At 41.2% G+C, this 69,394-nt stretch overlaps 6 protein-coding genes and 2 long non-coding RNA genes across 11 annotated transcripts; 5 read left to right on the top strand and 3 right to left on the bottom strand.

Moving 5' to 3' along the window:
- Nucleotides 1–3,628: 3,628 nt before the first annotated feature.
- Nucleotides 3,629–5,306, bottom strand: LOC124880504 (Fc receptor-like protein 5). Its single transcript, XM_047385652.1, has 7 exons — nucleotides 5,218–5,306; nucleotides 4,943–5,092; nucleotides 4,829–4,864; nucleotides 4,471–4,731; nucleotides 4,149–4,391; nucleotides 3,927–4,079; nucleotides 3,629–3,846 (listed from the first exon to the last, which is right to left on the bottom strand). Exons 2-7 carry the CDS (start codon nucleotides 4,971–4,973, stop codon nucleotides 3,746–3,748), a joined length of 825 nt encoding a protein of 274 aa, XP_047241608.1. The 5' UTR covers nucleotides 4,974–5,092; nucleotides 5,218–5,306; the 3' UTR covers nucleotides 3,629–3,745.
- An 8,261-nt stretch (nucleotides 5,307–13,567) lies between these two features.
- Nucleotides 13,568–15,600, top strand: LOC124880502 (Fc receptor-like protein 5). 2 transcript variants are annotated; one of them, XM_047385650.1, is made up of 6 exons: nucleotides 13,568–13,687; nucleotides 13,806–13,841; nucleotides 13,939–14,199; nucleotides 14,279–14,521; nucleotides 15,173–15,271; nucleotides 15,380–15,600. In XM_047385650.1, exons 1-6 carry the CDS (start codon nucleotides 13,657–13,659, stop codon nucleotides 15,478–15,480), a joined length of 771 nt encoding a protein of 256 aa, XP_047241606.1. In that variant the 5' UTR covers nucleotides 13,568–13,656; the 3' UTR covers nucleotides 15,481–15,600. The 2 variants fall into 2 exon arrangements, with proteins under 2 accessions (XP_047241606.1, XP_047241605.1); XM_047385649.1 differs by having other exon boundaries at nucleotides 15,098–15,271.
- A 5,635-nt stretch (nucleotides 15,601–21,235) lies between these two features.
- On the bottom strand, nucleotides 21,236–22,726 carry LOC124880503 (Fc receptor-like protein 5). The gene is made up of 6 exons (XM_047385651.1): nucleotides 22,553–22,726; nucleotides 22,439–22,474; nucleotides 22,078–22,341; nucleotides 21,756–21,998; nucleotides 21,534–21,686; nucleotides 21,236–21,453 (listed from the first exon to the last, which is right to left on the bottom strand). Exons 1-6 carry the CDS (start codon nucleotides 22,581–22,583, stop codon nucleotides 21,353–21,355), a joined length of 828 nt encoding a protein of 275 aa, XP_047241607.1. The 5' UTR covers nucleotides 22,584–22,726; the 3' UTR covers nucleotides 21,236–21,352.
- Nucleotides 22,727–24,944: 2,218 nt separating this feature from the next.
- On the top strand, nucleotides 24,945–40,359 carry LOC124880501 (low affinity immunoglobulin gamma Fc region receptor II-b-like). Of its 2 annotated transcripts, XM_047385648.1 has the most exons (7): nucleotides 24,945–25,739; nucleotides 25,847–25,884; nucleotides 26,003–26,038; nucleotides 36,652–36,921; nucleotides 37,001–37,243; nucleotides 39,039–39,197; nucleotides 39,429–40,359. In XM_047385648.1, the coding sequence occupies exons 1-7, from the start codon at nucleotides 25,570–25,572 to the stop codon at nucleotides 39,530–39,532; spliced, it is 1,020 nt and encodes a 339-aa protein (XP_047241604.1). In that variant the 5' UTR covers nucleotides 24,945–25,569; the 3' UTR covers nucleotides 39,533–40,359. The 2 variants fall into 2 exon arrangements, 1 of the variants encoding a protein (XP_047241604.1); XR_007041367.1 differs by lacking the exons at nucleotides 36,652–36,921; nucleotides 37,001–37,243; nucleotides 39,039–39,197; nucleotides 39,429–40,359 and adding an exon at nucleotides 26,238–26,829 and having other exon boundaries at nucleotides 25,608–26,038.
- On the bottom strand, nucleotides 33,780–36,537 carry LOC124880506. 2 transcript variants are annotated; one of them, XR_007041369.1, is made up of 4 exons: nucleotides 36,343–36,535; nucleotides 34,523–34,608; nucleotides 34,297–34,388; nucleotides 33,780–34,183 (listed from the first exon to the last, which is right to left on the bottom strand). It is a non-coding gene; the product is annotated as an uncharacterized LOC124880506 (long non-coding RNA). The 2 variants fall into 2 exon arrangements; XR_007041368.1 differs by having other exon boundaries at nucleotides 34,297–34,608; nucleotides 36,343–36,537.
- LOC124880507 lies at nucleotides 34,476–34,751 on the top strand. Its single transcript, XR_007041370.1, has 2 exons — nucleotides 34,476–34,616; nucleotides 34,693–34,751. It is a non-coding gene; the product is annotated as an uncharacterized LOC124880507 (long non-coding RNA).
- Nucleotides 40,360–42,934: 2,575 nt separating the features above from the next.
- LOC124880505 (Fc receptor-like protein 5) lies at nucleotides 42,935–45,096 on the top strand. The gene is made up of 6 exons (XM_047385653.1): nucleotides 42,935–43,130; nucleotides 43,249–43,284; nucleotides 43,382–43,645; nucleotides 43,725–43,967; nucleotides 44,744–44,878; nucleotides 44,974–45,096. Exons 1-6 carry the CDS (start codon nucleotides 43,100–43,102, stop codon nucleotides 45,081–45,083), a joined length of 819 nt encoding a protein of 272 aa, XP_047241609.1. The 5' UTR covers nucleotides 42,935–43,099; the 3' UTR covers nucleotides 45,084–45,096.
- A 143-nt stretch (nucleotides 45,097–45,239) lies between these two features.
- On the top strand, nucleotides 45,240–52,334 carry LOC124880500 (zinc finger protein 774-like). The gene is made up of 6 exons (XM_047385646.1): nucleotides 45,240–45,862; nucleotides 46,095–46,182; nucleotides 46,285–46,415; nucleotides 50,078–50,322; nucleotides 50,402–50,481; nucleotides 50,837–52,334. Exons 1-6 carry the CDS (start codon nucleotides 45,640–45,642, stop codon nucleotides 52,068–52,070), a joined length of 2,001 nt encoding a protein of 666 aa, XP_047241602.1. The 5' UTR covers nucleotides 45,240–45,639; the 3' UTR covers nucleotides 52,071–52,334.
- Nucleotides 52,335–69,394: the final 17,060 nt, after the last annotated feature.

Raw genomic sequence — 69,394 nt, 5'->3', positions numbered from 1 at the left:
AGAACATTATGTTTATCTTTAATCAGGCAATGATGGAGGGTGTCATCAAGTATGGGATGACAGCAGGGTTTGTCACTCTCCACACAGTCCAAATCTAAGTTGCAGCTCCTGGTATAGACTGCTATGAAGGTGATGGGGAGGGCCGAAAAGCTCTACCATCAGTCTATCTATAGGCAGTCTGTACTCAGGCAGGCGTGGAGGGTACCCGTTCCACACCCTTCAAAAGGAATACGAGCTGCTGCCTTCTGATAGAAGGTACAGAATCCCCAAAACCAAGCTGAACCATTTTAAATACTCTCTTGTTCCTTCCCATCAAAATTTTAAACAAATCTGTACGCCAAGACCAGGGAAGTGTGCAATAACTTAGTGTTCTGTTTGTTTTAATCTTCTATTAGATGTGTCATGAGAAGGACAAGGAACACAAACATCAACAAAGCACTTTAAACCTGTGGATACCCAAACTGGGCCTAAGGTAAGGCACCGCTCACAATCTAACAGATAGACACAACAATGGTGACACACCAGTCTACTGATAATCACTGAGGAAGGGCACATCCATTGCATTGGAGTACCAGATATAAAACTACATGTGACCTTCTATCGGGGCTCTTTCGTCATCCTTTCACAGTCGGCGATGGTCCGAGACGGGAGCCTCAGCGCTGATCTCTGTAATCATTCCTCTGCCTAATTTAGATTAAAAGAGCTAAAAGTTAGAAACTTTTTGAGAGTCGTTCATTTAAGAGTCAGAGTTAGATAGAGTGTGTGATCACTTCTTGGGACCAAGTACCGGAGGAACTCCAAGATGTCTGACCGCCAACAGGGTGTGGCAGCTCAGACAGTAGATAGGGCAAATAAATAAATATATATGGCCAATCAGTGTCACAGAATTTCATGGCTTTGGGGCACTGAAAATATCACCTTCCACTGAATTCAGTGAGATCCTTATTTATCTTCCTGTTCGCAAGGACAGTGGAGGAGAAAATCCAGATTAAAGAGCTGGAACCCAACAAGCTCGACATTATCATCAACCAGCAGACTAATAGGAAAAATAAAGTCTACAACTGGAGTTCTTGCAAGAGTTTGTTAGAGCACAAGTTGTGTCTGACCGGCCGTGGAATAGCCAATGCACTTTTCTGTTTTTCCTGCATTCTTTTTAAAAGTGCCAAATGTTCTATAACGTGGACACAGTCAGGACAAACTGACTTGAAGCATTTCTCCGAACTTTGAACTGGCATGGCGTGGGCATGATGAAAGGGATGTTGTTCAATTGCATTCTTTATCTCACTGTTGATTCCATTTCATATATTGGAGCAGGTAGAGGAATGTATTGTTGCATCAGCCCCATCATAAATATTTTTCACCAGCCATCACTGATAGGGAACATCTGTGGTGTGCAGATCACTCCTTGATGATTTGTCCAGAAATTACGCTACTTGAAAGACTCTTGGCCCCAGACCTACGCACAAAATCTGAATCCACTCCAGAGTTCTCCCCAAATCTTGTTAAAACACAGAACATTCATGACCATCACTCTATAAGAAAATGATTTTACAGGTATATCAATGGCATCAAATTCTTCATGGATTATACCTGTACTTAGTTTATATTGTAAACTCCCTGAGGTTTAGGGTGAAAATGTTTACATCTAGTTGAACTGAATGTTGTGTCTGAATACAGCAGGTTTATTGGTTGTAATGTACAGCAGTCAGTGGAAGGCTAGCCTGGTTTAAAAAACAGGGGCCATATTCACAAAGATCCTCAGAGTCCTCAGAGATCAAAATCTTAGCCCAAATATTCCTGGCAAGGTCTCCTAGTTTAAGAGAGATTCAGTTCTCTGCTGAGAGCGACTCTGAGCGAGGAGACGACAGAGATTCCTACTTTAGTGAGTGGTTGATCTCGTTGCTAGGTGGGGTTGACCCTGTTGCTAGGTGTGACGTTGTCTTCTAAGAGTTGCGATTGGTTGTTAAAAGAAACAAAGAAACGCTCATAGTCAATGGAGGGAAATTAACTGATGATAGAATTTAGACTGAATTCAGAAATGTTTAAATCATGATGATAAAACTTAGATTAAATTAACCGTCCCACAGCATCAACATGTTTGAATGAAGTTTATTCAGAACCATTTCCTCATTTTCTAAATAAAATCCTTAAGATGGTTGAAACTACATATTAATGAAGTTCTAGAAAGTTTTGCTTTCAAAGTTTTTACTTTAATTCATAATATCTGCAGTTACTAGGAAAGAATCAGTCTAAGGATGAATGCATTTCCTGCTTATTTAGGGAAAATTTTCAGAGTCTCCTAAAAAACTGAGAAATAAAACATAACAGGAATATTTGGCACAATGACACCAATTAAATTATTTAAATAAAACATTTCCATTTCCATTACTTACACCCCTTGTGGCAGACAGTAGTAGTACAGCAACAAATAATTTAGTTCAATTTATTCTAAGTCATTTTTACCGTATTTTGAACCTGAGACTTCAATTCCCAGAATCCAACTCGTTAACCGCCTACTTGACCTGTACAGGTGTCAGTGGTTTTATTTCAGTGCCTCTTGTGGCAGAAGGCAGTATTGCAGAAACAAACGTTTCTCTTTCCTTTTCAATACTTCTTCATATTCTGGTCTTTCTGTTTTCTATTGAAACTCATCTTGTTGTAATCTGTTTTTAAATCAGCTGTTTAAGCATGAATTAAACATTGTTTGCAGATATTGTTCATTATATCAGAAATGTTGCCTAAATCATCCTAAAGAAGGGAATTCTTGTCTCTGCTTTAACCCTTCGCTCTCTGACTCTCATTGTTTGAGCTGAGCTCCTCTGAAGCGGCAGCAATAAACTGGAGTCCGTCCTGGAGAACTCCACCTGCACTATAGTCTAGATTTCATACAGAGGTTCTCCATCAGGGACAAACTGAACGTTATTTTGTTTTGGGTTCAGACGGCTGAAAGTTTTACCTTGTTCTTTATGTTAATGAATGTGGTTACATTGCAGTGGGCTTTAGTGGCTCTCATTTCAGGTATTTCTGAACTTTTAAAGGGTTGTTCCTAAACTTTGTGAGTTTTTCCCTTCCTGGATTTATGAATTCGATCCTTAATTTGTTTGTGTCTTATTTATCTTGTTGGGTTTATAGTTAGGTTTTTTTCTTACTTGTTTTTATTGGTAAAAGCTTATTTACAGTTTTTTATGTGATCCTGTAAAAGACTTTCAAAATAAAAGCTTTTCTTGATTCCTTGATCCATCCTTGTTCAGTCGTGACCCTGATGTGTTTACTGTCAGCAGAAAGATGAACTAAAGGACATCTTTGTATATTTAATGGAACATAAGCAAATAAAACATATTGAGATGCCAATGTGTCAGCAGCCCCATACACAACAAACCATAATGTTCTGTTTATTGTTCTGACACATTTCTATCAGAACCAGCATCAACGTCTTCAGACATCTAACTTACAGAAGCTCGTCGGTCGAATCGGACCACATGGACCACTCCATGGACCACTGAAGACAGGACCAGCCCACGGCAGAACTGGAACATCTCACCAAGGAGATGTTCTGGTCCAGTCACATTTTGACGTTGATCCCTGACAACATTTACAGTGATTATAAGAGGAAAAATGCAACTTTGGAGGAATTTGAAACAAATCTTCGTTTTATTCTGGTTATGGTTACAGAACAGTTTTACAGCAGAGGTTTATCAATACTGTTAAGACATCAGGCAGAAAAGAGGAAAATAATCAGTTTACTTCAGAAGAGATGCTCTGTGGTGACATCATCGTAATCATCATCCAATCCATGAACAGCTAAAGTGGGTGAAGTCATCACCATAGAGACAGACAGGTCATTTCCTGCAGTCAGAGTGAGTTAGGAAAAATAAAACATGTTAAATGTATGAACACAGTCAGCTTAGGAAATGACTCAGTGTTACCTGTGGTTCTGTGTTTATGTAAGGACACCATGATGAGAGTGGAGATGCAGTACGGACAGAACACCACCAGGTGGCAGACCAGCCTGACCTGGAGGGAGGTAAAGGAAGGAGCCGGGGTCACAGAGGTGGGGGGAGCTGTGGTTGTAGGTTTTTCTATAGAGAAAATCTGATTAGTTCACTGTTGGAATAAAAAGATGTTGATCTCACAATGAAGCTGCTGACCTGAGACAGAGATCCAGCTGGATGGAGACTCTCCATGACCCCTGATGTTACACTTGTAGAGACCTTCATCAGAGCTGGTCACATGGTGGAGGGTCATGTGACCTGTAGGTTCAGTCCTGATGAGGGAGCCATCTTTAATGAAATCAGCTGGGAGGTTGGAGGAAGTCTTTGTTTGACAGCTCAGAGTGACGTCATCTCCCTCCATCACAGGGAGGACAGGACTCTGCAGGATCACTGATCCACCTCAACACAGAGACAAACTACAGCATTTCATCCATTTCCACACAGCTTCATCAACACTAACTCCACAGTCTGATCTTACCAGAGACAGTGAGCTGGATGCTGCTGCTGGCTGCTCCCTCTCTGGACTCACACCAGTACACTCCAGTATCATGTTTGTAGAGGCTGCTGATGGTACAGGAAGAACCAGCTGGTTCTCCCCACCCATCTTTACACTCAGACTGACGTTTGGTTGTATTTCTCCTCACAGTCCATCCAGCAGAGATGTTGTCCTCCTCACAGCTCAGAGACACAGAGTCTCCTTGAAAGAACTGAGATCTGCTGGGACTCACAGTCAGACCAGCTGGGAGGAAGAAACCAGGTTAAATAGTTTCTAATTCCTGCAGGACAGTCTCTGTGGAGTCAGTCAGACTGAAACAGTGACAGAAGAAGTTTCTAACCTTGGTTTGTTGAGCAGCTCAGCAGAGAGATCAGAGCTGCAGAGAAATGACTCTCAGGTCAGTTTGAAGTTTGTCCTTCATGAAGAGAGCAGAATAAATGAGTCGTGTACTTACAGATCAGCCACAGTAGAGATCTTTCCTCCATCCTGCTGCTTGGTGATCTGAGATCAGTTCAGCTCCTCCTCCTCAGTGTTCTGGTTTCCTCTCTGCTCTCAGGAAACCTTCTCTGTGAAACATCTCCTGCTTTCTGCTTCAACCACTGATCTGAGGTCAGAGAATAAATAAACTGTGTGGCTTCACACTGTCAGTCCTCTGAACTTTGGTTTCCTCTCAGATTTAGCAAAGCTATTCTGAAGTAAAAGATGAGAGAATAGAAACAAGAAACAGACATTTTACTGCATTGAAGTTGGTTCCTGTTCCAGCAGCTGCTGGGTTTCTTAGTTGGCTTCTGGCTGTAATTCAGATGAAGATGTTTCCTTCAACAGCAACAAACCCTGATGATGTTTAGTTTCCATGTGATGCTCAGTTTGCGGGTTTGTCACCTCTATTCTTGTATGTGAGTGTTTCCTGGTTTGTGCTGCAAGGGGAAACCAGCTGGTTCTACCTGTAACATCAGCAGCTTGTACCCATCAGACACTGGAGTGTACTGGTGTGAGTCCAGAGAGGGAGCAGCCAGCAGCAGCATCCAGCTCACTGTCTCTGGTAAGATCAGACTGTGGAGTTAGTGTTGATGAAGCTGTGTGGAAATGGATGAAATGCTGTAGTTTGTCTCTGTGTTGAGGTGGATCAGTGATCCTGCAGAGTCCTGTCCTCCCTGTGATGGAGGGAGATGACGTCACTCTGAGCTGTCAAACAAAGACTCCCTCCAACCTCCCAGCTGCTTTCATTAAAGATGGCTCCCTCATCAGGACTGAGCCTGCAGGTCACATGACCCTCCACCATGTGACCAGCTCTGATGAAGGCCTCTACAAGTGTAACATCAGTGGTGATGGAGAGTCTCCATCCAGCTGGATCTCTGTCTCAGGTCAGCAGCTTCACCTTAGTTGAATATATATAAGGACACGTGAGTCGCCCCACCTTTGCTATTTCTTCAGCTGGAAACCAAGACGTGGTTACCACGCAACAGAGGCGTATCATTCTGGAGAAAAAACCACATGTGGGTTTTCATTAGTTCTCCTCTCTGGCCAAACTCATGAGAAGCTCAACGAGCTAACGGCTTGCAGGGATAGGAAGACCAGCAACCTTTACTTTAGCAATCGAAGGCGTGGATTTAACACGCAACCCAAGAAAAACCCACGGAGACTTTCCAAGGAGACAACATTTTCCTCTTTGTTTTTGTTCCAGTTGACTGCTGAGGGTCCGTGTGTTTCACTGAGCTCCAACTTTGGGGGTTTTCTGACGGCAGCCTGGTGGAGGCCACTCCCAAAGCTTCCCCCAGTACCATATTTTCTCTTGTTTTTGCCATAACTGCTGGTTTGACTTTCATACACAATCAATGTTGTTTTATCTTGTTTGGTTAGTTATTTTACCCCTTTTGTATAGAATTTTTTGCATGCTTGATTAGGTGAAGATTATTGAATCAGAATAGCGACGTTTATCAGGGCTGTTGATTTAATAAATATTCATGTAGATAAAGAGAAGCATTTGTGTTCATTTTCAGCAAGAGTGATTTGTCTGTCAAAATAAGGTCAAAGTTCCCCCACCTTCGGTGAAGCGGTTGATTAAACACTGACATCTAGTAATAGTTATCAATTATTACTGAGAATTTAATAATTGTAATTATCAAGGGCCTTGAGCCATAATTACAACCATCTCTGATTTTGATTCGTAAGTAATGATTTTTGGTTAAGAAATACATTTTTCTTTCAAATTATGATTTAAAATTATAATTCTTGATAAATATTAATTAGTCAATAATCTTAATTCTTGCATATTTGGTATCTTGAAGACGGGTTTTAAAAGGGCAGACATCACTGTTGCACAGAGTGAACAATTGTGAGCATTATTGTGAGATTTTGAGTTTTGCAAGAGGTCTTGTTAGCCATAGGATATCTTGACAAGAATTTGCTCAATTCTACTGCAGAGGAGTAATAATAATCTTCTGCCTCTAGTGTCCGTTGGGTGTAACTACAGCTGTGACCAACTCTCAATCAGCGAGGGAGCAACACCTACATCTAGTGGCCATTAAGTAAAATTGCTGTTGCAACTGGATTTTCCCCATTGCAGACCTGCATTCGGTGCCATCTGGTGGTCACTAGTGAGAATTGCAGTTCCAACCAAGGACATTTCTTACTTTGATTTAATCATTTAGTTCATTAACACAGGGAGATAATTCCATCACTTATGATCAAAGGGCATAACGTGAGCTGAAATTTGAAGTTATTGATCATTCATTACCACTTCTGCTCTAAAATGTAAGCGTTTTTGGTGGGTTTTATCGTGTGAAGCATGTTTGGTCTGACTCATAAAACTAACTTAGTTGTCTAACTTTGTAGGCCCAGCTAGAAGGTAAGTAATCCATAGTGGGTACCACTAACATTCATTTGAAGCCAGAAATAGTGCTTGAATGTTTTTGTTGCTTATTCCATTCTTTTCTTTTGTTTGTTTGTGTGCTGCATTATTTCCATTAAAGCATAGGGTAAGCCACAGTTTGATTAGTCAAACCTGCGCTCCCATTTTAAGTACATCATTCATCACTGAACAGCTTAGTTTATTTGTGTTGCTGCTAATTGATTTAGTGGTCGTTTATAGCTGAACAGCTTTGTTTGTTGTTGTACATTTTGTCCAAGATGAAGAAAACATCCCAGGCTGCAGCTGGAGATGTGGGTCAGGAGGACTCCATAGGAAGGCAGGCACAAGAAGTGATTGGGTCATTGATCCTGTTATCCCTAGAGGAGCGCAAAGATCTCAATCATTATAGCATTGAGCAATGTGAAGCAAGGATTCAGGAGTTGCTCCAAATCATTAAAAACCCACTAAAAGACAGACAGGTCCCTGATGTGTTAGGACAGCTCACTCTTTTGTATCAGTGAAGATTAATGTTGGAAGTTGACCAGCGTGTTAAACTGCAGTTTGAGCTGAATAATACTTTGCAGATGGTGGATGTCCTTAAGGGTGAACTAACAGAAGATGAAAATAGTTTGGAGACAGCTGAATGTAGCCAAGCCACTCCCCCATCCTTGGAGGACGGGGGGGCCGAAAAGAAACCCACCTCATAGGTTAAAACCTTTGAAGGTGAGCTATACCTGTGATACCCTGAGAGAACCTGCAGGTTGGATCTGAAAGAAGGGGAAGGTGCTCTCCAGAGATTACCTTTCCAGGCTCACGGGGTTCCCCATACATCCACCCAGGCCAGAACAAGTGTGAATAGTCAGACTAGGTTCAGTGGTGTGGTGCCCCACCCCACTGTAGTAGGCAGCCATGAACAATACCTGGCTGCGGATCCATTAGAAGTAAATAGTTCAAGGTTTAGAGGCGAGCAGCCTTCACACTTGACTTGCTGTACCGTCCTCTACGATCCCTCACCTCTGCCAAGGTGACAGGAGAGCGGTCCCTGGGACTCAGGTGGTTCATACCGCCCTCAACCGCTGCCCAGGATCCGAGTCCAAGGAGCACAGGGCCCATTGTTGTACCCTGTGCAGCCTCCAGTGCCTCCTCCGAGGGTGAAGCGTGATACAGTGACACACCGTGGATAAAGCAGGGGTGAACTCTCAGATGATGGCTCAGATGGGCCAGCACCAACCCCTGAGAGTGGATCACGCACCCGCCAGCTAGAGTCTCTTGCCAAGGACAAAGTGCGTTTTGACACTAATAATGCAGAGTAAAACATTGATGATTATCTTAGGGAAGTTGAACGCTGCCTTTTATATTTGTACTGCCCATCAGCACGGGAAAAGTTGAAGCTCATCTGGAAGACAACATCCAGGAGCTTCAACTTTTCATGTAGAGCCTACCCTCTGGAGTCCAAGACGGTTATTCAACCCTCTTTGTCCTCTGCATTTAACCCATCCTTTATAGGGAGCAGTGGGCTGCCATTGTGCGGCGCCCGAGGAGCATTCTGGGGCTAAGGGTTTGTGGGATACAAACCTGGCCCCTTGTGTCCCCTCTGGAACACAAACCTCCTGTTCTAACCACTAGGCCACCACTCTGGTGCCTGATGTTATGATCATGAATCTGAGAATATTATTTAATATTTAATGTTAATGTTTTAATATTTTATCAAATAATATTTGGGTCTGTTAAGGGTTGTCCTGTGAATACCAGCCCAGTAAGGCGATGGTATTAGGACAAAATAGAAAGGTGTGAGACGAGCTCTGGCATTATTGAACAGCATAAACTCTGCACATATATGGAATAAATTCACACAATTTCTTAAAATACAAGAATTTATTAACAAAAATAAGTCAACTCAAAGTCAAACATATTTCAATCAACAAACTCTTTACTTTGCTAAAACAATCCAACTAAACTACCAAGCAGAATTAAAGAATAACAAAGACTAATAGACTATGTACAATATAAACAAGTTGATTAAAGATGATTGAGAATTATGACCAAAAGAGTGATGCAACATTACCATGCAATGTTTATGTTTGAGAACCAAGGATTATCTTGAAGAATCTGGAAATGAAGTTAAGTTAGTCTTGGAACTAACTTAGGAAATAATCAGCAACGTTTAGACAACCATTCACAATGTAAGATCAGATAAAATATTATTTTAATAAAATAATGTTTTAAATAATGATCTGCTGAATAAAACCAACCTTCTGGATGACTAATTCTCAACGGTGTTTAATTAGCTGCCTTTATTTATTGAAATAATATTTAAAGAAATATTATTAAGGGAGTATTTTGGAAAAGAGCCAAATCTTTCTGGAGAAATGGGGCTTAATGGTGTTTACTTAGTTATCAAATTTAGCAAATGATGTTCAGGGACTATTATTCACTAGCTTGAAAACTAACAACCTTTCTGTTAAATACTCTTTAGTAGCAGAATCAAACACACACCTTTAAAATACCTCGGTCAATAAAAGGGTTAAAATGCATAAGCGCGGACGGCGCGTTATGATCAATCTTCTGTTTAAAATCACCCTTCAAGTAAAGTTTGTCTTAACTTTAAAAACATACAAAGAACACAACCTGAGCAGATAGCCTGCTAGCACCAAGATAGATGAGTTCAACACAAACAAAAGCAAACTTCATAAAATGAAAAACATTTAGATCATTTCAATCTAAACCTTTCTATTATTGTTCTGCCCAAACACTTAACCTCATGAACTGTGGTGAGGAACGTTGTCCAAGGCGGAGAAGTTTGAAGAAGGTATCCACAGTGAACAATGGTTAGCTACAGTTAACCTCCTTAGCTGTGGGGGGGTTGAAGGCGCTCCGCGAACAAAGGCTAGCTTCCAGCTAACCTCCAGCTGTGGATGAAAAACGGCTCGTTGTGTCCGCCAACCACATTGCACGTTAACACGGCGATGGGGTCTCTGCTGTCTTCCTTCCAGACTGGGAGACAGCTCCGTTCGGCTTTGTAGAGACCGCTTCTCTGTAGGGAACTTCTCTGGGACAGCTTGCTTCTGCAGGCCTCAGCGAGAAAGTAAGCAATTCTTACACCTTAATTTCCCCGTTCATGAATGAAAATACCGGATAAACAGACAGTATTTCATTCGTACTTAACTTTGCATATGATCGATGATCGTATGACATCCTTGGATCCTGTTGAAGAGTTTATGTCTGTTTGCCAGCAAAGAAACATCAGCGCGCTTTGTTCCCCTCCTATCCCGATGAAAACCGGCATGGAAGAGGTCGGCTTGTTGGAGAGGGGGTGCTCTTATTCAGACAGAGGCATCATGGGAAGTCTGCTGCTACCCCCCTTTCCTCAGTTGCTGGAAGTCAGTTAAATGCAATTTATTTTGAAAGTTCCAGAAAAGTGTTCACCAGAGTTTTAATGTTGAAATCCATGGCTGGGTCCCAACACTGACAATCGACTACTGTTCACTGAACAAGCAGGTACCCCTCTCACTGGGTTCTGATCGAGCCCAGAGACCTCCCTGGGAAGAAGGGTTCAGCTAAAAGAAAGGATTGTTGTTAAACAATAATTGTTCTGTATGGATACGGATGCCTGCAGATGCAGAATTATAAGGGTGTGAAGCAGCTGTATGATCCATGGTGCAGCCATGATTCCAGCAGACACCTCTCTTGCTGACACAATCAAAGTAGATGTCAGGCGGGTTCTGAGAAGATTGTGGGTTGCACTATTTTCATGGGAGATAATCTCTTTATTTATAGGAGTTCTGATATTGGAACTCCTTCAAGTGGTTCCACCAGAGATGATCCCAAATTTAGATTCTGTATTTGTGTCTATGTTCAAGGCTCTTGAGGTTTGAAGAAGGACCCCGTTACAGAACCTTGAGGTGTGGGTTCTGATGTTTGGAGAGGACAAAGAGTCCATGAGTAGAGTCGCAATAGCTGAAGCTCTTGTACATAAAGAGGAGTTATTAGATGTATGAGTTCAGTTCAAGTTTCCGTACTGCCTCAGAGTCTTGATCTCCTCAGATGAACAATCTCTGAAATATATGATGCTCTTTGTCACAATAGTCTCCACATGAAGCCCTGCAGAAAGAGAGAGGACAGGTGTTAGAAGCATGTCTCTCTATATTCCTCGAAGGAAGTGAAGTTGATTTTGTGAACACAACAAAGAAAACTGAAATCCTACATCTTAAAATGTATTTTATTATCCTTTAAAAGCTGCTCATCTCATTTTCAATCAGAAACCAACAAAAACAACTTTAAATCTGCCAGGGGTATGAATAATTCTGGCCTTAGCTGTGAATTCCCCAAACGGAGTAAACAGCAGACCTTCCCTCACTGAATAGCTTGAAAACAAGAGTTATGCTTCTTTTTCTTCCTCTGCTCATGATCCAAATTTTATACTGTGAGTTTGGCGCCACCTTTAGAGGGGATTTGTACTGTCAACGCAGCCTGTGTGCAGCTTCACGTCCTCGTCCTCAGAGAGCCCCAGTGGACAATAGTGGACAGGTACAGAGGACGAAATTGATGTCACATGGGCTTCCCAGTCAGGTGGCCAGTAGAACAGACTGGGAGTTATGAGGTAAGCCTTAGTGAGATGACAGGACATAAAAAGACAACAGCTGTCTAACCTCAGAGGACCTGGGTGGATGCTCGGGTCTTATGACATGTCTCTCAAAGCCCTTCATCACAGTAGGAGTCAGGGCCACCAGATAACAGTCATTTAGACACTTTGCTGTGGACTCCTTTGGTACAAGGAGAACTGTTATCCTCTAGAGCACACGTGTCAAACACCAGTCCTCAAAGGTCGTGTCCTACAGGTTTTATCTGTGTCTCTCTTTCAACACAACCGAATTCAAATATTTAGACCACAGCAGGAGAACTTAAGTGCACAAGGAGGTAGTTTAACCATTTGATTGTTGGATTTGGGACACATCCACAAGTTGTAGGACACCATCTGCCGAGGACAAGGATCACAGCTTGGCTCAACCCGGCTGGCCCATGTCCTCATCATGATGATCAATACTGACAGGAGTCCTGAAATTTGTGCTTCAGATTTGCTTTTCAGTCAGAAGTTTCTCTCAGATATAACTGGTCTTGCTGCAGGTCCCACTGGTTTCCCTCCAGTTTCTGTTTAAACTATTTGATCACCAACCTGCAAGATTTGTCTGAGTAATGAGGGACTTTGGTCCAAACTTTGTGCTTTGGGTCCTTCTATGAATCTATTGAGCTGGTTTGAAAGTATAACCTGTTTATTTGACCATCAAACTCTGCACACACCTTCATTTAATCTTTACTTTCCTTTTTAACAGTTATCTGATTATATAAGGATGCTGTTATAAGCCATCCTCAGCAGAATTAATCCAAAACACTCAGAGCAATAAAATGCATTCCTTTCTCCTCTAGTTCCTGTTGACTACAGACTCAGTAACAATCTGCTAAAACTACAAATAAAACAGTTTGTACCTGACTAGGTGAGATTCTCTCTACAGAAAAACATCCAACCAGAAGACAGCTCACCACATCAGGCCCACCCACCTCTTTAGCCCCGCCCACTGCTTCAACCTCCCTCCAGATCAGACTGGTCTGCCACCTGGTGGTCTTCTGTCCGTACTTCATCTCCACTCTCCTCATAATATCTCTATATCGACACAAACCAACAGGTAGCACTCTGGTTCCTGTACTGTGATCATTCCTCCATCCATCCATCCATCCACAGATTAAAATGTCGTTTCTTTTCAACCTCTTCTGACTGCAGGAAGTGACCTGCCTGTCTCCTTGGCGATGACTCCACCCATCGACACTGATCAGATGATGATTAGATGATAATTACAAGGATGTCACCACAGAGCATCAGCTTTGAACTCAACAGATTACATCATCACTCTTTGGTTTTCCTGTCTTTATTGTTCAGCTTCTGAAACAAATAAACTGAGTTTATTCAGAGACACGTGGAGTTAAAGCTTCAGTTTGTTTTCTTTAAAATCTCAGAGTAAAAACTTCCAGGGTAAAAAAATCAAACTAAGTTAAATACATCTTCAATGCTGGAGCAGCAATCTACTCTGCAAAAAGCTGTTGGTTTAAATGAGGAAGCTGAAGGTTTCAGTCAGCAAATGCAAAGCAACACATTCAACACTGAAGACAAGCTGTTTTCACCTCTATTCTTGTATGTGAGTGTTTCCTGGTTTGTGCTACAGAGAAACACTCTCAGAGTTTCTGACGTAGTGGTTCACAAAGAGGAAGAGGAGCTTCTTACTGACTGTCAAACTGCTGTTGGTCTTCTTTCATCCAGCTGCAGAATGGAGGGAACATCTGTCCACAGGCTGCTGGGTGAGTCCCATCTGCTGAATGTGTGTTGGTGTGGAAATGTTGAGAGATGATCACTGCTGCTTCCCACAGCAGAGCACTCATTAAAGCTCCAACTAACCTGAGAGTCATTTCTCTGCAGCTCTGATCTCTCTGCTGAGCTGCTCAACAAACCAAGGTTAGAAACTACTTTTGTCACTGTTTCAGTCTGACTGACTCCACAGAGACTGTCCTGCAGGAATTAGAAACTATTTAACCTGGTTTCTTCCTCCCAGCTGGTCTGACTGTGAGTCCCAGCAGATCTCAGTTCTTTAAAGGAGACTCTGTGTCTCTGAGCTGTGAGGAGGACAACATCTCTGCTGGATGGACTGTGAGGAGAAACACAACCAAACGTCAGTCTGAGTGTAAAGATGGATGGGGAGAACCTGATGGTCTGACCTGTAAGATGACCTACATGGAAACAGATGATACTGGAGTGTACTGGTGTGAGTCCAGAGAGGGAGCAGCCAGCAGCAGCATCAACCTCACTGTCTCTGGTAAGATCAGACTGTGGAGTTAGTGTTGATGAAGCTGTGTGGAAATGGATGAAATGCTGTAGTTTGTCTCTGTATTGAGGTGGATCAGTGATCCTGCAGAGTCCTGTCCTCCCTGTGATGGAGGGAGATGACGTCACTCTGAGCTGTCAAACAAAGACTCCCTCCAACCTCCCAGCTGCTTTCATTAAAGATGGCTCCCTCATCAGGACTGAGCCTGCAGGTCACATGACCCTCCACCATGTGACCAGCTCTGATGAAGGCCTCTACAAGTGTAACATCAGTGGTGATGGAGAGTCTCCATCCAGCTGGATCTCTGTCTCAGGTCAGCAGCTTCATTGTGAATCAACATCTTTTTATTCCAACAGTGAACTAATCAGATTTTCTCTATAGAAAAACTGTCAGCAGCTTCACTTTAGTTTACTTATAAAACAGGGCAACACTGTTCCTGGATATGTTCTGTTCTTCATGTTGGTTAAAAATTCATGGAGGATTTTGTTTAATAAAATATCTTAGACTCTAATTTTTGTTCAAAAGCCGAATATTTTAATTTCAGTTAGAACCACAACTGCTCTCTCTGAATATCGTTATGCTACATTCAAAGATGTCAGAGTCTAAAGATGTGAAACATGTCAGTTTCCACAATTAACAGTAAAACAGAGACTAGTGAAACATGACTGACTGTACTGTTAAAGAGATGCAAAAGCAGTTGCTTTGCAAAACGATTTGTAGGTTTTCTCTTCTGTTTTGATCAAATTCTGTCAAAAATACTTGTTTCTCGTTCTGTTCATTATAGCGATGAATTTTGGTTATGAGTAAAGAACCAATCGTAGCTCAACAAAAAAATAAGCAAGTTAAGTTGGCTTCTAAATGTGGAATTAATCAGGATGTACTCTCTCAGCTGAAAAACTTACAGCCGTAACGCCTCCTACTAAAGAAACCACAGCCTCCTTTCTACCTCCATTCTCTCTGTCAGCCTCCCTTAAAGCCAGACTGGTCTTCCACCTGGTGGTGTTCACTCCATACTTCATCTCCACTCTCCTCATGGTGTCTTTATATCGACTCAGAGCAACAGGTAACACTCTGATTCATTCACTGATCAATCAATCAATCAACCAATGACCACCACTTCTGCATCATTGAATTTTTAATACATTTTCTTTCTAACCTTTTCCAAATTCAGGAAGTGACCTGTCTGTTTCCACGGTGATGACTCCACCCTCCCAGGCTGAGCCGACATTGGTTGATGATTATGATGATGTCACCACAGAGCATCATTTCTGAACTAAATACATTTTCTCATCTTGTTCAGCTCCTGCTGTTTTATTCCTCCTTTTTTACATGAAAATAATTATAATTTCTAAACCCTCATAACTAAATAGATAAATAAACGAGTTAAACTGATGTCGTTCTTGTAATTTAATTAAGTTCTGGAAAGGTTCCTAAATCTACTAAAGCTTCTCTGCTGTCCTCCAGTTGTACAGATTAGACCCTCCAACATAACACAGGCTGCCTTTCCTCTGATCCTTTTTATAGAAAGTACCGACATTTTCACCTAGTAAAGGGAGGGTGTATTAATGGTTGTCAGGTTTTCTAAGTTGACTAGAAGAAACTGCCTTGATTTAAGGCATTCAGAGGGTGACGGTGGCTGTGTTCTCATCTTGCAATCAGAAGGTTGTGGGTTTTAATCTAGCTTCCCATGTCACATGGTAATGTGCCCTTCGGCAAGGCACTTAATATCAAGTTGTCTACTGATCTTTGTATCAGTGTATAGATGTGTGTGTTTGAACTGAGTGTGATTGGGGGAATGTGGCTATACGGTAAAGCGTTCTGAGCGGTTGTATGACTGGAACAATGCTATATAAATTCAGTCCATCTACCATTTAACTACTAAGTCCTCTGGACACACGCCAAGAACACAACCTGGGATGTCAAGACACTCTAACTCCAAAAATTCTGGTCATAATTTGAGAAACTGGCTGCTGATGTTTCTGCACCCTGAGCCAGTCCCATACCCAGAGAAACAAGCAGCTTCCTCCTCCATTTATTGAGTACAAGAGTTTGAACATCAAAAAATCAAGAGGTCTGCAGTTACCAAATGCAGATGGATTACCGTAAATGTTCACTGGGGTAGATTGTCAGTCATCTAGGACATGCTAATCCTAAAGGCAGAAGTAGAAGGCAACTGAACTTCTTTTCTTGTTTCTTGAAAATGTTTCAACTCTCATCCAAAAGGCCTTTTCTATTCCAAACATGGTTGTATGTAACAGGCTTAGAAATTGTAATCAGAAAAATAACACTAATAAGGCCCCAACAAGGGAAAATTGACAGTTGTCCTCAACACATCCATATGTCAAAGTCACTGAATTGTCAGATGATACTTCTATCTATGAGGCATCGAAAAGGGAGCCAACAAGCACTAACGAGATGAAAGTCACAGACTGCTTGCAAAACTTTGAAAAAGACAAAGTGATGAAATGAGTTTTCTACAATTCCATACCTATACTGTCTTCCAAAGATACACAAAGCTGGAGCACCGCTGAGATCCATCATCAGCATCATCAACTCAGTTACCTACAGCACCGCTAAACACCTGGGTGCCGGTTGATCCTTCCTGGAGACAGAACTCTACAGATTATTCCAGCAAAGTCAGACAACTGAAACTGGATCCTGGAAAACTGGAAAAACTTGGAAAAACTTGCATACTTCTGTACAAAAATGGTGAGGAAACGTCTCAAGACAGGACCAACTTAACCCCAGATCAGATGTGCTCTCTCTAGGATCTCTGTCTCTCCACCACATACTTTGAATACTAAGACAACGTTGACAGACAGAAGCATGACTGTGCAAAGGGTTCCCCAGTTTCATCCGTTGTGGCCAATCTGTACACGTTGAAAGCAAACTATTGAACTCCTATTAAAGGAAAAACACCAAGCCACTGGTTTGGATATGTGGATGAAACCTGGGTCAAAATCCAAGCCAAAGAAATGGAAACTCTTACTGAACACATCAACTCAGTGGACAACATCAAGTTCAATAGGGAGGATGCCAAAGATAACAAGCTACCTTACTTGGACTGTTTGGTGCACATTTAGAAAACACTCACTTAAGCCCACTGAAGGAGAAAATAATAAAAGAAGAGCAATAACATTGTCATTCTGTATGTGGCTGGATGTCAAAGACAAGAGGCAGTTACTTGAAGTCAATGTGCACATTTTGGAAAGGGAAGATACATAGTTTGACATATTTCCCACCTACTGATATTCATTCACCAATGAATTCCCACAGACAGACTCATATGTTTCTGCCATATCTGTTCAGAGTGCCCCAGCGGTGCAGCTGAATAGCCAATAGTCTACAGTAGATAGGGCAAATGAATAAATATATATGGCCAATCTGCATTGCAGAATTTCATGGCTTTGGGGCACAGAATACATCGCCACTTGCAGTAAAAAAAAAACATTTGTGCGGTGCCGTCAATCAGGGGGTTGACTTAATGAGCGAGGTGCAGCAGAATTCGGTGAGATTCTTATTTATCTTCCCATTCGCAAAAAGGACAGTGGAGGAGAAAATCTGGGTTAAGGAGCTGGGACCCATCAAGCTCGATGTTATCATCAACCAGCAGACCAAGGAGAAAAATTAAGTCTACAACCGGAGTTCTTGCAAGAGTTGGTTAGAGTGCAAATTGTGTCTGACCGGCCATGGAATAGCCAATGCACTTTTCTGTTTTTCCTGCATTCTTTTTAAAAGTGCCAAATGTTCTATAACGTGGACACAGTCAGGACAAACTGACTTGAAGCATTTCCCCAAACTTTGAACTGGCGTGGGCATGATGAAAGGGATGTTGTTCAATTGCATTCTTCATCTCACTGTTGATTCCATTTCATATAATGGAGCAGGTAGAGAAATGTATTGTTGCATCAGCCCCATCATAAATATTTTTCACCAGCCATCACTGATAGGGAACATCTGTGGTGTGCAGATCACTCCTTGATGATTTGTCCAGAAATTACGCTACTTGAAAGACTCTTGGCCCCAGACCTACGCACAAAATCTGAATCCACTCCAGAGTTCTCCCCAAATATTGTTAAAACACAGAACATTCATGACCATCACTCTATAAGAAAATGATTTTACAGGTATATCAATGGCATCAAATTCTTCATGGATTATACCGGTACTTGGTTTATATTGTAAACTCCCTGAGGTTTAGGGGTGAAAATGTTTACATCTAGTTGAACTGAATGTTGTGTCTGAATACAGCAGGTTTATTGGTTGTAATGTACAGCAGTCAGTGGAAGGCTAGCCTGGTTTAAAAAACACGGGCCATATTCACAAAGATCCTCAGAGTCCTCAGAGATCAAAATCTTAGCCCAAAAATTCCTGGCAAGGTCTCCTAGTTTAAGAGAGATTCAGTTCTCTGCTGAGAGCGACTCTGAGCGAGGAGACGACAGAGATTCCTACTTTAGTGAGTGGTTGATCTCGTTGCTAGGTGGGGTTGACCCTGTTGCTAGGTGCGTTTGACCCTGTTGCTAGGTGTGACGTTGTCTTCTAAGAGTTGCGATTGGTTGTTAAAAGAAACAAAGAAACGCTCATAGTCAATGGAGGGAAATTAACTGATGATAGAATTTAGACTGAATTCAGAAATGTTTAAATCATGATGATAAAACTTAGATTAAATTAACCGTCCCACAGCATCAACATGTTTGAATGAAGTTTATTCAGAACCATTTTCATGATTTTCTAAATAAAATCCATTAGATGGTTGAAACTACAGGGGTTGGACAATGAAACTGAAACACCTGGTTTTAGACCACAATAATTTATTAGTATGGTGTAGGGCCTCCTTTTGCGGCCAATACAGCATCAATTCGTCTTGGGAATGACATATACAAGTCCTGCACAGTGGTCAGAGGGATTTTAAACCATTCTTCTTGCAGGATAGTGGCCAGGTCACTACGTGATACTGGTGGAGGAAAACGTTTCCTGACTCACTCCTCCAAAACACCCCAAAGTGGCTCAATAATATTTAGATCTGGTGACTGTGCAGGCCATGGGAGATGTTCAACTTCACTTTCATGTTCATCAAACCAATCTTTCACCAGTCTTGCTGTGTGTATTGGTGCATTGTCATCCTGATACACGGCACCACCTTCAGGATACAATGTTTGAACCATTGGATGCACATGGTCCTCAAGAATGGTTCGGTAGTCCTTGGCAGTGACGCACCCATCTAGCACAAGAATTGAGCCAAGGGAATGCCATGATATGGCAGCCCAAACCATCACTGATCCACCCCCATGCTTCACTCTGGGCATGCAACAGTCTGGGTGGTACGCTTCTTTGGGTCTTCTCCACACCGTAACTCTCCCGGATGTGGGGAAAACAGTAAAGGTGGACTCATCAGAGAACAATACATGTTTCACATTGTCCACAGCCCAAGATTTATGCTCCTTGCACCATTGAAACTAACGTTTGTCATTGGCATGAGTGACCAAAGGTTTGGCAATAGCAGCCCGGCCGTGTATATTGACCCTGTGGAGCTACCAACGGACAGTTCTGGTGGAAACAGGAGAGTTGAGGTGCACATTTAATTCTGCCGTGATTTGGGCAGCCGTGGTTTTATGTTTTTTGGATACAATCTGGGTTAGCACCCGAACATCCCTTTCAGACAGCTTCCTCTTGCGTCCACAGTTAATCCTGTTGGATGTGGTTCGTCCTTCTTGGTGGTATGCTGACATTACCCTGGATACCGTGGCTCTTGATACATCACAAAGACTTGCTGTCTTGGTCACAGATGCGCCAGCAGGACGTGCACCAACAATTTGTCCTCTTTTGAACTCTGGTATGTCACCCATAATGTTGTGTGCATTTCAATATTTTGAGCAAAACTGTGCTCTTACCCTGCAAATGGAACCTTCACACTCTGCTCTTACTGGTGCAATGTGCAATCAATGAAGACTGGCTACCAGGCTGGTCCAATTTAGCCATGAAACCTCCCACACTAAAATGACAGCTGTTTCAGTTTCATTATCCAACCCCTGTATATATAAATGAAGTTCTAGAAAGTTTTGCTGTTAAAGTTTATACTTTATTTCATAATATCTGCAAACATTGTTTGCTATATTGTTCATTATATCAGAAATGTTGCCTAAATCATCCTAAAGAAGGAAATTCTTGTCTCTGCTTTAACCCTTCGCTCTCTGACTCTCATTGTTTGAGCTGAGCTCCTCTGAGGCGGCAGCAATAAACTGGAGTCCGTCCTGGAGAACTCCACCTGCACTATAGTCTAGATTTCATACAGAGGTTCTCCATCAGGGACAAACTGAACGTTATTTTGTTTTGGGTTCAGACGGCTGAAAGTTTTACCTTGTTCTTTATGTTAATGAATGTGGTTACATTGCAGTGGGCTTTAGTGGCTCTCATTTCAGGTATTTCTGAACTTTTAAAGGGTTGTTCCTAAACTTTGTGAGTTTTTCCCTTCCTGGATTTATAAATCTGAGCCTTAATTTGTTTGTCTTATTTATCTTGTTGGGTTTATAGTTAGGTTTTTTTCTTACTTGTTTTTATTGGTAAACGTTTATTTAGAGTTTTTTGTGTGATCCTGTAAAAGACTTTCAAAATAAAAGCTTTTCTTGATTCCTTGATCCATCCTTGTTCAGTCGTGACCCTGATGTGTTTACTGTCAGCAGAAAGATGAACTAAAGGACATCTTTGTATATTTAATGGAACATAAGCAAATAAAACATATTGAGATGCCAATGTGTCAGCAGCCCCATACACAACAAACCATAATGTTCTGTTTATTGTTCTGACACATTTCTATCAGAACCAGCATCAACGTCTTCAGACATCTAACTTACAGAAGCTCGTCGGTCGAATCGGACCACATGGACCACTCCATGGACCACTGAAGACAGGACCAGCCCACGGCAGAACTGGAACATCTCACCAAGGAGATGTTCTGGTCCAGTCACATTTTGACATTGATCCCTGACAACATTTACAGTGATTATAAGAGGAAAAATGCAACTTTGGAGGAATTTGAAACAAATCTTCGTTTTATTCTGGTTATGGTTACAGAACAGTTTTACAGCAGAGGTTTATCAATACTGTTAAGACATCAGGCAGAAAAGAGGAAAATAATCAGTTTACTTCAGAAGAGATGCTCTGTGGTGACATCATCGTAATCATCATCCAATCCATGAACAGCTAAAGTGGGTGAAGTCATCACCATAGAGACAGACAGGTCATTTCCTGCAGTCAGAGTGAGTTAGGAAAAATAAAACATGTTAAATGTATGAACACAGTCAGCTTAGGAAATGACTCAGTGTTACCTGTGGTTCTGTGTTTATGTAAGGACACCATGATGAGAGTGGAGATGCAGTACGGACAGAACACCACCAGGTGGCAGACCAGCCTGACCTGGAGGGAGGTAAAGGAAGGAGCCGGGGTCACAGAGGTGGGGGGAGCTGTGGTTGTAGGTTTTTCTATAGAGAAAATCTGATTAGTTCACTGTTGGAATAAAAAGATGTTGATCTCACAATGAAGCTGCTGACCTGAGACAGAGATCCAGCTGGATGGAGACTCTCCATGACCCCTGATGTTACACTTGTAGAGGCCTTCATCAGAGCTGGTCACATGGTGGAGGGTCATGTGACCTGTAGGTTCAGTCCTGATGAGGGAGCCATCTTTAATGAAAGCAGCTGGGAGGTTGGAGGAAGTCTTTGTTTGACAGCTCAGAGTGACGTCATCTCCCTCCATCACAGGGAGGACAGGACTCTGCAGGATCACTGATCCACCTCAACACAGAGACAAACTACAGCATTTCATCCATTTCCACACAGCTTCATCAACACTAACTCCACAGTCTGATCTTACCAGAGACAGTGAGCTGGATGCTGCTGCTGGCTGCTCCCTCTCTGGACTCACACCAGTACACTCCAGTATCATGTTTGTAGAGGCTGCTGATGTTACAGGAAAAACCAGGTGGTTTCCCCCATCCATCTCCACACTGAGTCCTGGTTCCTCTGGTTGTATTTCTCCTCACAGTCCATCCAGCAGAGATGTTGTCCTCCTCACAGCTCAGAGACACAGAGTCTTCTTTAAAGAACTGAGATCTGCTGGGACTCACAGTCAGACCAGCTGGGAGGAAGAAACCAGGTTAAAGAGTTTCTAATTCCTGCAGGACAGTCTCTGTGGAGTCAGTCAGACTGAAACAGTGACAGAAGCAGTTTCTAACCTTGGTTTGTTGAGCAGCTCAGCAGAGAGATCAGAGCTGCAGAGAAATGACTCTCAGGTCAGTTTGAAGTTTGTCCTTCATGAAGAGAGCAGAATAAATGAGTTGTGTACTTACAGATCAGCCACAGTAGAGATGTTTCCTCCATCCTGCTGCTTGGTGATCTGAGATCAGTTCAGCTCCTCCTCCTCAGTGTTCTGGTTTCCTCTCTGCTCTCAGGAAACCTTCTCTGTGAAACATCTCCTGCTTTTTGCTTCAACCACTGATCTGAGGTCAGAGAATAAATAAACTGTGTGGCTTCACACTGCCAGTCCTCTCACCAATGATCTCTGCACTTTAGTTTCAGCTTCACAGCAGTCAGGTTTCTGCACAACAGAAAAGAAACCAAGAAACAAGATTCAAACACTGATACATAAACTTGATTAAAATAATTTTTGTTTCTGGTAGTTGGTGGAAGAGGCCTGATTGTTTCTGGTTATGATTCAGTAGAAGAAGTACTATATTAGCTCTAACCAGTATTGATACTATTGTGTCAATAAGGTTATAGTCTGAAGTGGTGCAGCGCTGCAGTGGGTAACCTCTATAGGACTTCTGGCATTTTGGTCACAAATATCTGGTCTAAAATTACAGCAAACTCCCCAGTATTATTTTATCATAAACTTATTTCTGTTTTCTTTCCGATTTCTGGCTTTAAATGTCCTAGTTTTAATTTCTTAGATTTATGCTGGTAATCAAGAAAAAAAAAATCATTTTCTTCATTGACATCAGAGAACATCTCAGTTTATTTGTTAATTTGTAAAATTAATCTTGAAATTTCTGAGTTTTTTTGTGTAGATTTACTCCTCCCACATTATTGTTTTCTTTAATCTACAATGGCCCTAATACTCCGTAGTATCAACTAGATTCATGTCAGATCAGAGTAAATTAATGAAAATGTTTAGGATAAAAAAAACAGGAACCATGAGTGGTGAGGTAATGTTTTCAGTTCAAAAGTTATGTTCTGTGATGACATCATCATAATCAATGTCCAATCCCTGATCATCCTGGACTGTTGGAGCCATCGCCATGGAAACAGGCAGTTCCCTTCCTGCGAGTGAAGGTAAGAAAAACGGAGCAAAATGTGTTGCACCTGAAGGGCATCAAAGGCCCCCTGCTGGACCCCCTGTACGTTGCCTACCAGGAAAACAGGTCAGCAGATGATGCAGTCAACTGTGTTACTACACTGCATCCTGCAACTCCTCGACCACCCAGGGATTTACCCCAGGATCCTGTTTGTGGACTTCAGCTCGGCCTTCAACACCATCAGCCCAGACATCCTCAAACAGAAGCTCATCCAGTTCAAAGTCCAGGCCTCCACCTGTCAGTGAATCACCAGCTTCCTGAAGGACCAGCAGAAGCAGGTGAGGCTGGGGAGCATCTTCTCCCAGGGGTGAGTTCTCTCCCCAATCCTCTTCTCTCTGTACACAAATGACTGCACCTCAGCGGACCAGTCTGTGAAACTCCTGAAGTTTGCAGATGACACCACTGTTATTGGACTGATCCAGGACAGTGATGGGTCTGCATACAGACAGGAGGTGGACCTGCTGGTACACTGGTGTGGTCAGAACCCACTGGAACTTAACCCACTCAAGACTGTGGAGACGATGGTGGACTTTCAGAGAACATCACCCCCATATACCCCGCTCACCCTCCTCAAAAGCACTGTATCTACTGTAGATCACTTCCGGTTCCTAGGAATCACCATTTCTCAAAAACTGAGATGGCGTTGAAGGCCTAAACCTTTTCAATGTTCGGAAGAAGGCCCAGCAGAGACTGAGGCAACTCAAGAAATACAACCTTCCACAGAAGCTGCTGGTCATCTTCTACACTGCCATAATTCAGTCTGTCCTGTCTTCATCCATGTCAGTGTGGTTTGGCTCAGCCACAAATCAGGACAGGTCCAGACTGCAACGAACAAGCAGGTCTGCAGAGAGTCCAACCTGATCAATTCAATGTTTAGAGGTGAAACGGGTCTAGGGTCTGAAGAAGGGCAGCTAAAATCTCTGCAGACCCCACACATCCTGCACACAAACTGTTTAGACTTTTAACTTCAGGTGGCGCTACAGAGCATGTTTGCTCAAACCAGCTGCCACAGAGATAGTTTCTTCCCCCAGGCTGTTAGGGCAGTTTCTCTGCAGCTCTGATCTCTCTGCTGAGCTGCTCAACAAACCAAGGTTAGAAACTGCTTCTGTCACTGTTTCAGTCTGACTGACTCCACAGAGACTGTCCTGCAGGACTTAGAAACTATTTAACCTGTTTTCTTCCTCCCAGTTGGTCTGACTGTGAGTCCCAGCAGATCTCAGTTCTTAGAAGAAGCCTCTGTGTCTCTGAGTTGCGAGGAGGACAACATCTCTGCTGGATGGACTGTAAGGAGAAACACAACCAGACGACTGTCTGAGTGTAAAGAGGGATGGGGAGAACCAGGTGGTTCTACCTGTAACATCAGTTATAATTAGTGTACTGGTGTGAGTCCAGAGAGGGAGCAGCCAGCAGCAGCATCCAGCTCACTGTCTCTGGTAAGATCAGACTGTGGAGTTAGTGTTGATGAAGCTGTGTGGAAATGGATGAAATGCTGTAAATTGTCTTTGTCACCAGCTCCACACCCACAGCGGAGGCTGCTGTGAACACACAGGCTAGTAAGCACGGCAACCAATGATGGCAGATAAACAGCTATGGCACATTCACTGGTATGGACGAAACATCAACGATATGCTTTACATTGACTATGGCCTGCCCATACTTTAAATATTAACTTGGTCCTCAAATCATCAGCACAGCGCCATTATCACAGACATTGGCACAGCTGCAGGACACTGGCAATCTTGATCAACGGTACACGCTGTGTGGGGAAGGGGTGTGAGCAGCGTGTAAATGAGCATGATTGACTCTTCAACAACATTCCTCCTGGATTTTATTGGTTGGTTCTGGCTGGGAGTGGTGTAATCCTGCAAATGGCAGTAGAGGGAGCCAGAAGAGCTTGACTTACCAGTTAATGCATATAGTATATTTAAAAAAAAGAAGATTTGTAAAGATAAAGTAATTTTTAGTATTCTTTCCAATCTTACTTAACCACAGGTACCAAACTACATGTCTCCATGGTGATAAGGCTGCCCACCAGTCTGAGAATGGGATGGGGGATGATGATTATGATGTCACCACCAAGCATCACTTCTGAGCTGAAAATATTTTTTCATCACTCTCTGCTACTGCTGGTTATCTGCTTCCTCTTCCAATCCAGAATAAACTATGAGTCGTTCTACAGACAGTAAGAAAAATCCCCGTCACATCTAAAAATGCAGATGCTACCAAAGCAGGAAGTCTGTGAAAAACGATGTTCCAAAATCAATCTTCTGTTGGTCTCATTTCATCCAGCTGCAGAATGGAGGGAACATCTGTCCACAGGCTGCTGGGTGAGTCCCATCTGCTGGATGTGTGTTGGTGTGGAAATGTTGAGAGATGATCACTGCTGCTTCCCACAGCAGAGCACTCATTAAAGCTCCAACTAACCTGAGAGTCATTTCTCTGCAGCTCTGATCTCTCTGCTGAGCTGCTCAACAAACCAAGGTAAGAAACTTCATAATTGAGTTCTACTCTCTCTGTTTGGGTCTTAGACGCCCTGTCTCACAGCAGCAACACCTTATGAGTCTTTACTGAGGGTTAGGGTTGAAAACGCGCTCTCTTTGAGTTTTGTTTCTTCTTTCTGTGGCTCTCTAAGTTTATTTCATGTAAATAAATGGCAATGTTTATTGTTGTGTCTTTTCAGGCCTCACAGGTCATCTGACTGTGATTCCCAGCAGATCTCAGTTCTTTGAAGGAGATCCGGTGTCTTTGAGCTGTGCAGAGGACAACAACTCTGCTGGATGGACTGTGAGGAGAAACACAATCAGACTAGAGTCAGAATGTGGAGATGAATGGGGAATATATGACGGTTATTCATGTAACATCAGCAAGTTGTTCTCAAGTGACAGTGGAGTTTACTGGTGTGAGACGAGAGAGCATGGAGACAGTGACAGCATCAAACTCACTGTCACTGGTAAGATCAGACTGTGGAGTTAGTGTTGATGAAGCTGTGTGGAAATGGATGAAATGCTGTAGTTTGTCTCTGTGTTGAGGTGGATCAGTGATCCTGCAGAGTCCTGTCCTCCCTGTGATGGAGGGAGATGACGTCACTCTGAGCTGTCAAACAAAGACACCCTCCAACCTCCCAGCTGCTTTCATTAAAGATGGCTCCCTCATCAGGACTGAGCCTACAGGTCACATGACCCTCCACCATGTGACCAGCTCTGATGAAGGCCTCTACAAGTGTAACATCAGTGGTCATGGAGAGTCTCCATCCAGCTGGATCTCTGTCTCAGGTCAGGAGTGTAGGTTTAATTATGACATCGTGTAACACTGCACACCTTTGTCTTTGCACAAGTTACAGTGATCTATTGTCCATAAAGCAAGCAAGAAACCTTCTTCATTCTGCTAACACCAGCCACCACAGAGACAGTTTCTTCCCCCAGGCTGTTTGTCTGATGAACACCTGACATTCAGAGTACCAGAACAACACCATACATCCTTGGACTGATCTCACATTTTATTCTATTGAAACGTCCATTGTGTATATATGTACATTTAAAAAGATATTCTCTATTTTCACTGTTATATGTAGAAAACATTTCTCACTCAGAGGCAAGTGTACCAGAGTCAAATTCCTTGTTTATCTTGTTTTAAATTGGCCAAAAAGCTGATCTGATTCATTGTCATCATGGACTCAGACCTCAGTTTTAACATCTAAATGAAGTCTGTCACTATATCACTAGAACTGCTTATTGTCATCTTCATCAACATCACCTGGACAAAGGGATTTAGGAATGACATGGAAAAACTGCTGCACTGAAAGCCACCAACAGCAATATTTAAATGTTAAATTATATAGAGCAATATTTAAATGTTAAATTAATAATGTTCTCTTTGCAGAAAAACCTCAAACAATGGCTCCTCACACTTTGCAAACCCCACCCACAACAGTAACCCCTCCCACCACTGTGGCCCCACCCCTGATACTAACTACAGCAACCTATTTAGCTCCTCCCCCTGTTGCAGCCGCCTTCCAGTACAGACTGGTCTGCCACCTGGTGGTGTTCTTTCCATATTTCATGTCCACTCTCCTCATGCTGTCTTTATATCAACGGAAGGCTACAGGTATCTATCTATCTATCTATCTATCTATCTATCTATCTATCTATCTATCTATCTATCTATCTATCTATCTATCTATCTATCTATCTATCTATCTATCTATCTATCTATCTATCTATCTATCTATCTATCTATCTATCTATCTATCTATCTATCTATCTATCTATCTATCTATCTATCTCCTTGTTTTAGTTAGTTTCCAACATTTCTTTCTTACCTTTTCCAACTGCAGGCAGTAAACGGGCCGCCTCCATGGTCATGACGCCGCCCACCCATGAAGAGCAGGGATTGGACGATGATTATGATGATGTCACCACAGAGCATAATTTCTAATATCTAATCATCCTGTATTGCTAGTCTCTGTCTGCTTCCTCTTCCAATTCTAGGAACAATGTTTTCATGTCTGAACTCTCATTAGTGAATAAATAAAGGAAATCAAGTCAAGTTTATTTATATAGCGCTTTTCAGCATCAAGGCACTTAGGCGCTGTACTTGATGAAAAAAATTACAATGATACAGAAAATCAAACAACAGAAAAACAAATCAATCAAAAATCTTTGGGGCTTTACTGGTAACAGCTGGTTCTAATCAAAATGTTTCTAATAATCTAAAAATCTATGAATCCTTCTAAACTGGGTCACTGGTATAGAACATAGTCCAAACTTTCAAATACTAATAATGTTTGGCTTTTACTGGTATGAAATAGTTGTAATACAATCCTTCTAAGATATCTAAAAATCTATGAAGTCACATTTAGGTAAAAAGAGGATAAGAAGAAAGACCCGATTAGGTAAGAGGAGGGGAAAACAATCATATTTCACACTTTATCCTTGGCAGGATACAGTTTGAAAAAAAAAACCTCAGCACAAATAAAACCTACACGTTTAAAGAGATTTTTTATTTTTACTCTTAGAAGGTAAAATTATTTATTGCTATAATTTTGCATTTTATAAATCTTCAAACTCATGAACCATCAGAGGACCAAATACAGGTCCTTCTCAAAAAATTAGCATATTGTGATAAAGTTCATTATTTTCTATAATGTCATGATGAAAATTTAATATTCATATATTTTAGATTCATTGCACACTAACTGAAATATTTCAGGTCTTTTATTGTCTTAATACGGATGATTTTGGCATACAGCTCATGAAAACCCAAAATTCCTATCTCACAAAATTAGCATATTTCATCCGACCAATAAAAGAAAAGTGTTTTTAATACAAAAAACGTCAACCTTCAAATAATCATGTACAGTTATGCACTCAATACTTGGTCGGGAATCCTTTTGCAGAAATGACTGCTTCAATGCGGCGTGGCATGGAGGCAATCAGCCTGTGGCACTGCTGAGGTCTTATGGAGGCCCAGGATGCTTCGATAGCGGCCTTTAGCTCATCCAGAGTGTTGGGTCTTGAGTCTCTCAACGTTCTCTTCACAATATCCCACAGATTCTCTATGGGGTTCAGGTCAGGAGAGTTGGCAGGCCAATTGAGCACAGTGATACCATGGTCAGTAAACCATTTACCAGTGGTTTTGGCACTGTGAGCAGGTGCCAGGTCGTGCTGAAAAATGAAATCTTCATCTCCATAAAGCTTTTCAGCAGATGGAAGCATGAAGTGCTCCAAAATCTCCTGATAGCTAGCTGCATTGACCCTGCCCTTGATAAAACACAGTGGACCAACACCAGCAGCTGACACGGCACCCCAGACCATCACTGACTGTGGGTACTTGACACTGGACTTCTGGCATTTTGGCATTTCCTTCTCCCCAGTCTTCCTCCAGACTCTGGCACCTTGATTTCCGAATGACATGCAGAATTTACTTTCATCCGAAAAAAGTACTTTGGACCACTGAGCAACAGTCCAGTGCTGCTTCTCTGTAGCCCAGGTCTGGGGAATGCGGCACCTGTAGCCCATTTCCTGCACATGCCTGTGCACGGTGGCTCTGGATGTTTCTACTCCAGACTCAGTCCACTGCTTCCGCAGGTCCCCCAAGGTCTGGAATCGGCCCTTCTCCATAATCTTCCTCAGGGTCCGGTCACCTCTTCTCATTGTGCAGCGTTTTCTGCCACACTTTTTCCTTCCCACAGACTTCCCACTGAGGTGCCTTGATACAGCACTCTGGGAACAGCCTATTCATTCAGAAATTTATTTCTGTGTCTTACCCTCTTGCTTGAGGGTGTCAATAGTGGCCTTCTGGACAGCAGTCAGGTCGGCAGTCTTACCCATGATTGGGGTTTTGAGTGATGAACCAGGCTGGGAGTTTTAAAGGCCTCAGGAATCTTTTGCAGGTGTTTAGAGTTAACTCGTTGATTCAGATGATTAGGTTCATAGCTCGTTTAGAGATCCTTTTAATGATATGCTAATTTTGTGAGATAGGTATTTTGGGTTTTCATGAGCTGTATGCCAAAATCATCCGTATTAAGACAATAAAAGACCTGAAATATTTCAGTTAGTGTGCAATGAATCTAAAATATATGAATGTTAAATTTTCATCATGACATTATGGAAAATAATGAACTTTATCACAATAAGCTAATTTTTTGAGAAGGACCTGTAGAACATCTACTGTTGGTTCAACACCTGCTTTTGAATTGTTTACTAAACTGGAATCTGCAGAGGCTTTTCCTACTGTAACTGGAACCTTTAGCTACACACTCGTTGCTGCATAAGTACCAGGCTCACTTCTTGATGAGTAAATTAGTTAAACTGTCCTTAAATTGCCCCTCTGATCACATCTAATGTGATTTGTGTGTTTTCTTTTCACATCTGTCCCATGTTTCTGTAGGAAATATTTGCATATGTTTATTCATGACGCCCCTAGTTTGTTAATTTCAGAGAACAGATGAGGAGGGCAGGTCAGCTCTGAAGAAGGTTCAGTGGGTCTAGTATCTTTTAAGATTTTTAGAGTTTCAGTCATCAGCTCTTATCTAAACCAAAGCAAACGGTAAGAATGATGTAATGATGTCTGGACTAAAACAGAACATTTTTGACACTTGGTAGGATTTATGATTATTGATTGTAAATATTTATAAAAAATCATAATAAAAATATAATAGAAATAAATTCTAACCAAACATAATGTCCTACAAATAAAGATCAGATATATACTATGGTGGTGAGACTATTGGGCTCACAGCACTGAATAATTACCATTAATTAATCATCATTAATAATTATTAACCAAAACCATGACAAATGTTACTGTGTTATCAACCATTTCACTGAATGGTGGGATTCTAACCGTCACTTGACAGATAATCACTCTTACACAAAAGAACCAGAAACGCTGTCTCTTTATCTATATGAAAATATAGTAAACCAATAGTCCCTCTTACAATCTAGCTATTCTGGTCCAACAACATTCACCTAACTGAGCATGCACTATTCTACAAAAAGTCGTATACTAATAATCAAAAATAAGAATATGTGTTGGAGGATAGATTGAGATAAAACCAGCAGTTTCTGGAATGAGAATACCACAACAATTTGGATTAACTTGGAACGAGGATCAAAAACCAGTACGCTGAGAAGTCTTTCTCCATGTGTGTGTTTCTCGACCATGGCTATCAGCTGGTAGAGCGGTAGGGCTGCTACCATTAGCCACTAGCAGCTGATGGCCCCAAATCTTGAACAAAGGGTCATAAAACTCTAAGGCGGGAGCTTGGTGGAAAAACCCCAAGGGTAATAAAATGACAGAACAAACAATGGAGTGGCCAGGCCACGAGGTCCAGGCTGCAGTCTGTTTTGAATGAAAAACTTCCAAAGTTCAGCTTTAACTCCTGACTGATTGACAATCAGCAGGACGAACACATCCAACTTGAGCGCAGCCACTCGTTGCGCTTCCACAGTATTCAAACAGGGAATCAAAACAGTTCAGCAAAAACACTTCAATCAATATTGCATGCAACAAGTTCATACCTTGGATTAACTTGTTGCATGCAATATTGATTGAAGTGTTTTTGCTACTTTGCTACTTGATACTAAACCACCTAAACATGCCTCACACTTCCCAGACCTCTAAATACACCAACCCGATTTAATATAAAAAAGAACAAATTTACTTTGACATCGAGTTACCGGCTTGAGGATGGGTCATAGATCTGAAGAAAAACAGGGGGAGTGAGGGATATTTTTGGACCATTATTCGTTCAAAACGGGGAAAATATGAAGAACCGTTGCAGTAGACTAGAAAAAAAAAAAGAGGACGTCGTCTTCTTGTAAACACCTCTGGCAGTTGAAAAGTCAAAACTTCGGTGTAGTTATCAAAACTTCTTGTTGTAGTAACAAAAATTTCTCAGAACTCACAGAAAGGTCTTAAAACTGTCCTGTAGCGAACCCGATAATTCCTGTCTGCTCAATGTGAATACTTGTGTACAGTGGTGCTTTTCGCAAAAATATTGCCCTGGTTGTGGAGGCGCTGTAGAGCCACTGACGAAGATGGCAGCATAACTAGAGAGCTCTACTCAACCGCACATAAATTGATAGCAGGACCCTGAGAAAATACTATCAATTAAAGTTGTATTGTGTCGAAACTGACTACTGTAAAGGACTGTGACATCTTCACTCGGCAACGTGCCTCACAAAAAAACTGTTGCTTCACCAAACAAGCACAGTGAGGATGTTAGCAATATGGCTGATTGGCAAGCGGTGCTAACAAAACTCAGAGCACTTCGCTCAGAGTTCGCCTCCAAGTTGGACAGCATCAGCCACTGTCAGGGTAAAATGGCTAATTTAATAAACGTACTGGAGAAGAGTGTGGTGGATGTCAAACAAAATGTGGATGACAAAACGACACACATAATGGAAGCTAATGCTAGCTGAAGAAGAACTGGACAACAATAATACTAAGGTGGCAAAGATGGTAAAACACATTCTTTAGAAAGTAAGATCTTGACAACCAAAGCCAAAGGATGAAACTCTGAGTTTTTGGGATTCCAAAACGAGCTGAGGCTGGTAAGACGACTCTGGAGTTTACAGATGGAGTCCAGAAGATAATCCAAAATTCTTTGAAAATCCTTTCTTTGCAATATCCTCATTGGATGGCTCATGTATAATCAGAGGTGACTTAAATCGTCCATAAGGTCGTAAAATGGACCGCTTAACCGGCACAGACACATCTAAATCACACACAAAGAAAACTAATTAATCAATACATCACTGATTAAAATTTACGTGAAATATGACGAGAGCAAAAATTGTTACTCAAATCAACATAAATCTCAATCTAGAATAGATTATTACTTCGTCTCCACAGCAATCTTGTCCAAAATTAAAAATTGCCATAATGATAGCATAGTTATAAGTGGCCATGGTCCAATGAGTAAAAATCGTATACACGGATCCTGTGGCAAGTGTGATAACAAACGGAAAAACTTCTAAACCAATCACTCTACAACAATCCACTCAACAGGGATTTCCTCTGTCACCGATGTTGTTTGCTCTTGCTTTGGACCCGATGGCCATGGTAGTAAAGGCACACTGGTATTTAGATCGGAGGGCAAGAACATTCTATATCCCGTTACGCTGATGATATTCTCATTTTCCTATTTTTATTCCCAATATGATTGAGCAAATTGATGTATTTGGACAGATTTCAGGCTATAAGATAAATTATCAAAAATCATCAATTTTATACATAAATAAAGAAGAAAGAGAACTCTAATCATAAAATCAGCTTTTATAAATGCAAAGGAAGTATTTATTTATTTAGGAGACAGAATTACACCTAATATAAAGAGAATAGGGAATATCAATTTTGACCCGCTTGTAAAAGAAGTAAAAAACACCCTTGATTGATGGATGACAATCCCATCTCTCTAATTGGATGCACCAATATGATAAAAATGACCCTAGTACCAAAATTTATTTATCTATTTATTCCAACCAATTCCCTTACCGCTATCCAAATAATTTTTTAACATAGTATAATGCATCTTTAACAAATTTATATGGAACAACACAAAACCTAGAATAAGGCTCAGACTGTGACTAGAGGACGGCTACAATTTCCAACTTTGAAGTGGTATTACTGGTCGCCCAATTAGGAGCAGAAATTTTTTACTTCTCAGAAAACACTCCACCGGCTTGGGTCGTTATTAAAAAAACTTCAATAGAAAACCTTGAGATAAATTCATACTTTTATTCGGCAGAAGTCAAAAAACTAATACATGGAAGAAAAAATCCATTCCTTAAGAATACAATTGACATCTGGTTTTAAGCTCATAAACATTTTAAAGATACAGCTTCCCTTTCGTATTTTTCACAAATGTTTGGTAATGAACTCTTCCCAACAGGGAAAGCAGATGGAGGCTTCAGATTATGGGCAAGTAAAGGACTTCAGAAAATAGTTGATCTATATTTAAAGGGCATTATTATGTCATTCGAAGAACTCTGTCTGAAGTTTTGTTGGAGTCTAGGAGACTCTGTTTCCTTTGCTGCTTGCACTTCCTTTGGATTCCTCTAGGTGGTGCCAGAGCAGGGTCTCTGAGGGTGAGACAGGTGTTCTTCATCAAACCTCATCATCCTGGCAGTATAAGAGGAGCCTGTTGTCAGCACTTCAGTGCTTGAGTGTTAACCTGCAGTGGTAAACTCAAGCCTAATGAAACCTGTGACTATTTCCTCTAGAAAGAATCTTACCTTGATTGTGCTCCTCCCCAGGTTACATAGTTCACTGGATTCCACTCCAGTTCTCCTTCTGGTTCCAAGCCTCCTTCGATGATTCAGACCTCCTTTTGGACAAGATCCCAGCTGACAGCATTCTGGCTCCTCTCTCAAGATACTGGTAACCCTGCTCAAACCCCACCATGCTTACCACCAAACTCCACCCTGCCTCTCTCTGGCCTTCCTTTTGGATCTCACTTACCTTCAGCAAGTAGCTTGGGAATCCCTGGATCATGTTCTCCACTCAAGGACAAACTCTCCACTCCCAGACCCACCTCATTCTTCCCCCTGGAATTGTAAGCATAAAATCTCTTCAACATCATCATATATCTCAACTCCATTCTAACCTCCCTGTTCCTCCTTCCTGCACAGTTGCCTGGTTCCGGATTTTAACCAACATTTTTCTTTATAATAAAACATCTGAAATCTTCCTCTGTCTCTGTCTTCTGCATGTGGGTCAAAGCAGCTGCTAAAACAATGACAAGTTTGATATTTCTAAGAACCGTTTTTTAAGAACATGCAGCTAAAACACTTTATTTAATCCAAAAGCAATAATTTACAGGTGAACCACAACTCGTATACCTCAAAAATCTAGGGGTAAGAAATTTGGAAAAGTAGCTAATTTCTGTGTTTTATAATGCATTTGTTACTAAGGATTGTGAATCTAGGAATAATAGATCCTAGGCCTGGAAAACAGATATTCAATTAGACACATGCCAGGATGAATGGGAAAGGACATGTCTAGGAACGCAGAAACAATCTGTTAATATGAGACTGAGGCTGTTACAATAAATATGGCAGATTGAGGACTTGTATTACACCTGAGAAACTGAATAAATGGTCTCCTGGCATTGCAGATGTTTTAAATGCTCTGAATGTTAAGGTACATTATTTCATTGTTGGACAACAGGTTCAATGTGATCCAAAGCTCTGTCTGCTGGGTATTTTCCTGAAGAACCTCGCCCCCTCAGTATTAATTGATTTTGGACTTTTGCAGCCGAAAAGAATCATTGCTCTGACGTGGAGAAAAATGGACTCACCTTCACCATGTGTCGGCGAAGGAAATGTCATCCTCTGCTTTATTGGAAAAACTAACTTTTATTGTAAAAAGGAAAACAGAAGTTTGACAACGATTGGAAACCTTTGTTGGACTTCTTAAAACATAATAGTATATAATCTCGGGAAAACCACCATCCTGTATTATTTATTATTTATCCATTGTTGTTTGTCTGCATACGTTTTTGTTTTCAAGGTGTTTTTTTCCCCTTATGTTTGATGTTCAGAATGGCAATAAAAATATTTGAACAAATAAAAAAAAAATTGCAATGGTTGAGCCTCTCTTGCTGGGCCTTCATTATTAAAGACTTTCTGTCTGCAGCAAGTAGTGGGCGCATCGGGCACAGGGGAATATGTGTTTATTGTACAAGGCAATATGCAAAAAGAGCAATAAATCGGGAAACAACAGAGATAAAAATATGTATTATTTTAAACAGATGCTCTTGACCCCCCCAAATCCTAAGCCGCCCATATTACCAACACAAAAAACCACTACTGGTTGTGTATTGGGTTACTTAACTTAACCTGATGACCTGTCAGATCTTCATTATCTCAGTACTGCTTACATATGTATTTATTTATTTATGATGTGTAAAACTGATTCTTTAAATGGATGCAGCGGGTTTTTAAGGAACTCTTTCAAAAATAAAATGGTCGATGCTGCAGCAGAACTTTGTTACACAAAACCACGAAAAATAGGAAGCTGAGGGTTTAATATGTAAAGTTCACGATGACACCTTAAACATTCAATATATGACTTTAGAAATTATGTGCAAGACAACACAGAGATTTTAGCTACAAGAGAAACTCTGTAATAGATCAGAAGGTCTAACAAGTTACTAAGGTCAAGGAATGTGGGTTTGTCACCTCTATTCTTGTATGTGAGTGTTTCCTGGTTTGTGCTGCAGAGAAAAGCTCTCAGAGTTTCTGACGTAGTGGTTCACAAAGAGGAAGAGAGATTCTTACTGTCGGTCAAACTGCTGTTGGTCTCATTTTATCCAGCTGCAGAATGGAGGGAACATCTGTCCACAGGCTGCTGGGTGAGTCCCATCTGCTGGATGTGTGTTGGTGTGGAAATGTTGAAAGATGATCACTGCTGCTTCCCACAGCGGAGCACTCATTAAAGCTCCAACTAACCTGAGAGTCATTTCTCTGCAGCTCTGATTTCTCTGCTGAGCTGCTCAACAAATCAAGGTTAGAAACTTCTTTGGTCAACTCCTGCTTCCTCTTTTGTTCTGTTGAACTAATGATACGATAACTGTTGTATCATTTCAGCGCTCACAGCTGGTCTGACTGTGAGTCCCAGCAGATCTCAGTTCTTTGAAGAAGACTCTGTGTCTCTGAGCTGTGAGGAACACAGCTCTGCTGGATGGACTGTGAGGAGAAACACAACCAGAGAAACCAGAACTCAGTGTGGAGATAAATGGGGGAAACCAGCTGGCTTAACCTGTAACATCATCTACATCATCCAAGGTGATACTGGAGTGTACTGGTGTGAGTCCAGAGAGGGAGCAGCCAGCAGCAGCATCAACCTCACTGTCTCTGGTAAGATCAGACTGTGGAGTTAGTGTTGATGAAGCTGTGTGGAAATGGATGAAATGCTGTAGTTTGTCTCTGTGTTGAGGTGGATCAGTGATCCTGCAGAGTCCTGTCCTCTCTGTGATGGAGGGAGATGACGTCACTCTGAGCTGTCAAACAAAGACTCCCTCCAACCTCCCAGCTGCTTTCATTAAAGATGGAGTCTTCATCGGCAGTGAGTCTTCAGGTCATATGACCCTCCACCATGTGACCAGCTCTGATGAAGGCCTCTACAAGTGTAACATCAGTGGTCATGGAGAGTCTCCATCCAGCTGGATCTCTGTCTCAGGTCAGCAGCTTCACCTTAGATGAATATGAAGACACATGGTCCACTGTACTGACCTTTCTATTAATTTCTATAATTGCAGCTGTGATTGTTGTTACTTTTCATCATAGTCAAAAGAGGAAGGTGTCTGAAACTGGGTCAATTTCGTCTGCAGCCTTTCTCCTCATTGTAATAAAAAAATAAACCTGATCATGTATAAATTCTGTCGAGTTTTATACTTTGTCAAATATTTGGTTTCAATCACTTAAAAAGTTAAAGCAGTTTGGTCTGTCCTTTTATGCTAGCAGTTCATTTTCACATTCATGTTTTTATTTTTTACATTTATTTTAATTAGTTGCTAACATGAAGGTTTTCGTTTATGAGAGGTTTCTGCACCTTTACCATCGGTTTCAGACTTGCTGTGAAGGATGACGCACCATCAGTATTTCAACAGCAGCATGACAAGATGAATGTGAAGGTGCTCCACTGAACATCTTGTCCTGTTCAACACTTTTGACCCAGCTCAGTGCTCCTTCAGGATACCTCGGTGTGTGTTGTCTGAAGGAAAGATGCACATAAGATCCCAAATCAATTTTATCAGTGTGAACCGATCCCACTGAGGCTTTGAAGCTTGAAGTTGGTTTTAATGAGCCACACTGTGAATAGCCACACTATTGTTGGTGTTTTGTTTCTCTGCAGTATAAAAAGTCGACTTCAGGCACAGTACGGTCCGATTAGCTTGTGAGAAGGAATCTGAACATGGCATGGTGTTCAGTACGGTGAGCAAAGATCGTTTCTCTCAGCTGCTTGGTGAGATCCTTTTGGCTGAAGTCAGGGTGACGGCGGTTTGCTGTGAATAGTAGCCGTGGTGCCAAAAGCAGAACAATATCTTACTTAGAATACTCCCAGCCCACAGTGGGCGCGATGAGGTTGTAGCCATGGCACGAGGCCAGTGTGGTCAGTCGTGCTTTATATCCTCTCATAAGTAAGCCACACAGATTGACGTCATTCATACATGTGCTGTCACCATCCTTACCCGTACCAAGTGAGGACCCCCGTTAATAACTGCCAACATGAACTGAAAACTATGACCTCAGTATAGAAGTTTTGTGTATCTTCTGTTGTTGCTCTAAAGTCAAATTTTCAAAATTCCCAGCTGAAAATACAACAGGAACCCCCTCTGATGCTTAAACTGTGAACTGGAAAGTGTAAGGTCACTAATCAGTCCTGAGTTCAACATCTAATATGGCTGCAGTGAATAAAATGTTGGGAAACCTGCAAATGTGAAATGTTTATGAGCACTTTTGATGGTTTGTAACTTCTTAAACCAGCAGCCTCAGTGTGTAAACTTCATCTTGCAGTGTTTGCACACATCAAATGAAGAGAAAAACATTGTTATCGCCTTGTACAGTGAACCGTAGTTAGCATTACAACATCCAACTGGTTTTCTGACTTGCATTTAGAACGTGCTCCACTTGGTTGTGAAGTAATTCTCAGATCAGAGCTTTGATTTCTGAGACATATTCAGCTCAGAATCAAACGAGTTGGAAACGTTGGGACATCACCATGAATAACGAGGAGCCCATAGTGCACCTGAATACCTCACCAAGACCCTTCAGAGGTCATCCGACTCCTTGCTGACGTTAATGTGTTGGTTTGGTGTTAATCTAGAACGTAGCCTTGGCAGAGGAGTGTTAACTTGGTTCTGGTTTGGAAAAGCAATTAGATTCCCTTAAACTTACATAAACTGTAATGGCATTTATAAAATATAATTATGTCATCTAAATATCGATCTGATTAGACTTCATTGTCTCTGCAGAAAAACCTCCAACCACAGCTCCACCCGTCTCTCTAGATCCTACCCCTGCCTCAGCTTCTTCTCACCTGTGGTTCATGCTGGTCTGCCACCTGGTGGTCTTCTGTCCATACTTCATCTCCACTCTCCTCCTGGTGTCTTTGCATCAACACAGAGCTGCAGGTAAAACCTGATTCATTTATTCAGCTGTCAATCAATCAATCAATCAATCAACCAATCAATCAATCAATCAATCAATCAATCAATCAATCAACCAATCAATCAATCAATCAACCAATCAATCAATCAATCAATCATTTTATTAATTGTTATTGAACAATTAAGCACTGACGGAGTAAAATCTTGTGTTGATAAATTTTCTGCATTTTCTTCCTTTCTAACCTTTTCTGACAGTAAGAAATGACCCGCCTGTTGCCATGGTGATGACTCCACCCACCCAGGCTGAGCAGGGATTGGATGATGATTATGATGATGTCACCACAGAGCATCACTTCTGAACTGATCAGATTATCTCCTCCTGCCTGTTTTCATCTTTTTCCACTTGTTTGAAAACTATCTGAACACATAATAATGACTTCCTTAGACCACTAACATTCACTAACTGGGAATAATTGACCAACTGAGTTGCACTGTATTATATAAGACTGGTCTTGCAGCAAGAAGTTCCCGGGTTAGAATCTGAGGCTGGGGTCTTTCTGCATGGGATTTGTGTGTTCTCTCTCAGTGAATGCAGGGGTTCTCTCTGGGTACTCTGGTTTCCCCAACAGTCTAGAAATATAACTGTTAAGTTAACTGGTCTCTCTAGAGTGCCTTAGGTGTGATTGTGTCCAAGGTTGTTCCCCCTGTGTGTCTCTGTGTTGCCCTGAGATGGACTGGCAACCTGTCCAGGGTGTACCTGTCACCCAGTAGCTGCTGGAGACTCCAGCTCCCCTGTGACCCTGGATGAACAAGCAGGTGTAGACAATGGATGAATGTATTAGAATATGGATGAAAATGTTAACTTGTAATTGCATCATAATCTGATGACATAACTGAGCTGAATTGAAAATATTTGAATTAACCGATAAGTAGTTTTGCCATCTGGGCTTTTCTATCTCACTCTGAACTTTATCCATTTATCAGACATTTTTATTGAAATATCGTACAACTTAGTAACAACATTCACATCTCAGTTAAACAAAAGGACCTAGAAATCCACTAAACACCAGCAGTTAAGACAACAGTTCAGGTGGAGCTGATATAGAAGGTCAGGGTGAAGAATAATAGGTCTGATGAGCTACAGGTTCGCCAGGCAATGCTAATAAAGACAAACTACAGTGGTGAATGGAGTCAATTCTCTTTCTATATCGTTTTTTATCCACACCTAGTTGGTGTTAGTGATGCACCTTTAAGTTGGTTTACCAGCTGCCAGTGAAGAGAAGAAATGGTATTTGCAAAGAGGCGACCCTCTCACTCACCAGGGACATCTCCAACGCCAACGAACTCAGCTGGGGGTCTGTGAGTAAGTCCCGTAGCTGCCCGACGCCGCTCTGCCTGGTTAACGTTGGAGATAGAGAGAGTCTGGAAACCCTCTCCAGGAGCGGGTTTCCAGAACACAAGTTGTAGGTAGAGGTAAGTCCAAATACAGGTCCTTCTCAAAATATTAGCATATTGTGATAAAGTTCATTATTTTCCATAATGTCATGATGAAAATTTAACATTCATATATTTTAGATTCATTGCACACTAACTGAAATATTTCAGGTCTTTTATTGTCTTAATATGGATGATTTTGGCATACAGCTCATGAAAACCCAAAATTCCTATCTCACAAAATTAGCATATTTCATCCGACCAATAAAAGAAAAGTGTTTTTAATACAAAAAACGTCAACCTTCAAATAATCATGTACAGTTATGCACTCAATACTTGGTCAGGAATCCTTTTGCAGAAATGACTGCTTCAATGCGGCGTGGCATGGAGGCAATCAGCCTGTGGCACTGCTGAGGTCTTATGGAGGCTCAGGATGCTTCGATAGCGGCCTTTAGCTCATCCAGAGTGTTGGGTCTTGAGTCTCTCAACGTTCTCTTCACAATATCCCACAGATTCTCTATGGGGTTCAGGTCAGGAGAGTTGGCAGGCCAATTGAGCACAGTGATACCATGGTCAGTAAACCATTTACCAGTGGTTTTGACACTGTGAGCAGGTGCCAGGTCGTGCTGAAAAATGAAATCTTCATCTCCATAAAGCTTTTCAGCAGATGGAAGCATGAAGTGCTCCAAAATCTCCTGATAGCTAGCTGCATTGACCCTGCCCTTGATAAAACACAGTGGACCAACACCAGCAGCTGACACGGCACCCCAGACCATCACTGACTGTGGGTACTTGACACTGGACTTCTGGCATTTTGGCATTTCCTTCTCCCCAGTCTTCCTCCAGACTCTGGCACCTTGATTTCTGAATGACATGCAGAATTTGCTTTCATCCAAAAAAAGTACTTTGGACCACTGAGCAACAGTCCAGTGCTGCTTCTCTGTAGCCCAGGTCAGGCGCTTCTGCCGCTGTTTCTGGTTCAAAAGTGGCTTGACCTGGGGAATGCGGCACCTGTAGCCCATTTCCTGCACACGCCTGTGCACGGTGGCTCTGGATGTTTCTACTCCAGACTCAGTCCACTGCTTCCGCAGGTCCCCCAAGGTCTGGAATTGGCCCTTCTCCACAATCTTCCTCAGGGTCTGGTCACCTCTTCTCGTTGTGCAGCGTTTTCTGCCACACTTTTTCCTTCCCACAGACTTCCCACTGAGGTGCCTTGATACAGCACTCTGGGAACAGCCTATTCGTTCAGAAATTTCTTTCTGTGTCTTACCCTCTTGCTTGAGGGTGTCAATAGTGGCCTTCTGGACAGCAGTCAGGTCGGCAGTCTTACCCATGATTGGGGTTTTGAGTGATGAACCAGGCTGGGAGTTTTAAAGGCCTCAGGAATCTTTTGCAGGTGTTTAGAGTTAACTCGTTGATTCAGATGATTAGGTTCATAGCTCGTTTAGAGACACTTTTAATGATATGCTAATTTTGTGAGATAGGAATTTTGGGTTTTCATGAGCTGTATGCCAAAATCATCCGTATTAAGACAATAAAAGACCTGAAATATTTCAGTTAGTGTGCAATGAATCTAAAATATATGAATGTTAAATTTTCATCATTACATTATGGAAAATAATGAACTTTATCACAATATGCTAATATTTTGAGAAGGACCAGTATATCTATCAGGTAACCACTCTACTTCACGCATCAGCTCAGGTCATTTACCTGCCGATGATGAAACTGGACCCAAACTGTGATGCTGGGAATTGGCAGGCCCAGGTCCCCAACCTCAGCTGCCACCTGACTCCCATATCTGAGCCTCTCCTCATGTGAGACCCTAACAAGGGTCAGAGCCTCCAGGATTAAGGACGCACTCAAACCTCCGAACCACGTCAAGGTGGTGAATCTGAGAGTTGATCATATATATAATAAACAGCACCTTACTGAATGCTTCCCAGATTTACTTTTAATCAATATCACTTAGATTTAAAAAATATAGCCTGAGGCTTCAGAGGGAGGCAGTAGATGTTTAGAGGAGATTCAGAAGAGGGAGGGTTTAAAACCATCTTATTAAATGCTGTAGATGTTTAAGTTGGTCTGACAAAATGAGGAAACTGAGGTTCAAAGTCCTTAAGTTCACAGCAACAGGAAGTAGTGATGACATGCTAGAGATGTTGTATCAAGGTTCAAAATCTTTGCCGCTGGAAAGAAAACTTTGTGGTTTATTAAAAAAAGACAAAATGGTCCAGAAAGAGGAAGAGGAGCTTTTTACTGTTGGTAAAACTGTTGTTGGTCTCATTTCATCCAGCTGATCAAAAAATCTAACACCAAGTTATTTCAAGGATTGTGGGTTTGTCACCTCTATTCTTGTATGTGAGTGTTTCCTGGTTTGTGCTGCAGAGAAAAGCTCTCAGAGCTTCTGACGTGTAGTGGTTCACAAAGAGGAAGAGGAGCTTTTTACTGTCGGTCAAACTGCTGTTGGTCTCCTTTCATCCAGCTGCAGAATGGAGGGAACATCTGTCCACAGGCTGCTGGGTGAGTCCCATCTGCTGGATGTGTGTTGGTGTGGAAATGTTGAGAGATGATCACTGCTGCTTCCCACAGCAGAGCACTCATTAAAGCTCCAACTAACCTGAGAGTCATTTCTCTGCAGCTCTGATCTCTCTGCTGAGCTGCTCAACAAACCAAGGTTAGAAACTACTTTTGTCACTGTTTCAGTCTGACTGACTCCACAGAGACTGTCCTGCAGGAATTAGAAACTCTTTAACCTGGTTTCTTCCTCCCAGCTGGTCTGACTGTGAGTCCCAGCAGATCTCAGTTCTTTAAAGGAGACTCTGTGTCTCTGAGCTGTGAGGAGGACAACATCTCTGCTGGATGGACTGTGAGGAGAAACACAACCAGAGGAACCAGAACTCAGTGTGGAGATGGATGGGGGAAACCAGCTGGTTCTTCCTGTAACATCAGCAGCCTCTACAAACATGAAACTGGAGTGTACTGGTGTGAGTCCAGAGAGGGAGCAGCCAGCAGCAGCATCCAGCTCACTGTCTCTGGTAAGATCAGACTGTGGAGTTAGTGTTGATGAAGCTGTGTGGAAATGGATGAAATGCTGTAGTTTGTCTCTGTGTTGAGGTGGATCAGTGATCCTGCAGAGTCCTGTCCTCCCTGTGATGGAGGGAGATGACGTCACTCTGAGCTGTCAAACAAAGACTCCCTCCAACCTCCCAGCTGCTTTCATTAAAGATGGCTCCCTCATCAGGACTGAACCTACAGGTCACATGACCCTCCACCATGTGACCAGCTCTGATGAAGGTCTCTACAAGTGTAACATCAGTGGTCATGGAGAGTCTCCATCCAGCTGGATCTCTGTCTCAGGTTCAGAGCTTTACTTTTATTAATTTGATTTGTATAAAAACATTAATTTCACATCACTGACCTTCTTTGAGTAATTTTGTTGCTATAAGCCCTGAAAGTGTTCTACCTTCGCTGCTTTGCTTCAAATAAAATCTGCACGTCTGCTCTCAGATATGTCTATGGTACCAATGAATTATCCTCCTTCTACCTAAACTTTCTCAATTAATAAGTTTAACATTCACATTTTCTGCTCACATTTGCTGCTCTTGCTTGGATTGATGTGGCATCCAAGCCCTCTCAGAAATTCAGCCAGTAGACTTACAGTGTAGGACTGTGATGTCACTGCATTTATGCCACAGCAACACCTCCAAGACGAAGTGGAAAACGTCAATCAGCACAAACCTTAATATTTGCCCAGTTTTACAGAAACCAATAGAATTTGTTATTTTTCTAGTTTTCAAACTCATAATTAGAGGGCAGTGTGAGTTTCCTCTGACTCAAACATGCAAGAGAGCTGGGTTGGAGCAGAGTGATTAAAGTGTTCACCCTGCTGTCAGAGCTGTCAGTCTGAATGATCCAACACATGTCTGACTCTGGAACTCACTGTTAAATAAATAGAGACCCTGCAACAAGGTTTGTAGTTGTTAGCTGGATTCTCTGCTGAATTAAGTTATAAATGTTGGCAATGTTATTTTTCATCTGCACATCCCAGCTATGCACATGTGTTGTGTATAAAAAAAAGACACAATCACCCAAAGCCACTTTTCACGTTAATAATCAGATTTAACTATATGCAGAAAAAACTACAACTCCAGACCCGCCCCCTGCCACCGCCTCCATCTTTATCAGACTGGTCTGCCACCTGGTGGTGTTGGTTCCGTACATCATCTCCACTCTCCTCCTGGTGTCTTTGTATCGCCAGAGGACCACAGGTAACTCTCTGAGTCACCAGTGATCCAACACTCAGTGAATCAATTTATTAATCATTAAAGTTTCACTTTCTTATACAAACCTTTTCTAAATCCAGGGAAGGTCCCGCCTGTGTGGAAGATGACCTCATCCTTCCACGCTGGGCAGGGATTGGACGTTGACTATGATGATGCCATGACTACTGTGACCACAGAGGATTACTTCTGAAATAAACTGGTTTTCAAACTACTGTTGAAATTGTTTAAACATGCAGAAGGAATATTAAATCACCCCTCTACAAAACCTCAGCTGCACCAGATATTTTTCAGCCAACTTCTGCTTTCAAAAATGTTGAAATTCAGCTCCAAATTAAATAAATTTTTTTATCAGTAAGCAATCTGGACTGGATTTTCGGACCGAGTTAGAAGTTAGAAGAAAACACACCAGCAGCTGTTACTTCAGGAAATGTAAAACATGCATTTATTTAAATTTAAGACATTTGGGTAAGGTTGTCTTTTGTTGGTTTATTTTTAGCTACTTTTTAATTATATTGAATAATCGATAATCAACATTTAATCAATTTTTGGTCATGCATTCACCATTAAAAACACTTCCGTAGAGTGAAACAGGGAAAACTGTGAAGCCAGGATCTCAGTAGGGGGCGCTGGCGCACCGTGAAAGCATTAAGCTGAACTTGTCATCGCACAGAAGAAGCAGCAGTAGTAAACAAAGCGGATAGTAGAGGTTATTTTCCCTGAGACGGTGATCCAAGGCGGGCTCTGTGATGAAGGAGAAGCCAGCGGAGAGTTCGGCGGAACCGTCCAAAGCGGACTCTCTGCGGGGGTTCGTCACCGAGAGGCTCGCCGCTGCTTCCCGGGAGATCCTGGCGGCGGTAGAGACGGTGGTAGCCGCCTTTGAGGAGGAGGCCTTGGGCTTCCGCCTGGAGATCCACCGGCAGAGGAAGCAGCTGGAGCTGCTGCAGAACCAGGTCACTGTCAGAACCGATGGTTCGTGTCCTTAACTCGTCAAATTCACAGTTAAATCCGCCAGAGCGCTAAGCTGCATGCAGAACTTCTGGAAATATTTAGAGTTTTTTACTTTTCGTCAAATAACACGTTTGTTTACAAGTTGGAATAAAACAAATTATGTTACTATATATTTATTCTTTAATTCGGCTCCTTTATAACGTTCACAAAGAAAACATTTACTTGATTTTAACCATATTTAATGTATTTCCAGGTTTACCGTCCAGCAGAAGCCATGGATCATCTGAGGAAGAGGAGGGTAATGATTGTCTGAAGAATCAGGACCAGACTGATTCATCGAGGTTCATCCTGCTGCTCTGATTTACTAGATAATTAATGTTATTAGACGCTGACTGGTTTAAATGATTCCCATTAACCTGCTGTTGCTGGTTTTCATCTTACAGCTCTTCATCATCTCAGTCCCAGTCTGATCGAAGGAAGCCTGGCAGACCTCAGATCAGCAAAGCTCAGAACACCATAGACCTCAGCATCCGCATCCTGAAGGACTCCAAGATCAGAAGAGCTTCAAGAAATGGTACGTCCCCTCAGTGAGCTGCTTATTTCTCCCAGAAAGGCTTAAAAGGTGCAGAAGGGTGGAGTTGAAGGAAGTTTCTTTTTTCAGCTATTTACTAATGTTACTAATGTTATACTATAGTTACTAATGTTACTGTAGTTACTAATGTTATACTATAGTTACTAATGTCATTATAGTTACTAATGTCACTATAGTTACTAATGTTATACTATAGTTACTAATGTTACTATAGTTACTAATGTTATACTATAGTTACTAATGTCATTATAGTTACTAATGTCACTATAGTTACTAATGCTATACTATAGTTACTAATGTTACTGTAGTTACTAATGTTATACTATAGTTACTAATGTCATTATAGTTACTAATGTCACTATAGTTACTAATGTTATACTATAGTTACTAATGTTACTATAGTTACTAATGTTATACTATAGTTACTAATGTCATTATAGTTACTAATGTCACTATAGTTACTAATGTTATACTATAGTTACTAATGTTACTATAGTTACTAATGTTATACTATAGTTACTAATGTCATTATAGTTACTAATGTCACTATAGTTACTAATGTCATTATAGTTACTAATGTTATACTATAGTTACTAATGTTGTTATAGTTACTAATGTCACTATAGTTACTAATGTCATTATAGTTACTAATGTTATACTATAGTTACTAATGTTACTGTAGTTACTAATGTTATACTATAGTTACTAATGTCATTATAGTTACTAATGTCACTATAGTTACTAATGTCATTATAGTTACTAATGTTATACTATAGTTACTAATGTCATTATAGTTACTAATGTCACTATAGTTACTAATGTCACTATAGTTACTAATGTTATACTATAGTTACTAATGTCGTTATAGTTACTAATGTCACTATAGTTACTAATGTCATTATAGTTACTAATGTTATACTATAGTTACTAATGTTGTTATAGTTACTAATGTTATACTATAGTTACTAATGTCATTATAGTTACTAATGTCACTATAGTTACTAATGTCATTATAGTTACTAATGTCACTATAGTTACTAATGTCACTATAGTTACTAATGTTATACTATAGTTACTAATGTCATTATAGTTACTAATGTTATACTATAGTTACTAATGTCATTATAGTTACTAATGTCACTATAGTTACTAATGTCATTATAGTTACTAATGTTATACTATAGTTACTAATGTTACTATAGTTACTAATGTTATACTATAGTTACTAATGTTACTGTAGTTACTAATGTCACTATAGTTACTAATGTCATTATAGTTACTAATGTCACTATAGTTACTAATGTCACTATAGTTACTAATGTTATACTATAGTTACTAATGTTACTATAGTTACTAATGTTATACTATAGTTACTAATGTCATTATAGTTACTAATGTCACTATAGTTACTAATGTTATACTATAGTTACTAATGTTACTATAGTTACTAATGTTATACTATAGTTACTAATGTCATTATAGTTACTAATGTCACTATAGTTACTAATGTTATACTATAGTTACTAATGTTACTGTAGTTACTAATGTTATACTATAGTTACTAATGTCATTATAGTTACTAATGTCTCTATAGTTACTAATGTTATACTATAGTTACTAATGTTACTATAGTTACTAATGTTATACTATAGTTACTAATGTCATTATAGTTACTAATGTCACTATAGTTACTAATGTTATACTATAGTTACTAATGTTACTATAGTTACTAATGTTATACTATAGTTACTAATGTCATTATAGTTACTAATGTCACTATAGTTACTAATGTCATTATAGTTACTAATGTTATACTATAGTTACTAATGTTGTTACAGTTACTAATGTCACTATAGTTACTAATGTCATTATAGTTACTAATGTTATACTATAGTTACTAATGTTACTGTAGTTACTAATGTTATACTATAGTTACTAATGTCATTATAGTTACTAATGTCACTATAGTTACTAATGTCATTATAGTTACTAATGTTATACTATAGTTACTAATGTCATTATAGTTACTAATGTCACTATAGTTACTAATGTCATTATAGTTACTAATGTTATACTATAGTTACTAATGTCATTATAGTTACTAATGTCACTATAGTTACTAATGTCATTATAGTTACTAATGTTATACTATAGTTACTAATGTTGTTATAGTTACTAATGTTATACTATAGTTACTAATGTTATTATAGTTACTAATGTTGTTATAGTTACTAATGTTACTAATGTTATACTATAGTTACTAATGTTGTTATAGTTACTAATGTTATACTATAGTTACTAATGTTGTTATAGTTACTAATGTTATACTATAGTTACTAATGTTGTTATAGTTACTAATGTTATACTATAGTTACTAATGTTATTATAGTTACTAATGTTGTTATAGTTACTAATGTTACTAATGTTATACTATAGTTACTAATGTTGTTATAGTTACTAATGTTATACTATAGTTACTAATGTTGCTATAGTTACTAATGTTATACTATAGTTACTAATGTTATTATAGTTACTAATGTTATACTATAATTACTAATGTTATAGTTACTAATGTTACTAATGTTATACTATAGTTACTAATGTTACTATAGTTACAGCTGCAGGTCCTTTGGCAAATGTCTACCATGTCCACATCTAGACGTTTGTGTGGATTTCTCTTTGCAAAATAGCTTAAGTTCAGTCAGACTGGACAGAGAGCATCTGTTAGCATCCATTTTCCAGTCTTGCCACAGATTCTTGACTGGATTTAGGTCTGGGCTTTGACTAGGCCATTTTAACAAATGAAAATGCTTTGATCTAAACCATCCCAGTTAGCTCTGGCTGTATGTTTAGGGTACTTGTCTTACTGGAAGGTGGACTTCCTACTCAGTCCCATGTCTCCTGCAGCCTCTAGCAGGTTTTCTTCCAGGATTGTCCTGGATTTAGCTCCACCCGCTTCTCATCAACTCTGACCAAATTCCCTGTCCCTGGTGAAGAAAAGCATCCCCACAGCACGATGCTCCCACCACCATGTCTTACTGTGAGGACGTGGTGTTCGGGATGTATATTGCTACTTTTCCTTCGCTAAGCGCATCATTGTGCAAAAAGAGCAAAATCTTTATGTCATACGACCAGAGCAGCTTCTTCCACATGTTGGTCCATCCTCTCTCCATGTTCAGATGTGAGATGTAAAAAGTTTGGGATATTGTTGTAGACCCTAACCCTGCTTTAAACGTCTCCACGCCTTTCTCCCTCACTTGCATGCTTTGTTCCATGGTCGTCATGATGCTGTTGGTTCACTAATGTTTTGCAGCCAACCTCTGAGGCCTTCACCGAGCAGCTTCATTTACACCGAGATTAAATTAAACACAGATGGACTCAACTTACTATTAAATTCTAAATCTCAATAACAAACATTGAGGCTGGAGGTTGTAACGTGAAAATGTTCACAGGGTGGGAATACTTTGCTTCTACTCTCTGATTAATGAAAGCATAAACCAAGCACAGATAAAAATAATAAAGCTAACATAAACATAGGTTCTGACACAACGAAGCTCAGCTCCCGTACAGAAACATCTTTTTACGCGATAAGCGGCCCTTACGCTGTGAATTTAATGTGTCTGTCCGTCTTTCTCTGCTTCCAGTGGTGAAAAAATGTCCGCTGGTCTCTCTGAAGTGTCCTCGAGGCCTGCAGGGGTTGGACTTTCTGAACCTGCTGAGGTCTGCTGTCCCTCAGCTGGCTGGAGACAATAAATCTTTTGACATCTTGACCTTGGATAGGAATCAGAGACTTCAGCCTCTGACTCTGAAGACGGTGACGGCTGAGGAAATCATTAGAAATGTTAGATCTACGGGGCTCAGGAAGCTCACGTTCTACATTAGATTGAAGGTAAAAGGGACTAAGTTCTGGTTCTTGACTTGTTCCGTTACTCAGTACCTTGTATTTTTCAGGTTCTGATGTTTTTCAGGAGGAGATTCCTCGTCTTCAGACAGAGATCAGCTCCGAGTCGTTGGCCTGTGAGGAAACTAAACAACAGGGAGAGATGAGGTAGGTCCAGATCCAGTCAGAAGTTTTAGATTTCATTCATAAAGCTGATTATGTAACAAAAAGACTCAGTTATTTATAAAAAGAAGGATTTGGGGGAATTTATTTTGGATTTTCACAGATTCAGAGAAGGTCAAAATTATACATTGTTGTTCAAATATAAACATTAATAACTACAAGCACTGAATCCTGTGGGACTCCAAAAACTCGGAAGGATGTCTACGACCCTCTAACATAATATTCTTATTGGACTGAATACTTCAGGCTGAATGAATAAATATAGCTGACTATCATCAGCATAGCTATAATAAGACAAACCGTTAAATATTTGTCTTGGTTTAATTCGTTTTCTTGGCAGGACAACATCAGAACAAGACATAGAGACGGAAGAGGACCATCTTACGTCAGCGTCAGGTGAAGACTCTCTGGCGCCCTCTGCTGCTGAGAGGGAACGAGATGCTGTGGATGAAGGAGACATCAGAGACACAAACAAGAGCGACAGCAGCTGGAAACTACATGCCGGCGATGAAGATAAAGAAAAGAGAGACTCCAGGCTCGTTACTGAGAAGGAAGAAGGCAATCAATCCAATGAAGTTTGGACAAGAACCAAGAAGAGAACTGCGGGTTTTAGCTGTAAGGTCTGCAAAGCTGCACAGAAATCTGAAGTCACTCTCATTAAACACGCCTGGAGGCACACGGAGGAAGCAGGAAGTGTTTGTGGAGTCTGTGGAGAATCAGTCGAGGTAGTAAAAGATCATTTTCAAGTTGAACACAGAACTGATGACTGTCCCGCCTGTGGAGAGTCTTTTCTCAGTGTCCTCAGTCTGAATGAGCACCTGAAGGCCCATTCAGGAGAGAGACCTCACCAACATGAGTCTAATCTCTTCTCATTGGCATCAGGACCCCATCACGAGTGTCCCACCTGCCACAAGGTGTTCGAGCTGGAGGCGCAGTTGAAGGCTCATCACAGGACTCACAGTAAATGTAAAACGTACCTCTGCGGGGTCTGCGGCAAATTCCTGAGCAGCAACAGATCCTTGTCCCGCCACAAGATGACGCACTCCGGAGAAAGACCCCACAGATGCCAGATCTGTGAGCGGGGCTTCAAACTGGCCACCACGCTGAGACAACACGAGAAGATCCACACCCACAGAGAGAGGCCCTACCTCTGCGACGTCTGCTGCAAGATGTTCCTCACCAGCAAGCAGCTCGTCATCCACATGAGGACGCACACCAACGAGAAGCCATACCACTGCGACCGCTGCGGGAAGGGCTTCACCACCAGGGGGCCGCTGACCATACACATGCGGGTCCACACCGGGGAAACGCCGTACCGCTGTCCTCACTGCGGATGGTCCTTTAAGCGAAAGACTCACCTGGACGACCACGTGGCAATCCACACGGGGGCCAAGCCGTACGTGTGCGGGATCTGCGGGAAAACGTGCGCTCGGAGAACGTACCTGACCGTCCACATGAGGACGCACAACGGAGAGAGACCGTACAAGTGTTCCCTGTGTGACAAGGCCTTCACGCAGAGCCATTGCCTGAAGACGCACATGAAGAGCCACAAGGCTGCACAGACTGCGTCCTAACGCCGACCAGGAGCTGCTGTTACTTTGTGTTTGTTGCACACGAGACGCTTCAGTTGTTATTACTATTAAACTGTTTCTAGCTCTCAAACGTGTCCAGTAAACATTAGCAGAACATCAGTGGTTCTGGGGGTTTTCTTCGTCTTCCTTGAAGGTTCTGGGCAATCAAACAGTTCTTGGAAAACTAAAAGTATCTGTGATATTTTATGATAAAGAGAGGCTTTAAAATCAGTAACAAAGACAATAAAACGGCAGTTCATTATTTAATTATTGGGAATTTGACTTATTTTTTTTCTGGTTAAACTTGGACATATTTGCACCTTTAAACAGTTCTGCTAACATCATATTTTAGTTGAGAAAGTGTAATAAATAATCTATAAAGTCACTAATTATTTAGTGAATTCAGGGTTTGATTATTAGGTTTTAAAACTAAATCTTATGTTTTATTACTTATTTAACTCTGCTCTTTAGGTTTGTGTTAAAAACAGATACTATCTTAGAAACTAGGCTTTTAACTTGAAACGCTTCCTTCTGCAGGGATTGTTCTGGGTCTTAAAAATGTTAAGATCTTAATTATAGACATTATCGGGCGGTGGAAGGAGTACTTCGAGGATCTCCTTAATCCTGCCATCACGCATTCCGTGGTGGAAACAGAGGCTGGGGACTCGGGGTTGGACTCTTTCATCACCCAGGCTGAAGTCACCGAGGTGGTTAAAAAGCTCCGCGGTGGCAAGGCTTCGGGGGTGGATGAGATCCGCCCTGAGTACCTCAAGTCTCTGGATGTTGTAGGGCTGTCATGGTTGACACGCCTCTTCAACATTGCGTGGCGGTCGGGGACAGTGCCTCTGGACTGGCAGACTGGGGTGGTGGTCCCCCTTTATAAGAAGGGGGACCGGAGGGTGTGTTCCAACTACAGGGGGATCGCACTCCTCAGCCTCCCTGGTAAGGCCTACGCCAGGGTATTGGAGAGGAGAGTCCGACCGATAGTCGAACCTCGGCTTCAGGAGGAGCAGTGTGGTTTTCGTCCCAGCCGTGGAACACTGGACCAGCTCTATACCCTCTACAGGGTGCTCGAGGGTTCATGGGAGTTTGCCCAACCGGTTCACATGTGTTTTGTGGACCTGGAGAAGGCATTCGACTGTGTCCCTCGTGATGCCCTGTGGGGGGTGCTCCAGGAGTATGGAATCGGGGGCCCTTTATTCGGGGCCATCCGGTCCCTGTACGAGCGGAGCAGGAGTTTGGTCCGCATTGCCGGCACTAAGTCGGACCTGTTCCCAGTGCATGTTGGACTCCGGCAGGGCTGCCCTTTGTCGCCGGTCCTGTTCATAACTTTTATGGACAGGATTTCTAGACGCAGCCAAGGGCCGGAGGGGGTCTGGTTTGGGGACCAGTGGATTTCGTCTCTTCTTTTTGCGGATGACGTGGTCCTGCTGGCCCCCTCTAGCCAAGACCTACAGCATGCGCTGTGGCGGTTCGCAGCCGAGTGTGAAGCGGCTGGGATGAGGATCAGCTCCTCCAAGTCCGAGGCCATGGTACTCGACCGGAAAAGGGTGGCTTGTCCTCTTCAGGTTGGAGGGGAGTTCCTGCCTCAAGTGGAGGAGTTTAAGTATCTCGGGGTCTTGTTCACGAGTGAGGGAAGAATGGAGCGGGAGATCGACAGACGGATCGGTGCAGCTGCCACAGTAATGGGGGCGCTGTGCCGGTCCATTGTGGTGAAGAGAGAGCTGAGCCGAAAAGCAAAGCTCTCAATTTACTGGTCGGTCTACGTTCCTACCCTCACCTATGGCCATGAACTTTGGGTCATGACCGAAAGAACGAGATCACGGATACAAGCGGCTGAAATGAGCTTCCTCCGTAGGGTGGCCGGGCACTCCCTTAGAGATAGGGTGAGGAGCTCGGCCATCCGGGAGGGGCTCGGAGTAGAGCCGCTGCTCCTCCACATCGAGAGGAGCCAGTTGAGGTGGCTCGGGCATCTATACCGGATGCCTCCTGGACGCCTTCCTCAGGAGGTGTTCCAGGCACGTCCCACCTGGAGGAGGCCCAGGGGACGGCCTGGGAACGCCTTGGGCTCCCCCTGGAGGAACTGGAGGAGGTGTCTGGAGAGAGGGACGTCTGGGCGTCTCTGCTGAGTCTGCTGCCCCCGCGACCCGGTCCTGGATAAGCGGAAGACGACGAACGAACAAACGAACGCTTCCTTCTGCAGGGATTGTTCTGGGTCTTAAAAATGTTAAGATCTTAATTATAGGCCATAAAAATCCTAAATCTGTTCAGATTTTCTGAAATATGTCTTTTTTTATGGTTACCTTTTGAATTTACTCCTTTATTTACAATTATTTAAACCATTAACTTTTGAGTTCCTTTTCTTGAATTCAAAGTCAGCATTCATCCATTCATTTGGCTTTTATAGGTCTGACAGGAATTTATGAAGGCCTGAGAAGGACACTATAGTAGGTCTCCTTCCAGACAGTAGAGGTCACTGTTGAGAAGAAGCTACCACTGCACAGCTGGAATAGTAGCAGAGGAAGGCCCCAGAGGTCTTCATCCATCCCATACTTGCCGGTGCCTATCTCCAGCAGTCAATATTCCACCCTGGAAAGGTCACAAGACTTCATTCACAAATATAACTTTTGTCTGTTGTCTGAACGGTTCTGGTTCTACAAATACAAACATTTATAAACATTTAATCTTCACGTCCCATGAGCTGAGCATCATGGCCAAACATCTCCCCTTTGGTCCTCAGCTATCATTGACCCAGAAGCTTTGTGGTTCATTCAGATGCAGCTTTGCAAATCCAAGTCATGCAGCCATGTTCTTTTTAAAGAGAACAGATCTTTTCTTGACTTTCAGTCAAATCTGTCATGTAACATTTAACATGCTGACTGAGGCCTGCAGGGTGTGAGGTGAAGCTCTTGTGCTTTCTGGCATTTCTCTGGTGAATTCTGTCTGGAGATCCACTGCTGGGCGGACTGGGAAGTGGTCATAATGATGAGTGTAGAGTCTCACATTACAGAAAGCTTCAAATTTTTCAGGTGAGATATAACATTCTGATGCAAATGTGATCAAACACATAAAGTAAAAAACCTGTCAGTCCATGAAATAAGCGAATTAGGAACCAGAAATAAGTTTAAAATATATTTTATCACCGTCTTTGCGTTTGTGACAAACAGATGAGACCATTTTATATTTTAGAGGCAAACTAATTTTATTCATTACTGTTTTTGGGATTAATAAAGTATTTTTGAATTTAATTGAATTGAATTTTAACAGGAAGTGAAGCAGTGAGGATTCAGGATTTGGTTAAAAAAACAATCACCACTGCATACCATAAATGATCATTTTGACATTTATTCCTACTATAAATATACAATATTTTAACACGCTATCATCTTATATATCATAAAGAATACCGTTTGCAACTTTAATAACTCACACTGGTTCTAACATCCAGTATTTCTCTGTAAATTGATGAATTTTCAGTATTCAGAGTCCAGTCACAAGCTATTTGTAGTGTTGTCATTGATGTATCAGTCATGTGGTTACTGGTGACCATTTTGATCATAAATGATCCGAGAAGAACAAGGTGTGTATTCAAATTCTGTCCTGTGGCCCAGTGCACCTGTTGGGCCGACAGCTGCAACGTTTTGTTACATGGGCCAAATTCATCAAGTCAGAAAAACTCATGGGCCCAAAGAAATGTAATAATTAAAAGAAAAATCATGTGTTTCATTGAAAAATATTTTAATGAAACAAATGAAGTGTTTGGAATATCTGTAGTAAAGGGATGTGTAAATCATTACAGATCCCAAAATTAAAAAAGGTTTTCAGCATCTCTTGCTAATTAAAGGTAAAAAATACAACATTTAGTCTTTTCTCAGGTATAAGAACAGGACTTGTTTCACTCTTATCTTGAAAAAGCTTCCTGAATGAATTCATGAATTAATTGGAAGCAGTTATTGTTGTCACAAAATGGTAAGACCTCAGAAAAAGGTTATATTAGAGGTGCCTAAACAGTAAGACTTTTTTTTTTTAAAGTAAATATATTTATGCAAAGAAATAACACTTGACTTGAAGAGTAAGGAAAACTAGTTTCCTTAAAATGCTGAGACATTTTCTGAAAATGGGGACATTTTTCATGAATGAAGACAATCCTGCAAAAAGTCCAGTTTGTGTAGACATAGTTGAAAATAAATGAGAGAAAAAGTTTCTTACAGGCTTTAATGCCTAAGAGGGTAAGTTTGGGTCTTTTTATAGGATGCAGTTTGCTGTCCAGACTGAGAGAAAGTGTAATCAAAGAACAAATATTAGTGCATGGTTATGTTTTTTGCAGCTCTTGCATAAATGTTAGAGAAAAGTAGGGAAACAAATCTGTTTTAAAAAAATGTCATAAATGTAATCTATCACGTCCGTAGCTCAGTTTTGTTTATTTTAAATAGCGAGTACAAAAAATATGTGAGAGTGGGTATTTAATAAAAGTTGGAACCTGGACTCTTATTCTTGATGGGGCATGTACACCTGCCCCATCCAGAATAAGAAGCATTCTTGAGGCTTTGTAATATTTTTGCATAGTGCAAGAAATGAAGACACATTTGACGGTATGTTACAGAAAGCACGTTTATTTTTTACATTTTTTTCTTCCACTGGGAAGCGAAGCAATAGAACAATTTGAATATTATGTCAATCACACCGTTGGAATAGGGACTGCACGTTGCACTGTTGGTAGCACTGTTGCCTGGCAGCAAGAAGGTTCTGGGTTCAAATCCCATCTTTATGCATGTTGTCAGTTTGCATGTTCTTCCCATGCATGTATAGGTTCTCTCCAGGCACTCTGGCCTCCTCCCACAGTTCAAAAATATGATTTGGTTACACTAAATTGCTCTTAAGTGTGTGAATTACAGGTCCTTCTCAAAATATTAGCATTTTGTGATAAAGTTCATTATATTCCATAATGTCATGATGAAAATTTAACATTCATATATTTTAGATTCATTGCACACTAACTGAAATATTTCAGGTCTTTTATTGTCTTAATATGGATGATTTTGGCATACAGCTCATGAAAACCCAAAATTCCTATCTCACAAAATTAGCATATCATTAAAAGGGTCTCTAAACGAGCTATGAACCTAATCATCTGAATCAATGAGTTAACTCTAAACACCTGCAAAAGATTCCTGAGGCCTTTAAAACTCCCAGCCTGGTTCATCACTCAAAATCCCAATCATGGGTAAGACTGCCGACCTGACTGCTGTCCAGAAGGCCACTATTGACACCCTCAAGCAAGAGGGTAAGACACAGAAAGAAATTTCTGAACAAATAGGCTGTTCCCAGAGTGCTGTATCAAGGCACCTCAGTGGGAAGTCTGTGGGAAGGAAAAAGTGTGGCAGAAAACGCTGCACAACGAGAAGAGGTGACCGGACCCTGAGGAAGATTGTGGAGAAGGGCCGATTCCAGACCTTGGGGGACCTGCGGAAGCAGTGGACTGAGTCTGGAGTAGAAACATCCAGAGCCACCGTGCACAGGCGTGTGCAGGAAATGGGCTACAGGTGCCGCGTTCCCCAGACCTGGGCTACAGAGAAGCAGCACTGGACTGTTGCTCAGTGGTCCAAAGTACTTTTTTCGGATGAAAGCAAATTCTGCATGTCATTCGGAAATCAAGGTGCCAGAGTCTGGAGGAAGACTGGGGAGAAGGAAATGCCAAAATGCCAGAAGTCCAGTGTCAAGTACCCACAGTCAGTGATGGTCTGGGGTGCCGTGTCAGCTGCTGGTGTTGGTCCATTGTGTTTTATCAAGGGCAGGGTCAATGCAGCTAGCTATCAGGAGATTTTGGAGCACTTCATGCTTCCATCTGCTGAAAAGCTTTATGGAGATGAAGATTTCATTTTTCAACACGACCTGGCACCTGCTCACAGTGCCAAAACCACTGGTAAATGGTTTACTGACCATGGTATCACTGTGCTCAATTGGCCTGCCAACTCTCCTGACCTGAACCCCATAGAGAATTTGTGGGATATTGTGAAGAGAATGTTGAGAGACTCAAGACCCAACACTCTGGATGAGCTAAAGGCCGCTATCGAAGCATCCTGGGCCTCCATAAGACCTCAGCAGTGCCACAGGCTGATTGCCTCCATGCCACGCCGTCATTTCTGCAAAAGGATTCCCGACCAAGTATTGAGTGCATAACTGTACATGATTATTTGAAGGTTGATGTTTTTTGTATTAAAAACACTTTTCTTTTATTGGTCGGATGAAATATGCTAATTTTGTGAGATAGGAATTTTGGGTTTTCATGAGCTGTATGCCAAAATCATCCGTATTAAGACAATAAAAGACCTGAAATATTTCAGTTAGTGTGCAATGAATTTAAAATATATGAATGTAAAATTTTCATCATTACATTATGGAAAATAATGAACTTTATCACAATATGCTAATGTTTTGAGAAGGGCCTGTAATGGTTCTTTGCTCTGTGATGGACCGGCGATATTTTTCAAGACTCCTGGAGATATGCACCAACCACCCACCTCACTGCCCCATGTAATCCTACAAGGATAAGCAGAGATACTGTGGACTATAAATGGTTTTAAAAAGGTAACAAAATGTTACATATTTGAAACTTGACCTGCAAAACCTAAAACTTATTTAGATATGAGAACATACCACAACATAAATTAAGAGGGTAAATATTCCATACATCATTGCTGCAATGCCAATAAAGTCCAGTTCGTGACGCCACTGCCGTATATTTCATTGATTATTTGCACACCAAAACATGTTGTTTTTCCACCCTGTACAGAAACAGCAACGGCACCACCATACTGCTGAGCAAACTGAACCACACGATACATGTAGCCACCAAACACCAGTCACTGTAGCTCAGCGAAGTTGAAACTTTCAACACAAAGCAAACAAAGTATCCAGTAAACAGCAACCATAGTGCTCCTGTTATAGTCAGAATGGTTTTAAAAGCCTTTTTCTTTGAGTGGTCGCCTCTGTCTCCACCCACCCCACCAGGCCTTGGACGAACCAGAACGTGAAGGACAGAAAGGCTGCAGAAGGAGACGACAGTAAAACTAAAGCTTGATAAGCAGAATAGTTCTAAAAATGGAAGAGCAGGGAAATACAAAATTACCAGTGCGCCCCATGCCAGAGCAAAAAGCCAAACACCTCCAACACACATGTTTCTCATCATGACTCCGCTTGTGTTTTTCCACTTTAAGTAGGTGACGGGGTGAATAACAGCCAGGTAGCGCTCAACGCAGGTCAGGACATGGAACAGTATCTCCCCAACAATAGTTAGTGATAAAATAGAGAAACCCACTGCAGAGAGACTTGGAACAATATATCCGATAAGAAAGACTACAAGTCCTGGTGCTTCAGTAAGCTGCATGAGGACCATGTGGTAGGTGATGATGTCACAGTGGCTCATGAGTTTAACTGAGCGCCTCTGCTGCCGCCACCTTTGACAACCCAAGTAGAGTATCCATATGGCAAAGGGGACAACGAGGACGGCTCTGGTGACAAGGAAGGCAGTGGCAGAACTGGAAACTTGAGCTTCCTTGCAGTAGTAGGATTGGAGATCTTCAGAAGTGTTAGATGGGATGGACCAATTAACAGTCATGTCAACAGTCTGTGGAAGACGTCTGAGGAGAACAAACGCTGCAAGGCAGGACACAACTATCATCAGTATGCTGTTTCCATTAAAGGACAAGGATAAAGGACAGACAGAGAGATCGACAGAAGGACAGACAGGTTACTCGTGGCAAAATTGCCTATGTTATATTTTGGCAAATGTGACAACCCAGAATTGCACAGTGTAGACGACGGACAATCTTTGGGAAATCTTTGGCAGCGGCTCTGAATCAGTCGCTGTTAGCGTCTTGTGACCAAAGATTACCTGTGATAAATTTCTGACAGATATTTAGCATCACTATTTCTGAGTATGACAGCTGCTACAACCTACGTCCACTAATCAGCCAATAGAAATGCAGCTGTTGCTCGTGAGATGGACCACATTAAAGATAAAAGAGAAGATGTATGTGCAAAAACCAACAAGCAGCATACAAATATCAATTAACAAATCATAGCAGTAACCATTATAGATGCTATATTGATGAGTAATAAACCTCCATTTCTCTAAGTAAAACTAGCATCCAAGTTTGCTTCTTTTTCCCAGCCCCGGCCACATTCTCCTCCTTCGCCTTTTCTTCAGATTTGCACATAAATGCTGCAACCACAAGGGCTGCATATTTGATATTGTTTGTTTTTTTGTCTGTGGCGACACAAATGGATGGCGCATGCTGGCTGATGCGCCGCACGCTGTGACGCTGCTAAATGCCGTACGTCGTTATCGATTTAGTAGTAAACAGTCATCGTACAATGAGCACACATCAAACTTGACGTCATTGCAAGCTTTTTAAGATCCAGGTTGCATCGTGTGTCATGAAATTGTCTTCTAATATTGCTAAAATCACACAGTGGATGAAGGCCAAGATGGCAAAACGATAAGATGCTGTTAGATGTAATTCATCATTATACTGTGTTGACTAGAAGAATTTAGCTTTATGTATAATTGTCAAGCAAAAATCAACAAAAGAATGACCGTAAGCTACTTTAAGCAATAAATTGAAGTCTTAATGTCAACAATTTGTGGCTGACCTGAATAAAGTGTTTAGAGAAAGAAACTACAGGAAAACCACCTATAAAGATCTCATTAATTAAAAGTCTGGTTCTGTTTAAGCTTATTTTAAATCTTAGAAAACACATCAGTATCTATCACCACTGGAATAAAATAAAAGAGAAAATGAAATGTTACTGTAAACATTAAAACAACACCCACCTGAGCAGTATTTGTATGCTTGTTCTTCAGTGTGTGAGCTCTGACTGACTGCTGCTCACTGGTATTGTACCCAAATGCTCAAAAACCATTTCATTTTACATTTGATGAGGTGAGGTGAGTACTTTGTATTTGTTTGCATGCCTTTAATAAAACAGATCCAAACTTGGTTATGTGCTTTACGGTAAATTGCAGCAGTCAAATCTTCTCCTTAGCTGGCCTCAACTGGAGGTCAGAGAGTCAGGTCAGATGCAGAAAATGTCTGAACATTTAGAGGACATCAGGGACGGTGTGCAATCCTTTCTTTTTCCAAATGTTTCCTAACAGTTCAAGAAAAACATACTGTATAATCTGGAAAATAAATGATAAAATAAACTTTTGCAAGTATTTCATTTGTCTGGAAAAAAAATCAAATTGGGTATTTATTGAGAAAGTGAGCTTTCAAAGTAATGTTTTCTATGGGCTATAGAGATGCGAGCTTTGTTGACTCAGTAAAGGCTTACAGCTGTGTCCCTCTTGGTGTCCTGTGGAGGGTGTCTGTGAGTATTAGGCCCATTATTAGGAACCATTGGGTCACAGTTCAACCAGTCTAAGACCATAGATTCGTGTTGACAGTTTTAGTCCGTGGAGCCAAAGCTGTGGAATAGTCTACCTCTACAGCTACGATTAGCTAACTCTACGGATTGTTAGTTAAAAACTGTTTTTTTTGTGTGTTATTTTACCTCTCTTGTTGACACTTATTTTATCAGCTATTTTATTGGTTTTCTGTACAGTGCTTTATGATGGTTTCTCTGTGAAAGGTGTTAATAAATAAACTTTACTTTCTTCCTTAAGTCAGACTAAGTTCTGATGAAGATCCCCTTTGTTTTTCATTATTTCCACACCTTTCTTGTCCTTTGTGGACCCAGAGGAAGACATGGCAGCCACCAACGCAAGCCCTGCCCAAGATGTTAATGTGGCGGGTTGGTGTCGCATGGAGGACCAGGACCCCCCCCTGCTGTGTAAAGACTGGTTTGGTGGTAGAAACGAGGTACAACAGAGTATGTTTCACCTATTGAAGGATCACAGTTTTTAGTCTCATTGGGAATGTATTGTATAGGATCTTGATATAGAGGTTCTGGTTGATTTCTCAGGTACAGGACTTGCTTAAGTCATTTTGTGGGATGTAATGTGGGAGCATTCTTGGCAAAAAGTCTAACTTCTTCCTAGTGCGTGAGAGTGGGGGCTGCTCCTTGTCTCCGACCCTGTCTGTGGCATTCATGGAAAAGATGTTCAGGTATAGTCATGGAGAGGAAGGTGTTAAGCTTGAAAACCTCATCGTATCATCTTTGCTTTATACAGAAAGGTGGTTCTGGTAGTGTCTTTGAACCTCGTCTTTCAGCTTGCACAATGCAACTGAGAGAGAAGTGGCCATGATGAGAGTGAGCTCCTCTGAGACCAAGGTTCTCAGCTAGAACATGGTGAAATACTTCCTGCAGATGAGCAGAAAGTCACTGCCACAATTTGAAAAATGTTATTATTTTGGTGTCTTATTCACAGTTAACCGTAGGATGAGTGGGAGACTGAAAGATGACTTATGACCTCATCTTCATTAATGTAGGTGCCACCTTAGTTTTTGGTGGTAAAGAAAGAGCTTAGCCAAGAGTCAAAGTTCTCCATTTACCAAAAATTTACATTCAAACCCTCACCTATATTCACAAGATGCGGATCATGCGCAAAACAGCAAGACCCCTGAAAGACAGGGTTGAAATAAACTTCCTACAGAGGGTGGCTGGGCTCTGTTTTAGGGATAATGTTGGAACTGCTTTCATCCAGTGGGAGGCTGGAGTACAGGTACAGTACTGCTGGTCCTTATCAATACGGGTCCGTGAAACATCTGTTCAACCTGGTCTAAAGATTGTCTCTCCAGGGATGTTCAAGCTGTTTTGATCTGTTGTTGGTGATGGATGTTTGTTGGTTCCTTTCTTTCTAATTCAGAAACTAAATATAACCAGCAAAAAGAAATAATTTTGCTGGATTAGCAGGATTCTGGTCTCTTCTGACAAGGCACACATACAAGCAAAGCTGGCTGGCTTAACAAAAGGTCATGGTATATAAACATCACAAATTCTTTGTGATGTTTGTGGGGTCTTTGTGCGCTTCTTGAAGACATTTCTGGCTTTTTCAACTGAAAATGGGTTGGAAGTATTAGACGTTTAAGATGCATTCAGAACAATCGCGCTATTGGGGCTGTTAAGGTCACCAAAAAGGCTGTTTAGGAAATGAGTCACGCTCTCTACGTTCCATTTTGTTTAATGTTTGGGTCGTTGTCACTAGACCATCCAAATATGTTAACTAACGATACCAACATGACTTGTTTTGGTCACCTGTGTCAAGGTGCAGATGGCTGTAAAACTGCCTGGAGAGAAGAGTCAAAGCTGCGCTTTAGGTGTTAGAAAGATGAAACCTGAAACCACCTCCTCTCTTTAAGGTTGATGTAGATCTTCCACTCCCCTTTCAGACCACCATCTTCCCTGTTTAAAATGCACACAATACTATCTTAATAAGAGTTTCCCTTGTCCGTGACAGATAGATGAACCTGTTAGTCTTGACTGGGTGAGCGCCTCAGCATCCCTTTCAACCAATGACCGCTGGAGATGGGCACCAGGCCCCAGCAAGCCAGCATGAATGAAACAGGTATGGATGGATGGATGGATGGATGGATAAAAATGTAAGATTGTGTGCAGATAAGAGGTGCCATTTGTGAAGTTACAGAGTCAAAAATGGACAGCAATATTTTGAGTTATTTAGACTTTCATAAGAAAAAAATAGGGTTTCATTTTTTTAAAGTCATATTTTCACCATGTCATTCATACATTGATAAATGTCACAGTTCCAAATTACATATTTAATTTGCAAGCTAAGCATTTTGGTCGCAAATTAAACATGTACTTCCAAACTAAATGTTGAGGTCTGACCTAAATATTTTGTTTACAAACTGAATATTTAATTTAAAAAACTAAATATTAAGCTCAGACCTAAAAATTTAGCTTGGAGCTAAATATCTAGTTTACAAACTGAATATTTAGCTCGTAAATTAAAAACGTATGCATGACATGGTGAAAATATGACTTTAAAAAATGAACTCCATTTTGTTTCTCTTATGACAGGCTAATAACCCCAAATATTGTTGTCAGTTTTTGACTGCGTAACTTTACAAACGACACCCCACATGCAGAAGCCACATGCTCTGGTGACCTCCATTAAGAAAATGTTCTCAGATGGACTTAAGGCATGCTGGATTGGTATTTAATCATGGTTTGTTTTGGTACATGCAAAGAAACTCTTCATCAATGTGACAAGAACAGACAAGTATTATATATTTAAGCTGAACAGCATCAGAAAAGCATTCATTGAAGAGAAGCTAAAGAAGGACAACAAGGACTGAACTACTGACAAGGTTCAGGTTTTTTATTTTTTATACATTTGAAGCTTGTAAGTTTAAATTTAAAAGTTCATCAGTGTTTATTTTACCTTACTTAACAGCAATGACTTTATGTTGTTTTAGTTTCACCTGGCAAGGTAAATCTCTCATTTCTGGGAAGATTTGGGAAACAAGATAAAGCCAAGTGTCTGACTAATATAAGCCTCTTTTATTCCACATTGCTGTTTATTTAAAACCATTAAATCCAAACAAATATTCCATGTACTTTTCACCTATTTAACTTTTTGCTTATTTATTTGATCTGTTTGCACATTAAGAAAAGATTACCTGAGGCCTGCTGTATGTAGAAATGCACCAGACAAAACTGAAGCATATCTGATTTTTATTCCAGTCACAGGCTTTCCATCATTTTAGGTCCTGGTTTAAAACCCAGTTTATTTTTCCTGTTTTTATGTTGTTTCGGACATTGAAATGTATTGTTTGTTTATGTGTATTGTTTATTTGATAGGGACAAGTATGTTTCATGAATTGTGTCATACTATAACATTTAGCTAATTCTCAATGCCCGTCCCCAGTAAGGCTTATACAGGTCCTTCTCAAAATATTAGCATATTGTGATAAAGTTCATTATTTTCCATAATGTCATGATGAAAATTTAACATTCATATATTTTAGATTCATTGCACACTAACTGAAATATTTCAGGTCTTTTATTGTCTTAATACGGATGATTTTGGCATACAGCTCATGAAAACCCAAAATTCCTATCTCACAAAATTAGCATATTTCATCCGACCAATAAAAGAAAAGTGTTTTTAATACAAAAAACGTCAACCTTCAAATAATCATGTACAGTTATGCACTCAATACTTGGTCGGGAATCCTTTGGCAGAAATTACTGCTTCAATGCGGCGTGGCATGGAGGCAATCAGCCTGTGGCACTGCTGAGGTCTTATGGAGGCCCAGGATGCTTCGATAGCGGCCTTTAGCTCATCCAGAGTGTTGGGTCTTGAGTCTCTCAACGTTCTCTTCACAATATCCCACAGATTCTCTATGGGGTTCAGGTCAGGAGAGTTGGCAGGCCAATTGAGCACAGTGATACCATGGTCAGTAAACCATTTACCAGTGGTTTTGGCACTGTGAGCAGGTGCCAGGTCGTGCTGAAAAATGAAATCTTCATCTCCATAAAGCTTTTCAGCAGATGGAAGCATGAAGTGCTCCAAAATCTCCTGATAGCTAGCTGCATTGATCCTGCCCTTGATAAAACACAGTGGACCAACACCAGCAGCTGACACGGCACCCCAGACCATCACTGACTGTGGGTACTTGACACTGGACTTCTGGTATTTTGGCATTTCCTTCTCCCCAGTCTTCCTCCAGACTCTGGCACCTTGATTTCTGAATGACATGCAGAATTTGCTTTCATCCGAAAAAAGTACTTTGGACCACTGAGCAACAGTCCAGTGCTGCTTCTCTGTAGCCCAGGTCTGGGGAATGCGGCACCTGTAGCCCATTTCCTGCACACGCCTGTGCACGGTGGCTCTGGATGTTTCTACTCCAGACTCAGTCCACTGCTTCCGCAGGTCCCCCAAGGTCTGGAATCGGCCCTTCTCCACAATCTTCCTCAGGGTTCGGTCACCTCTTCTCGTTGTGCAGCGTTTTCTGCCACACTTTTTCCTTCCCACAGACTTCCCACTGAGGTGCCTTGATACAGCACTCTGGGAACAGCCTATTCGTTCAGAAATTTCTTTCTGTGTCTTACCCTCTTGCTTGAGGGTGTCAATAGTGGCCTTCTGGACAGCAGTCAGGTCGGCAGTCTTACCCATGATTGGGGTTTTGAGTGATGAACCAGGCTGGGAGTTTTAAAGGCCCTAGGAATCTTTTGCAGGTGTTTAGAGTTAACTCGTTGATTCAGATGATTAGGTTCATAGCTCGTTTAGAGACCCTCTTAATGATATGCTAATTTTGTGAGATAGGAATTTTGAGTTTTCATGAGCTGTATGCCAAAATCATCCGTATTAAGACAATAAAAGACCTGAAACATTTCAGTTAGTGTGCAATGAATCTAAAATATATGAATGTTAAATTTTCATCATGACATTATGGAAAATAATGAACTTTATCACAATATGCTAATATTTTGAGAAGGACCAGTACATACAACACAAAACAACATTGACTATATACATGAACAATACAGATCAAAAACATCACAAATGCAACATCAAAACTTGTTTTATATTCTTTTTCCTTTTTTACTTGGAAGATTACAAATTCAGCTTTTAAGCTGTCCTTGGGTAATTACCCAGGTAATACAAGGACCCTCAACAGCTATTGGTATACCTGGTTTAGATACATAAAAATGCCTTAAACTAACTTTCTCCTTTGAAGCTGTAGCAATAATTCTTGAAAAATCCAACTTTTATTTTGAGCACTAAAATTCAGCGGGATGAAAATTCCCCTATTTTGTTTTGAATGTAACCATTGGTTGCCACATCAGTTTGCATTCCTGCTGTTAACACTCTGTAATTCCTGTTTTGTCAATAGAGCAACACTTAATCTTCACCTATAAAATTTCACAAGGTTGGAGCAAACAGAGAGATGGATCTTTTGCCGTTCCTGTTTCCACATCTCTGCAGATTATCTAGAATCCTGGATCTTCACTCATGCTTGTTTCTCTACAGCTTGGCCCAAAGGTTTTTACATGGATTTAGGTCTAGGGACTGGGATGGCCATTACACAGGTTGATTTTGAACTATTTCAGCTATATTACCCTGCCTAACAGCCCAATAAAGACCCATTTTCAGTTTTCTGGCACATGCCATTGGATTTACTTTAAGATGTCCTGTTATTTTAGATTTGATGGAGGCATGGACTCTAAGTCTGTTCAGAAGAAGAACAGTCCCACAGCATCACACGTCCTCCATCTTACTGAAAAGTGGACATGAAATATTTGTCCACGTTTTTATCCTGTGTTTTACACCAGATCCACATTTTTTCTACAGGGGGATTTTTTTCTCTCCCATTTAATATATGTACTCAAATCAAACGTTGGACGTCTCTGTTTATATTTTGCACATCTTAACCAGGGGTGCCAATAAGTTTGGAGGGTACTGTAAAATCCCCAACCGGGGGGAGGTTATTAATCATTTGCTTTGACATTTTTTGTAAATTCTGTTGCTATTGAAATTAACATGGATCAGTTATGGTTCTATCAATGCTAAGAGCCACATTATTTAGCAGCTATGTCCAACAGATTCAGCTGAACCTGCCATGAATATACTGTATGCTGCCTACTGTTCAGACAGTAACCCATATTTACCAGAAAAACAAGATTATACATCTCACGGCTGTTTAGCAAATGCCAAGACTCTGATTTTTATCTTTTGTTTTTATTCCTTTTAGTGGTTTGCCATTCTTCCTCCTCATCTTCAGTCGCCAGAACAGATGAAGATGTCAGCCAACACCTCATCGACAGAGCTACTCAAAAAATGCTTTTTCCGTCAGGCAAGTTCTATCACAGCCGGCCTCTCAGTCATCTTCATTTTTATGATTCCTCTTTTTGTCTTTGTCCTCACTGTGGGTTACCAGCGATGGAGGAAACAACGTTTCTGTTCTCAGTTTTTGACTTCAAGCCACATCGACGTCTTTACCTATAACGTGGTTGTCTTGGACCTTCTCTGTGTCTTAGGAACCAACCTTATATTTCTTGGCATCATAACTAATAATATAGACATCTGGGCAGTTGGGAGCGCGGTTTTTGTCATTTCCTCAACTGGACAAATGTTGTTCCACCTCCTCACCTGCATTGAGCGCTACCTGGCTGTTGTGCATCCCATCTTCTACCTGCGCCTGAAAGGATCTGCAGGTATAAGGATCAGGAACATCACCATCGGATGTGTTTGGCTGATTGCCTTTGTAGCAGTGGTTCTGACAAGTTGGTTCAGTGTTCAGTTTTTGACCATTTCTTTTCTGTTGTTGTCCTTCACATCTGTAGCTTTCTGTTTCTGCAGCCTCTCTGTTCTCTGTGCTCTGATTCGTCCTGGGCCAGGCGAAGGAGGCAGGAACAGGGAGGGTGCGGACCAATCAAAGCAAAGAGCTTTACTCACCATGGTCATCATAACGGGTACTCTTTCACTGAGGTTCATAAGTAATCTGATAACCTCTGTAATACAGAGTTTTTCAGAACCTTATGGATACATTTATTGTAATGCAGGCTGGTCTTCAGTGTGGTTCTTTGTTCCCACCAGCCTGGTGTTACCTCTGCTCTTTCTGCAGAGGGTGGGAAAACTAAAGGTCTGTGGGCATAAATCAGACGCTACAGCTTGAATTTATTGAAAGAGCACTAAAAACCTTTCTATATATCTGTATACATCTGTATATCTGTATATAGATATCCCGTTTGACCCGGGAAAACCTTGAGATCCTCCAGAATGAGCTAAAGAGATTAATCTGGTCCTGTTCCCCCAACATCCTAGCCTTGGATAAGAGGAAGCTTAATTTTTTGGGTCATAATATGTAAATGTTTTGGAGATGTCTATTAAGTAAAGAACAGATTAACTGCTAATGTTTGTAGATTAAAAGCCTGAAATGTAAATTAAAGCCATAAGCCAGAGTCACTTGCAGTCTGACAGGGTCATCAAAATGATTTAAGCGCAGCGTGACATTAAATCATGAGCTGGTTTGACAATATTCAAATAGCTCGTGACACACCTACCAAAACAGGTATTATAAGATTTACATTGGACACCCAGAGAGAAGCAGTCATTTATTCCAGAGGAGCAGAAGAAGAAGCACTGGAACCAAATACTGCTGATGAGGTGCGTGTTTTTGTAAACTTTAATTTTAATTCAAAAGTTTCTGAGTTTTTACTTCTCATCCCCTGTGTCATAGTTCTATTTTTGTGGTGCACCAAAAGGCAGACAAGCACGGAGAAAAGCAGAGTGGTGGTCGAAAACTCCTTTAATTTAAAGCGAGTCCACTTACATGCAGGCGTGGTGCAGGGTGACAAGATCCAAAAGACATCTCATGAGGACATTGAAAAGACATAACGACACCGCGTGGAACAAA

The sequence above is a fragment of the Girardinichthys multiradiatus genome, chromosome 14, assembly GCF_021462225.1.
Source record: "Girardinichthys multiradiatus isolate DD_20200921_A chromosome 14, DD_fGirMul_XY1, whole genome shotgun sequence".
Lineage (NCBI taxonomy): Eukaryota > Metazoa > Chordata > Actinopteri > Cyprinodontiformes > Goodeidae > Girardinichthys > Girardinichthys multiradiatus.
Note: the sequence above shows the minus strand (reverse complement) of the source record. Positions and strands in the feature narration are given on the sequence as shown.

Bases quoted from the DNA above. Each gene is read 5' to 3' on its own strand.
- LOC124880504 (XM_047385652.1), bottom strand. From the start codon at position 4,973: ATGGAGGAAAGATCTCTACTGTGGCTGATCT. The intron at 4,392-4,470 runs GTAAGATCAGAC...CTCTGTGTTGAG, and splicing joins CATCCAGCTCACTGTCTCTG to GTGGATCAGTGATCCTGCAG. The intron at 3,847-3,926 runs GTAACACTGAGT...CTCTGACTGCAG, and splicing joins ACATAAACACAGAACCACAG to GAAATGACCTGTCTGTCTCT.
- LOC124880502 (XM_047385649.1), top strand. From the start codon at position 13,657: ATGGAGGGAACATCTGTCCACAGGCTGCTGG. The intron at 13,842-13,938 runs GTTAGAAACTAC...TCTTCCTCCCAG, and splicing joins GAGCTGCTCAACAAACCAAG to CTGGTCTGACTGTGAGTCCC. The intron at 14,522-15,097 runs GTCAGCAGCTTC...GTACTCTCTCAG, and splicing joins CAGCTGGATCTCTGTCTCAG to CTGAAAAACTTACAGCCGTA.
- LOC124880503 (XM_047385651.1), bottom strand. From the start codon at position 22,583: ATGGAGGAAACATCTCTACTGTGGCTGATCT. The intron at 22,475-22,552 runs GTAAGTACACAA...ATTTCTCTGCAG, and splicing joins ATCTCTACTGTGGCTGATCT to CTCTGATCTCTCTGCTGAGC. The intron at 21,999-22,077 runs GTAAGATCAGAC...CTCTGTGTTGAG, and splicing joins CATCCAGCTCACTGTCTCTG to GTGGATCAGTGATCCTGCAG.
- LOC124880501 (XM_047385648.1), top strand. From the start codon at position 25,570: ATGGTGATAAGGCTGCCCACCAGTCTGAGAATGGGATGGGGGATGATG. The intron at 25,740-25,846 runs GTAAGAAAAATC...CATTTCATCCAG, and splicing joins TATGAGTCGTTCTACAGACA to CTGCAGAATGGAGGGAACAT. The intron at 25,885-26,002 runs GTGAGTCCCATC...ATTTCTCTGCAG, and splicing joins ATCTGTCCACAGGCTGCTGG to CTCTGATCTCTCTGCTGAGC.
- LOC124880505 (XM_047385653.1), top strand. From the start codon at position 43,100: ATGGAGGGAACATCTGTCCACAGGCTGCTGG. The intron at 43,131-43,248 runs GTGAGTCCCATC...ATTTCTCTGCAG, and splicing joins ATCTGTCCACAGGCTGCTGG to CTCTGATCTCTCTGCTGAGC. The intron at 43,968-44,743 runs GTTCAGAGCTTT...AACTATATGCAG, and splicing joins CAGCTGGATCTCTGTCTCAG to AAAAAACTACAACTCCAGAC.
- LOC124880500 (XM_047385646.1), top strand. From the start codon at position 45,640: ATGAAGGAGAAGCCAGCGGAGAGTTCGGCGGAACCGTCCAAAGCGGAC. The intron at 45,863-46,094 runs GTTCGTGTCCTT...ATGTATTTCCAG, and splicing joins GGTCACTGTCAGAACCGATG to GTTTACCGTCCAGCAGAAGC. The intron at 50,323-50,401 runs GTAAAAGGGACT...GATGTTTTTCAG, and splicing joins CGTTCTACATTAGATTGAAG to GAGGAGATTCCTCGTCTTCA.